The 72,089-nt window shown below is 34.5% G+C and overlaps 2 protein-coding genes and 1 non-coding gene across 3 annotated transcripts; 2 read left to right on the forward strand and 1 right to left on the reverse strand.

The window, feature by feature from the left end:
• The first annotated feature begins 25,822 nt into the window (after positions 1–25,822).
• LOC139886436 (cyclin-dependent kinase C-2-like) lies at positions 25,823–33,565 on the forward strand. Its single transcript, XM_071870257.1, has 12 exons — positions 25,823–26,004; positions 27,345–27,426; positions 27,571–27,661; positions 27,784–27,813; positions 27,907–28,016; positions 28,098–28,170; positions 30,813–30,933; positions 31,215–31,332; positions 31,676–31,815; positions 31,894–31,951; positions 32,389–32,459; positions 32,703–33,565. The coding sequence occupies exons 1-12, from the start codon at positions 25,895–25,897 to the stop codon at positions 33,235–33,237; spliced, it is 1,539 nt and encodes a 512-aa protein (XP_071726358.1). The 5' UTR covers positions 25,823–25,894; the 3' UTR covers positions 33,238–33,565.
• A 952-nt stretch (positions 33,566–34,517) lies between these two features.
• On the forward strand, positions 34,518–35,299 carry LOC139859789 (NDR1/HIN1-like protein 6). Its single transcript, XM_071848567.1, has one exon. It carries the CDS (start codon positions 34,522–34,524, stop codon positions 35,272–35,274), a length of 753 nt encoding a protein of 250 aa, XP_071704668.1. The 5' UTR covers positions 34,518–34,521; the 3' UTR covers positions 35,275–35,299.
• A 33,526-nt stretch (positions 35,300–68,825) lies between these two features.
• Positions 68,826–68,932, reverse strand: LOC139886818 (small nucleolar RNA R71). Its single transcript, XR_011772681.1, has one exon. It is a non-coding gene; the product is annotated as a small nucleolar RNA R71 (small nucleolar RNA).
• Between the last annotated feature and the right edge of the window lie 3,157 nt (positions 68,933–72,089).

A 72,089-nucleotide genomic window follows, 5' to 3' on the forward strand; every position in this document is an offset into this window, starting at 1 on the left:
TTTTGGGAAACTAAAAAAGGATTTATCACATATAATATACACCACCCGAGGTGTAAATGATTGGCTCACTATTCTGATTCGTGGAACTTTTTCCACCAATTTCACGTCTCGTCTAATAAAGTGTGGAGGAGTTTAACCCCACTGGGCATTAAATTCTGGGGTCCAGTCGAGTGCATGACGCGTTAATAAAAGTGTACGATGTTTTTCAAAGGTTTTAGTGACACTAGCATTAAAATTCAGCAAGGTACCTATCAAATTAGAATTTGTGTGATGAAGATCAAGGAATGAAGGATGCGCCATCGCTCACCTATATTCCACAATCTCCGATTTTTGAACCTAGGTTTTTCGAACTCCTTTTTCTCAATATTGTCCTCTCGAATTTAAATTTTACTGATTTTAAGTAATGAGGGCATTACTTAATCTTAAGTGTGGGGGATGGTATAAATTCTCGCGGGTATTCAAACAGTATTCAACTTGGCTCATTTTCATAATTTAATGGGAAATTTTAAAATTTTTTGAAATAAAAGTCTTAACGAAAAAGCCAAGTGTTGGGGATTTTACTAATCTTTTCGAATTACTATCACCAATTTTTGCTAAGAAAAATGTTTAAAATACTTTTGGCTTGAAAGGAAAAAGAATAATATCACTAAACCTAAAGGATGTATCTAGTCCATCCTTGAAGGAAGTAAAGTCTTCCGAATGTTACCTTACTTGATATAGCAAACTTCCTAAACTATGTCATTTCATACCAATATCATTTCACGATATAAAGGTAAAGTGGGAAGGGAAAGTCTTGAACTTTCAAACACGAAAATAAACTTGGTAGGGTAAATCTAAGTCGCTATCCAGTGTAAGACCGATTACGGTGAATAAGCTGGAGCAGGATCTGTCCCATACGATAGCTTAGTCTTCGCAGTTTTAACCCTTGAATTAAAATGTACAAATTGTCATGAAAGACCGATATTAATATTGAAAGGACCCGTTCATATACATTATAAACGATTCACAATAGTTGATTACATTGCGAGGTATTTGACCTCTATATGATACATTTTACAAACATTGCATTCGTTTTTAAAAGACAATCTTTCTTTACATCGAAAATTGACAGGCATGCATACCATTTCATAATATCCACTATCCAACTATAAATTGATTTAATAATAATCGTTGATGAACTCAATGACTCGAATGCAATGTTCTTCGAAATATGCTATGAAAGACTCCAAGTAATATCTTTAAAATGAGCAAATGCACAGCGGAAGATTTCTTTAACACCTGAGAATAAACATGCTTTAAAGTGTCAACCAAAAGGTTGGTGAGTTCATTAGTTTTTCATAATCATTTATTTCCATCATTTTAATAGACCACAAGAATTTCATTTCCAGTTCTCATAAATATACGTCTCATGCATAGAGACAAAAATAATCATTCATATGGTGAACACCTGGTAACCGACATTAACAATATGCATATAAGAATATCCCCTATCATTCCGAGATCCTCCTTCGGACATGATATAAATTTCGAAGTACTAAAGCATCCAGTACTTTGGATGGGGTTTGTTAGGCCCAATAGATCTATCTTTAGGATTCACGTCAATTAGGGTGTCTGTTCCCTAATTCTTAGATTACCAGACTTTAATAAAAAGGGGCATATTCGATTTAGATAATTCAACCATAGAATGTAGTTTCAATTACTTGTGTCTATTTCGTCAAACATTTATAAAAGTGCATGTATTCTCAGTCCCAAAAATATAAAGGGTAAAAAGGCAAATGAAACTCACGCATATAAATATTGTAAAACAGTTAATAAAGCATTTGCATGTATTCTCAGCCCAAAATGTATATAAAAAGGGAATAATGAAACTCACGCATATAAATATTGTAAAACAGTTAATAAAGCATTTGCATGTATTCTCAGCCCAAAAATGTAAAGAGTAAAAAGGGCAAATGAAACTCACCATACTGTATTTCGTAGTAAAAATACATATAACGTCATTGAACAAGTGCAAGATTGGCCTCGGATTCACGAACCTATATTAATTATATATATTTATATGTTGGTCAATATTTGTATAGCAATTTAGGTCAGGTCATAGTGTAATCCTATCATATAGCTCGAGTCTGACTCTACAGTATAGTAACATGTTATATTACTCATGCTCAATTAAGATTCTAGTAAAAGGTAACGTGTGAAACAACGTAACACAAATGGTTTCATAATCATAAAATAGTATTTTAGGTTTTTTTTTTTTTTTTTAGAGAAAATAAACACAAAAAGTTAACTGAAAAGTTAACAGGAAAAGTCAAAGTTCAAAGTCAAAAGTCAAAGGTTAAAGTCAAAAGTCAAAGGTCAAAGTAAAAATGAGGTCGCATGCAAATATATAATAACTTATACAAAAATGATTTTCGATCAAACATGACTAAACGGGCCACTTCAGCTATTTTTAGAAAAATTATCGGAACTCCGATTGATAAACGGCCAAAGATAAAAGTTACACATTACTAAAAAGATTAAGCATAAATATTACAGAAGTAAACTAAACCTAGACAACTCGTAGTTGCCAACGCGTTTTCGGCGTTTCAAAGTTAATTTTTCAGCTTTAATAAATTTACAAAAGTGACCGAGTAGCCTACTTTGGAGATTTTTAGAAAATTCCTCAAAACTCGTATTGACAAACGGTCAAAGCCTGCAAATTCTCGTTACCACAAAGATATAACATGATTTTTGGCAAGAGTAAACACATATCAGGCCGACCATGACAACTGATACAAAACTGACATTTTTAAATAAAAAAAGTTTCAGCTCTTTTTAGAATTTTAAAATGTGACCAAACCGTCAACTTTGATGATTTTTAGAAAAATCGTCAAGACTCGAATTGACAAACGGCCAGAGTCATTTGTTAGACCTTACAGCAAAGAATTCAGTGGTATTTTTTTTATATATGAACAACGCAGATCAACGAGAATTTCAGTTCCCGTTTCGACATTTCATCAAAATTTGCAAAACTTCTTTTGTCTATAACTTGACAACCGTTCAACGAAACGAGACGTGCTTTATATGAAAATTCATCTACTCGACAAGTAGAATCCAAATAACTACTTTTTATAACCCAGAAAATTAGTTCACTAATTATCATCAGCAATTTTAATTACGAAATTAATTATGCAATTTGTTTATTTCATAACTTTCTAACCGTTACTTGGATTCAAGTGATTCTTAAACCAAAATTCAACTATTTTTCGCTAGCTTTCCAATGACATGCATATCTTATACCTTATCTCAATCGTATATGTAACTAATTCAGGAATCAACATAACCTATCTAATGGCAATATCAAAAGTACAAGCATGCATAATCCTATATACTCGAGCACTAGTCAGGGATACACTATTAGTATGTAAAAATTAAATTATGAGTACTCACATATCAATATTGAGATTCAATATTGCAGGAAAGGTACGTAAACGCAACGGAGATGATAAACACTATATTGACCTCACGAGCATACCTATGAACCATACTCAATCACCTCCATAGCTATAACCCATAATTTCCTTAATCCTATCCCACTCGAAAAACAACTTCGAAATCACTCGGATATCACTCCGTCGTAATATTTTATGTATACTAATAATATCTTGAGATAATACGGAGTAAATATATATATGTAAATTGATTGAGAGAGTTTAGAGAAAACTATTTTCAAGTTTCTATGAAATAATGAAACCTATTGAATTCTATTTATAATAGATTTTTGAATTATTAAAGTGAATTATTAAAGTATGAATTATTAAAGTGAATTATTAAAGTATGAATTATTAAAGTGAATTATTAAAGTATGAATTATTAAAGTGAATTATTAAAGTATGAATTATTAAAGTGAATTATTAAAGTATGAATTATTAAAGTTAACGTAAAGTAAAAATAAAGTAAAGGTAAAGTTTAAGTATAGTAAAAGTATAAAACTATGTACGTATAATACGCGTATAAATATATATAATATTAATTTAAATCGTTATATATATTTAATAAAATAAAATATAAATATCGTTATCTTTATCATACTAGTTAAGTAATGAGTTGTCAAAAGTGGTTCTAGATATTTATAAAAGTTATATACGTTTTAATAATAAAGTTCTTTTTAAACTGAAAACGTTTTTGTACGTTTGAAACTAAATAGATCAATCGAGTCTTTATGAGATTCAATCTTCCACTATCCTTTGTCTAGTTCTCAATGATTGACAATTTGTTTATATTTATAAATCACTTTACCATTTTCCGAATATTGTTAAAATGAAAAGATTTCTCAAATCAACGTGGGCCTTTCAACAGAGACTTGTAATTATAATTCAATATATCTGATAATTCAATCATTTGATCTTATCTTCTAATTCCATTGATAAACATTTTGAAACAGATACAATCATATAAAGTATTTAATCTAATATTTTGTTTACGTTTCAAGTTATAATATATATACACATATACATATATAATCATATTCGTTTAATGGTTCGTGAATCGTTGGAACTTGGTCGAGGTTGAATGAATGTATGAACATAGTTTAAAATTCTTGAAATTTAACTTAACAAATATTGCTTATCGTGTCGGAAACATATAAAGATTAAAGTTTAAATTTGGTTGGAAATTTCCGGGTTGTCACAGTACCTACCCGTTAAAGAAATTTCGTCCCGAAATTTGAGTGGAAAGGTCGTGAATGATAATAAGTATGTTTTCATGATGCAAACGGGCTACAAATTAGAGTTTTATCATCAGCGAATAATTTGGATAAACAATCCATTTATATGAAGAGTACGAATGAAGCTAACATAGAAGAGTGAAATGAGTAAGTGTAGATTCATCTTATCATTTGACGTAGATATGATTGATTCCCAGATTTTAAGGGATTTGAAGAAAATCTTCTTAATAAGATTTGACTCTCCGGTAATCAAGGGAATTAGGATCCGCTTTAAATGCGATCGTCCATTTTAATTGTTCTCTCGGAGATTTTCTTATAAATTCACCTCCTTCGTTTCCTTACAACTCACACCATCTGTTGATGCATTTTATGCAAGTCCCTAGACATCTACCCACGTCCATTGCAGGTACAACAGTTTACAGGCCACCATGATTGCTCGTTATTATCCTATCCGTGTTTGTATATGGTTACAGGAACTGCAGGAATGAGATTTAGATGTTTGACTATGTTAAACTTAGTCAGACGTACGAGTGAAGCCTCACTAGTACGGCTGACAGGCTCATACGCATGGTTGATGCTGAGCTAAGTCACAATTACAACCTAAATGATAAGACACGAGTGAGTGATCACCCGTACGGTTGATGAAGCCAACTCGTACGTGTGATGAATGAATCGTATGGGTGTGTCAACAGCAGGGGTATATAAAGTCTTATGTTCTTCATTTTAGGTTAAGCCTCTCATTTGTTACACACACTCAGATCTAGTGAGCTCCTTCGATTCTCTCTCAGTCCAAATCACCCAGGTGGTGAATAATAGCTCTAGGTTTTGATCTAATCACACTTGATTTAGTTGTGGTTTGACTAAATTAATCAAAAAAAAAAAAAAACTTAACCTATTCACTAGAGGGTTTGATTCACTTATTCTGCCATTGTGTGAGTTAAATCTGTTGATTTCTAAGTTCCTAGTCATGTTTCATCACCTTCTATTCTTTCCCCCTCAACTCATATTTTAAAGTATTCATCAATATGCTCCATTCAGTTCTGATTCTCGATATACTTATAACTTTCATATCGGTCATTCTTCTTTTTTTTCATCTACCGCCGAAAGAATCTATTTACTTCTACTCTACTCTTGGGTTTATAGTGTTCCTAGTTCTCCCGTGTCTTTATATTGCTATATGCATCGATATATATGGTTTATAATTTCTGGTTTGTCGTTGGGCTTTATATGTTCCCTTATATTTCAAAGTCTCTGCTTCTGTCTTCTATAATCATTATCATTCACAGTTAATGCTCTCTTTTATTTGCTGCAATTTATACCCCAATTTCTATTTCGGAGTTTTGTCCTTTCGTTTCTTCTTCTTGCGATTAAGCACCGCTTGTAATGGTCCAGAATTCACAGATATGAATTTCGAAATGAACATTGTTAATGTTCTAGGAACGAAATTATGATGGCACGATCTTGACTTGTCAAATTACTAAAATACCTTGGAAAAGGCCGAATCATCAAGAAATATTTGCTTGATATTTTAGAGGTTAAATAGAATACAAGAGTCGTATAACATGGCACATGATGATGTTATGATCTGTGAATCATCACGTTCCATTTAGAAACTCAGCATGACTTACTGTAATATAATCACATTGATCAAGTGTCATTATATTATACTAATTCATGCTTCAGTTCCCAACACTACTTCAAAATATTCCTATTTTAAACTTGAATGTTTCAGAATTTAGAAACTAAAATAGTTTCTTTTATGATGTAATACAGATAGCGCGAAGAGGTAAATGATTTCAAATAAGAAAAATTAAGAAAATATCTTCAGAAATATGGAGGATATTTATAATGAAAGATATGATGATATTTTAGAATTTCTAATATCAGAGGATGATGAAGAATATTGTCCGCAGGGGTTTAGAGTCAGGAGCAAGGTATTCGTTAATGACTTCAGCAGATACTGAATTATTTGGATCCTTTGAAGTCAGGTTCAGTCTTTGTAATTTGTCCACGGCCTCCTTCCTACTTGCTCAATCCGTTTTCCAGTTCCAAGACTTCTCTTTTTCTGCGCTTTGCCAGCACACCTATTCATTATCATCAAACTTTTACTGTTAAGGTCGTTTATAGTTTTTTTTTGTTGCTTCATCAGTATTTTTCCATTTTCGGAGAACCAATTCGTAGTTCGAAGTGTTTTTCAGAATCTTCACATTCAAATTAAGTCCAGAAGATAGACGTTATATATACACATATAACTGTTGGCGTAGACATGCTGCGAGATTTCAAAATACTGATTACTGATTCCCAATGATTCGTATGGAAATTCTCATTACAAGATGCGAATGAGTAAATGATGGGGTTTCAATGAATAATTATAATGACTTTTTGGAGAGGCTAAAGTCAAAGGGTAATGAAGTTGTTGATACATCTGTTAATAGTGTGGTGGAATGTAAAAGGTTCCCTGGTAACGATGGTGTATATCTCAAGGTTATAATAAGGTTAGTCTGACTGAAAAGTCGAAGTTGACTTGCTGGAGCTGTGACAAAACTGGCTACTTTGAATAGGAGTCGCAAAGTTATTTTTGCTAATAAATGCTAAAGAATCTGACGCGGATACGTTGTTTAAACTTTTACTTTGGTTTCAAGAGTTTTTCGGGTACACAACTGTGGGTAATATGTGGTTGGATCATCATCTCGATTGCTCATCATTCGAAGTGTATTCAGAAATTTTCGAAGGGTTTGAACACAGATTGTAATCGTTAACATACATTTGATGTTCTAACACAGTTTTGAAGTCAAAATATAGCTTGTGAAAGATGTAAGGATCTAAGAGTGATGATTTTGGTCATATCTCAAGTTGAATTTTGAGATTTCAAAATCAGAATATGTAATTAAATTTTGAATGAGTATGGTTGTTTTGATTTCTATAAAAGAATGTATATTGTTGTGAAAGTAGGGAGTATAATGGATGATTTGCTGAATCAGATTCGAAGAATGTAATATATTAATTGTGAATTTATATATCTCTCGGGTATTACCTACCCGTTAAAAAAAATTTCACAATTAATATTTTGTACAAAAGAATTTTATTACAGTCTTTATGAAAATATATATATGTATATTTTCTTCAGATGTAACATAGATTTAATGAGTTAATGTTAAATTAAACTCATTTGATTTACGGTTGAAACTAGAATTGAATAATCCCTAAAGGCTTTAAAAAGTACATAACGTTTACGCAGTATTTCTTTAATGACATTGAAATTATGAATCAATACTCCGTTATTTGTTGATGTATGATGTTCGGTTCGTGGAATTCTTGTGAATTTCGCAAAGTACGAATGATGTTATCTGAAAAGTTTCGGGTACATCGATGATGAAAGTGTAAAATCTAATATATACTTGATTTATTATGAATTGGAATTTGTTGAATTGCGATAGAGATTGTAGTTAACGCTGGTTAAGTTGCGGCCGAACGACGTACATTATTGCATATTTGTAATATGAATTAACCGAGTAGTTAAGATTCACACACAATAGCTTAGCACGAAAAGATTTATTTTTATTTCAAAATATATAAAATATATATATAATTTCTTCAAAGGGAATGAGTTAATTCTTCATAACTCGTTGATACAATATACGGGTTATTGATTCGTAATGATGTCCATAGTGATTCTTGAGCTGACGGAGTTTGTGATGTTATAGGTGTTGTTGATTCTGATGTTGACTGTACTGATGATGCTGGTGACGTTGACGGTACTGTTGATGCTGTTGGTAAAACAAATTTAGCTTGTTAATCACACACCATTTTTGTCAGGGTTTCTACTCTTCCTTCTATCATTTTGGTTCGCTTAACTGATTTATGGTTAAGGCTAGATTAGATAATCTCTAAAACTTTAGAGATTACATAATATGCGCGGAATGTTTCTCCAATGAAGTTATGAATTAATACTTCGCCGGTTATTGTTGTTGGTATTCCTTGGTATCTACAGGGCGTATGACATTGGTGCTCGTGGGACAGAGTGTAAAGTTGAGGTTTACGACGTGGTTGTGGTTGGGGTGGTAATGGTACTATTGGCGTTGATGATGGTGTTACTGGTTATGCTGCTGATGCTGCTGCTGGTGTTTGTAATCTCTGCACCATATTCTCCAAAGCCACTACCCGAGCGCGAAGCTCGTTGACTTCTTCTATTACACCGGGGTGATTGTCGATTCGGACGAGCGGATAAATAAAATCTAAAATTTGATATAATATATAATCGTGACGAGATACTCTGGAAATGAGCGATAAAATGGTGTTTCGGACAGGTTCGCCGGTAAGTGCTTCAGGTTCTTCGTCAAGAGGGCAATGTGGTGGATGGAATGGATCACCTTCTTCTTGTCTCCAATGATTGAGGAGGCTACGAACCCATCTCCAATTTATCCAGAATAGGTGATGACTGATTGGTTGATCTATTCCGGTCACACTGCTTTCGGAGCTGGAGTGGGATTCCATTTCAAAATCCGAGGAACTTGAATTAATGATGAATTCCATTTCGTACGATTGAATAAGGATTTTTTTTTCGATATGAAATGATTTTCGGTTATCGGATGGTATTCTAATTACATAGAATATCCATATATATAGAACAAAAGATTTCGTAAACTACGGAGGAATTTACGAGATATATCAGGCAACGTTTACAGTAATAGATACGATAAGATATGATTTAGCAGATACGCTAAGATATGAATTTTTGTCTATACACTATTCATGCAATCAATGCAGCAAGACGTGTCTTAGACTAAAAATGATAAGTAGGTAATTTTCCGAGGATGATAAGTAGTTAATTTTTGACACAAAATGATAAGCAAAACTATTGACATGCAGACACGGTCGAAGTCCAGACTCACTAATGCATCCTATCGACTTATCTGTTAGACACACTAATGCAGACCTGGTTCGCTAAGACCACCGCTCTGATACCAACTGAAAGGACCCGTTCATATACATTATAAACGATTCACAATAGTTGATTACATTGCGAGGTATTTGACCTCTATATGATACATTTCACAAACATTTCATTCGTTTTTAAAAGACAATCTTTCTTTACATCGAAAATTGACAGGCATGCATACCATTTCATAATATCCACTATCCAACTATAAATTGATTTAATAATAATCGTTGATGAACTCAATGACTCGAATGCAACGTTCTTCGAAATATGCTATGAAAGACTCCAAGTAATATCTTTAAAATGAGCAAATGCACAGCGGAAGATTTCTTTAACACCTGAGAATAAACATGCTTTAAAGTGTCAACCAAAAGGTTGGTGAGTTCATTAGTTTTTCATAATCATTTATTTCCATCATTTTAATAGACCACAAGAATTTCATTTCCAGTTCTCATAAATATACGTCCCATGCATAGAGACAAAAATAATCATTCATATGGTGAACACCTGGTAACCGACATTAACAATATGCATATAAGAATATCCCCTATCATTCCGGGATCCTCCTTCGGACATGATATAAATTTCGAAGTACTAAAGCATCCGGTACTTTGGATGGGGTTTGTTAGGCCCAATAGATCTATCTTTAGGATTCGCGTCAATTAGGGTGTCTGTTCCCTAATTCTTAGATTACCAGACTTTAATAAAAAGGGGCATATTCGATTTAGATAATTCAACCATAGAATGTAGTTTCAATTACTTGTGTCTATTTCGTCAAACATTTATAAAAGTGCATGTATTCTCAGTCCCAAAAATATAAAGGGTAAAAAGGCAAATGAAACTCACGCATATAAATATTGTAAAACAGTTAATAAAGCATTTGCATGTATTCTCAGCCCAAAATGTATATAAAAAGGGAATAATGAAACTCACGCATATAAATATTGTAAAACAGTTAATAAAGCATTTGCATGTATTCTCAGCCCAAAAATGTAAAGAGTAAAAAGGGCAAATGAAACTCACCATACTGTATTTCGTAGTAAAAATACATATAACGTCATTGAACAAGTGCAAGATTGGCCTCGGATTCACGAACCTATATTAATTATATATATTTATATGTTGGTCAATATTTGTATAGCAATTTAGGTCAGGTCATAGTGTAATCCTATCCTATAGCTCGAGTCTGACTCTACAGTATAGTAACATGTTATATTACTCATGCTCAATTAAGATTCTAGTAAAAGGTAACGTGTGAAACAACGTAACACAAATGGTTTCATAATCATAAAATAGTATTTTAGGTTTTTTTTTTTTTTTTTTTAGAGAAAATCAACACAAAAACTTAACTGAAAAGTTAACAGGAAAAGTCAAAGTTCAAAGTCAAAAGTCAAAGGTTAAAGTCAAAAGTCAAAGGTCAAAGTAAAAATGAGGTCGCATGTAAATATATAATAACTTATACAAAAATGATTTTCGATCAAACATGACTAAACGGGCCACTTCAGCTATTTTTAGAAAAATTATCGGAACTCCGATTGATAAACGGCCAAAGATAAAAGTTACACATTACCAAAAAGATTAAGCATAAATATTACAGAAGTAAACTAAACCTAGACAACTCGTAGTTGCCAACGCGTTTTCGGCATTTCAAAGTTAATTTTTCAGCTTTAATAAATTTACAAAAGTGACCGAGTAGCCTACTTTGGAGATTTTTAGAAAATTCCTCAAAACTCGTATTGACAAACGGTCAAAGCCTGCAAATTCTCGTTACCACAAAGATATAACATGATTTTTGGCAAGAGTAAACACATATCAGGCCGACCATGACAACTGATACAAAACTGATATTTTTAAATAAAAAAGGTTTCAGCTCTTTTTAGAATTTTAAAATGTGACCAAACCGTCAATTTGATGATTTTTAGAAAAATCGTCGAGACTCGAATTGACAAACGGCCAGAGTCGTTTGTTAGACCTTACAGCAAAGAATTCAGTGGTATTTTTTTTATATATGAACAACGCAGATCAGCGAGAATTTCAGTTCCCGTTTCGACATTTCATCAAAATTTGCAAAACTTCTTTTGTCTATAACTTGACAACCGTTCAACGAAACGAGACGTGCTTTATATGAAAATTCATCTACTCGACGAGTAGAATCCAAATAACTACTTTTTATAACCCAGAAAATTAGTTCACTAATTATCATCAGCAATTTTAATTACGAAATTAATTATGCAATTTGTTTATTTCATAACTTTCTAACCGTTACTTGGATTCAAGTGATTCTTAAACCAAAATTCAACTATTTTTCGCTAGCTTTCCAACGACATGCATATCTTATACCTTATCTCAATCGTATATGTAACTAATTCAGGAATCAACATAACCTATCTAATGGCAATATCAAAAGTACAAGCATGCATAATCCTATATACTCGAGCACTAGTCAGGGATACACTATTAGTATGTAAAAATTAAATTATGAGTACTCACATATCAATATTGAGATTCAATATTGCAGGAAAGGTACGTAAACGCAACGGAGATGATAAACACTATATTGACCTCACGAGCATACCCATGAACCATACTCAATCACCTCCATAGCTATAACCCATAATTTCCTTAATCCTATCCCACTCGAAAAAACAACTTCGAAATCACTCGGACATCACTCCGTCGTAATATTTTATGTATACTAATAATATCTTGAGATAATACGGAGTAAATATATATATGTAAATTGATTGAGAGAGTTTAGAAAAAATTATTTTCAAGTTTCTATGAAATAATGAAACCTATTGAATTCTATTTATAATAGATTTTTGAATTATTAAAGTGAATTATTAAAGTATGAATTATTAAAGTGAATTATTAAAGTATGAATTATTAAAGTGAATTATTAAAGTATGAATTATTAAAGTAAATTATTAAAGTATGAATTATTAAAGTATGAATTATTAAAGTTAAAGTAAAGTAAAAATAAAGTAAAGGTAAAGTTTAAGTATAGTAAAAGTATAAAACTATGTACGTATAATACGCGTATAAATATATATAATATTAATTTAAATCGTTATATATATTTAATAAAATAAAATATAAATATCGTTATCTTTATCATACTAGTTAAGTAATGAGTTGTCAAAAGTGGTTCTAGATATTTATAAAAGTTATATACGTTTTAATAATAAAGTTCTTTTTAAACTGAAAACGTTTTTGTACGTTTGAAACTAAATAGATCAATCGAGTCTTTATGAGATTCAATCTTCCACTATCCTTTGTCTAGTTCTCAATGATTGACAATTTGTTCATATTTATAAATCACTTTACCATTTTCCGAATATTGTTAAAATGAAAAGATTTCTCAAATCAACGTGGGCCTTTCAACAGAGACTTGTAATTATAATTCAATATATCTGATAATTCAATCATTTGATCTTATCTTCTAATTCCATTGATAAACATTTTGAAACAGATACAATCATATAAAGTATTTAATCTAATATTTTGTTTACGTTTCAAGTTATAATATATATACACATATACATATATAATCATATTCGTTTAATGGTTCGTGAATCGTTGGAACTTGGTCGAGGTTGAATGAATGTATGAACATAGTTTAAAATTCTTGAAATTTAACTTAACAAATATTGCTTATCGTGTCGGAAACATATAAAGATTAAAGTTTAAATTTGGTTGGAAATTTCCGGGTTGTCACAAATATCGCGTCAGGGGGCACCCGGTTAAGAGTTCCATGATACTACAATCATGGGGCGGATAGCTTGCTAATCGCCGACTGAAACTTCGGTTTTCAGTTACCCTCAACCGGAATTTGAGGTTAAAACCGGAAAACGTGTCTAGTTTAAAACTAGCATTGACATTTTCAAAAAAAAACTTAAAACGTTTTCTCAAGATCCACTTTTCCCTAAGGATCCAAATTTTTAAGAACTTTCACCAAAGTTCGTTTCTCCCAAAAATTCAAATGTGTGCGTGTGATTCATAAATTGTGTGTGTACCTCAACGTGTGAGTATTCCATTTGTGTATTATGTGTTTCATATAGCGTGAGTTTGGTCTTCCAAAAGAACGTGTGTGTTTCGTGTACTTCGTGTGACTAGTGTAAACTTGTGTACTATATCGTGTGAGTATGATTCCTATTATTGTGTTCTCCAATAAATTTGTGTGTATTCTATTTTGTGCTCTGTATTAGTATTTTTGAAACAAGACTTGCTTGAGGACAAGCAAGAGTTAAGTGTGGGGGATTTGATATTGCTCAAATTAGACATATCTTTAGTCGCAATATCAAGTTCTATCGTTGTTTATTTCGTGTGTAAACATAGTATTTTCGTTTGTATTCCATTTTATTGTAAAATAGTTAGAATCATTGTGTAATTGAAGAAATATGGAAGATTTTGGATGATACTACTCAGAGATCGAAAACAAGTCAAAAAGTTGATGAATAGTAGAGTGCGCCAAGGAGTGCGCCACGGGTGTGCGCTCAGCTCACTCGTCTAAATTTTGATCAGAGAATTCTGGGATCGAAAACAAGTCAAAAAAGCATGAATAGTAGAGTGTGCCAAGGAGTGCGCTCAGCGCACTTTCTCCGCGCACTCTGACGTGTAAAGCAGATCTGAAGGTGCAACTCGAGCTGTAAAGTGGAATTGTGGTAGGTGAACAGTGCGCGTCGCGCACGTGCTTTTGTGCGCTCGGCGCACCCTACTTTCCAGCTACTGTTCAACCTTTTTAAACCCCTTTCCAGCTTCATTCTTGAGACACCACTACACAGTCATTTTTAGAGGCAGAGGTTACGATTCAAGGTGATCCTTGGAGTAATCTAGGATCACCTAATCCATCATTTTAATCCGGAATCAAGAATCATCAGGATCATCATCCAAGATTGCTTCAAGAGGTCGATTCTTGTTAGTTCAATGAATTCTATCTTTGTTTCCAGTTTGTTATTGTCTTTAATTATGATTGTTAGCTAGTTCTTTTTATGCTTGTCTAGATAAATAACCGAGATGTTGATTGTTTACTTTTGTTGATTGATTGTTCTTATAAATGATAGTTTGATGTTTGAATAAAAGAACCATTCTTGTTAAGTTTAATCTTTTCGATTCAATTAGTTAGTATACTTATTCAACTAAGAAACATCATCTTATTGATTTAGTATATCGGTTTACACCTAGTGACAAGTGTTTGCCCGTCTTTGACCTAAAGGGGTAAGTTGCGTTAAAACGGTTAATCTCTATAGGAATGTAAGAACGACTCTTGTAGATACTTTCGGATAACTTAATTGATATGTGTAGTTGTCTAGGAGAACGATCAATTCCCTAGAATATGTTATACATATTTTCACTACTCAATTCCATATAGCTAATAGGTGTTAGAAATTTGCCTTATCTAGTGACGTTTATAGGGATCCTATTACTACACTTAATTGATTACTTGGGTTGAGTGAATTGAGCATTTAACCGGACCAAGGGAATGAACTAAGCTAAACCATTAGTTGACATAGGAGTGGATCATGATCAACACATCATTGGCATGATCATCATTCAAGTCTTTAGGCTAGTTGAATTAATTGATTACAAATAGGAGGTCTTAGATGACAAGAACATCACTTACATCGTGTAATCCCGTTTGAGTGTTTGCACAAGACTAATCTTGGTAAACCAATTAATTAGTTCTCGTACGTAGTCAATCAATCCAGTCTTAATCCTAAAACAACAATCAACATTCGAGGTTAAAAAGTCTAGACGAGCATATTTGTTTAATTTGATATAAAAACTATCTTTTCATTTTCTAAAATACCAAAAATATTGTCCTTTAAACTTATTCCTTTATTGATTTGTCCATCGTTAAACGGCAACCCAATATCTTGTATTTGTTTGATTTCATTTTATATAGTTAAAACTCAATTTAGTTTATACAATCTTAACTTGAAACAACCCAACCCGTATTAAAACCGGCCCATAAAAATTTTTCCTTTTTAATACGCGTCAAATAATACTTTAGGTCCCAATTGTGTTTCCATAAACATCTTTAATACAATAGAAGGTTTAATAAACCTTAAAACATTTAATACATTGATTAATTATCCAAACGGACATACACGACCCGACTAGTTTAGTTTCTAACCAAAACTGAGCATGGTGATTTGGGACTACGCTACCCAAATCCTAATCGAATACAAAAGCAAGATTTTCTTAGCAACCTAGCCAAGATCTCTAATCCCCAAGCTTACCCGAGCTGCCAAGCATGCGAACCCATAAAAATATCAACAACGAGAGGGTAAGCTAATGCTTAGTGAATGATAATATACTACATACATATATATGTATAAAATGGACACGCCACACAAATATCAAATACCGCATACCGAAGCATCCATGTATAAGGCAACTACACTAAGCATACCGTACGATCTCTAAGCAACAAGCTAAAGATATCAACAAGTATAAGTTCACCAACGCCAATAAGCTACACCCGGAGGGTTAGCTACAACACAACATTACATTAATATATAACAATATAAAACGAAATAAGGTTAACCCCTTAACCCATTACCGAATACCAAACGCCACAATGAAGATTGGCCGAACTACACGAGCCTTAGTAATCCGAACCCACACGAGATTACTATCTTCACAACATCGAGGTTGGCCGAACTACACGAGCCTTAGTAATCCGAAACTACATGAGATTACTACCTCAATAGGATAACCGAACTACACGAGTCATCGTGAATCCGAACTACACGAGATTCACACATCCATTATCTCTCAATCGAGATTTACCGCATTACCACCTCGGTGATAATTCAAATCCAAACCATAATTACAATTTATCCGAAATTGTACTCTACCCCAAATCGACCAAAACTAGGTCTCGACAACATTTTTCGGATCTACCAAAAGCATCATCCGAAATCTCACACTAAAACTTCCTCGTGCGGGAGTGTAACCCCCCCCACTTGGAACTACGTCCCATATCCACAACTCGTACAATCGTACAATGCTACCAAAGGTAGACTTTACAAACGATTGGGCTCACACGACCCATCACCATATCTTGCTCCAGCCTTGAGCACACGAAGGATTTCAACCAATCCTTAAACACTTCGAACAAAAAGTGTACCACCAATTACACAACCAAAATCCCTCGCAATCATCAAATTGCTTTAGTTTGTCAACTTCCACCTAGTCACTCATGTACCTAAGGGTTTCACTCCGGTACCCTAAGTACAATGTAACCACAACACAATCGGAGTTGAACACCACGCTAGTAGGTATAAAAGATGCACCTAATGTCGCGTCTTATATACTCCATTACCAACATACATCGAGATTCAAAACACTCGATCTCAAGGTTTTCAGCCCACCCATCGATCCTCACGGTTCACCGACCTCCACACAAAAGCGAACACGCGCTTAACAACCGTACACCGAAACTCATTTCCATGGCTTGGTAGAAACATTTCCCAGATACTAAGGAATGCTTGGTAGCACCAAGTCCTACGCCCTTCACCCGACAACCAAATGTCACCATAGGGTACTTCCATTAGGAACGTCACCCATAACAACAATATTCACAACACAAGGCATTTAACAGTTCAACTCAAACGGCACTTAATAAATAATCAAAGGGCATTTTTATTAAAACGAATCGTACCTTAACGTCTCCTTGCCGCACCCGTCCCCGCTAACTTGGGACATTCCGACTTACGATGTCCTTCTTCTTGGCAATTGAAATACACCATACCATCACCCTTTGGTACCGAACATTCCCAAGACTTGTGACCCCTCATGCCACAACTATAACATCTAGATGCACTAGAATCCGGTATACCCGTCCGCGTACCACCCGTGCTCACACTCGGACCCTTAGTCCTCTTACTCGGAGCACCATACGAGACAACCCTTCTCTCACTTGAAGGTTCACCAATCTTTGATCGCGTATACGACTCGAAACCTCTAGCCACGGTGAATAATTCCGCAAACGATTTCGCGTGACCCCGGCTAATCTTATTCTTCAAGTCATCATTCAAGGTTCGATAGAAATCTTGCATCAACAAATTATCATTCCCCAAATACTCTGGGCAAAAACGAGCCTTCGCCATAAAGGTCGTCTTGAGAGTATTCAAATCCATAGAACCCTGTTGCAAATTTCGCAACTCATTACGCATTTTCGACAAATCGGCTGAAGTCCGGAACTCCTCGAAGAATTCCTTCTTAAACTCGTCCCACGATAAAGCCATAAACGGCTCACCACCAACAAGATCAATCTTACCATCTAACCAATCCTTTGCCCTACCCCGCAACAAACTAGTAGCGAGTCTCGTCTTCTTCTCAGGAGGGCATTCAATAGTACGAAAACACCCTTCGACATTCGAGATCCAAGTTGTGCTTACCAAAGGATCCGGTTTCCCGTCATACATCGGGGGTTTAGTCCTCATGAAGCTCTTAAGACAACGCTCCATTTCACTACTACCCCGAAATTCGGAATACTTCCTATCCATTTCTTCTCGAAACGTACTCATTTGCTCCGCAACGGCGACCGCAACTCTAGAGTTAAACTCAGCATTGTTCGTCTCGATCCCACTTCCCGTCGCCATTCTAAGGAATGCAAAGCGATTAGATCACGAACGTATAAAATTATACACACAACACCGCCCCATCTTGCTAAACACTCGTTGTACATCACTTGTTAGACACGATTTGCACCCGTAATAAGGTTTGCAAGTCCTTATTACGCACACACACCGTATCAACTTGTTAGTACAATGACTGTCTCGCTCGATGCTATAAACAAATACAAACAAAATTCTACGCGATATAAACACACGCGAGAATTATCATCACAACACAATCATATATTACTAATATCCGCATTACTAATATAAACATTAGTCAACCTATAAACAAGGCACTAACTAAACCCATTTCGACCCGTAATCCTACAAGTCCCGCAACAAATTAAGCACACACACAAGTCTAAGTCTAGGCACCTATCTCAAGTTACCTAAATCCCTTAGACCATGCTCTGATACCACTTGAAACAACCCAACCCGTATTAAAACCGGCCCATAAAAATTTTTCCTTTTTAATACGCGTCAAATAATACTTTAGGTCCCAATTGTGTTTCCATAAACATCTTTAGTACAATAGAAGGTTTAATAAACCTTAAAACATTTAATACATTGATTAATTGTCCAAACGGACATACACGACCCGACTAGTTTAGTTTCCAACCAAAACCGAGCATGGTGATTTGGGACTACGCTACCTAAATCCTAATCGAATACAAAAGCAAGATCTTCTGAGCAACCTAGCCAAGATCTCTAATCCCCAAGCTTACCCGAGCCGCCAAGCATGCGAACCTATAAAAATATCAACAACGAGAGGGTAAGCTAACGCTTAGTGAATGATAATATACTACATACATATATATGTATAAAATGGACACGCCACACAAATATCAAATACTGCATACCGAAGCATCCATGTATAAGGCAACTACACTAAGCATACCGTACGATCTCTAAGCAACAAGCTAAAGATATCAATAAGTATAAGTTCACCAACGACGATGTGAACAACGCCAATAAGCTAGCCCCGGAGGGTTAGCTACAACACACCATTACATTAATATATAACAATATAAAACGAAATAAGGTTAACCCCTTAACCCATTACCGAATACCAAACGCCACAATGAAGATTGGCCGAACTACACGAGCCTTAGTAATCCAAACCCACACGAGATTACTATCTTCACAACATCGAGGTTGGTCGAACTACACGAGCCTTAGTAATTCGAAACTACACGAGATTACTACCTCAATAAGATGACCGAACTACATGAGTCATCGTGAATCCGAACTACACGAGATTCACTTCCGATAAGATGACCGAACTACACGCGTCATCATGAATCCCAACTACACGAGATCCACTTCTCCAATTTAAACCCACGGTCACGGGATTATAAAATCCACCACATCGGGGTTATCTACATCACGACAAATCAACCCTTTGCCATTGGGGTTATAACATCCAAATCACAACCACGTGTGATAACGTAAACATAAACGTGTAACTCGCCAAAGGTGGTCAACCAAAATGCACAACCGTGCCAATTGGACTCATACCAAAGTCCATCAAATCTACCTATATGTGAAGTGAGCTCTAATAGTCGAGAATCACTTCACCTGACCCGCACCCATCCTACACATACATATGCATATAGGATATTAACACTCACCTTGTCGCCTTGAAGAATGCTTCCAAGTAATCCGCAACTCGTCAATGGAAAGTACCTATTCCATTATCACAAATTCAACAACACACTTAGATTGGATTTACAAACCAACCCAATTTGACACTTAGTGCAAATTCGACCCAAATGCACTTCCAAGTACAAACCGCACCCAAACTAACCAATAATTACTAACACAAGTGATGATAGTCCTAATATGCCAATTAAACCCGAACACAAGTGTTAAACACTTATCGTTCTCAAAATCGCCCATAAACCCTAATTTTGACCCATAAAGTCAAAATCTCACCATTTACAAGTTTTGACGCCAAAACATGTTTAACTCGGTTTTATACTTTAACTTAATTCATTTTAAGTTTACAAACCTCAACGAATCGACATTCGGGTTATAATCCTCAACAAACTCTAATTTTGACTCTAGTCAAAATTAGTCAACCACGAAAACCCTAAAAGTCTCCAAAACAACAATAATCACTAATGCTAGTGATTGTACACCATTTACAAGTCTTAAATATGGTTAAATCATTAACCAACCCAAAACACGCCTTTAACAACAATAAACCCGAATATTGGTGTTAATCTCCAATTAACAACTAAATGGGTTTCACCTATGACTCGTACCATCAAAAGCCCCAAATTTGAATGATGAACACGAAAATGAAATTCGGAGTTAGAGCTTACCACTAGTATCACCGTGTAGCCAAGAACGAGGAGAACAAACTTGTCAACTACGCCAAAGATCAAATCCCGCTTCTTCCTTTCCAAAAATCCCTTTGAAATCAAGTGGGTGTTTGAGTTTGAGAGGAAAAATGAAAAGAAAAGGAAAAATAAAATGAGAAATGAAATGGGTGGATGAGGTTAAAGTCTCAAATCTGGCTCAAACGTGAAAAGACCAAAATGCCCTTGCTTCTCATTTAATATTACAAAAATCCGGCACCAGTTTGCCCAGAATGCCGCGCCGCGGCCTTAAATGTCGCGCCACGACATTTGCCTAGTTCTGGGATCATTTTTAATCAAGCTTCTGATCTGGATTCCAGTTAAATGCCGCGCCGCGGCCTCCTTTGTCGTGCCGCGACGTTCAACGTGGTCCGACTCATTTCCTTGCATACAAGACCTTAACACCCGAATATGTCCCGAACCCTTCATACGCCTATCGTACATACACAATACACCTATAAATCATGTACGGAGAAAAACGGGGTGTTACATAACTTGCACATATAACTGTCCTTGGAACGATACACGGATTTTACCATTATCTATACTACTACACGATCAGGTACACTGCCCGTTAGTGTGTGTAATCTTTAAAACCGGTATTTTCCATACAACAATTCATATACCACATTTCACACATCACACATATATACGTATTATCTTGTATTGGTAATAAACTAATAATACAGATAGTTATAGGGTTAACCGAGAGAGGTTAAACCCTTCTTTCGTTCAAACACACATACCATTTTCTATATTCAGTTCTGGTCATAATTTGATTTGTTTAGCCCCATAACCCACCTAGGTTTAAAATACTCCATTTCTAAACATATGACTAATATGACTATTTAATTATAAGATTTATATAAAAAGAAATACTCATTCGTAGTCAAAATCTTATCATTTCATAAATATAATATTTTATGTGATATGTAATCACTCTAACTTGTAAGTTGAATAAGTAGATTAAGAAATTAATATAACTAAGTTTTAATATAATAACAAGAGCTTTGATTAGTAGTTACCTCCGATAGGCGTATGTGAATCGTAACTAGACCCGTAAAAATTTTGTAGTCTCCTTTGAATTCTGTACCTTCTCCTTATTTCTTTGTCTTTATTTTGTTGGGTTGTAGTAAATAAAATGGTTATCAAGTTGGTGCATATCACTTTTGATTCAACTGTATATATAGTTGATTTTAACTAAGAGAGTGTCAACTAATGATACTCATGGAGAATATATATATATGACTTATTGCTATCTCCTTTCTTAAAAATTATAATTGTTGGCCTACAAATCCCACTCAACTAACCGAGTGCTATTTCTCTACTTTCAATTACAATTGTATATTACTTTCTTTATTTGATGTAAAGTTAATGGCAAATGACTAGCCACGTTCAATGTTATATTAATATATACTTCAATAATTAACTTATATATAATTTATTCATTTCTAATAACTTTATTGTTGGTTTCCACTTTCCACTAGTTTATATTTAGTTAAATTATTATCACAATTACAATTGATGACGATTTCTATTATTAATATTAGTTGTAGTGCCAAATATTAATGTTTAATATTTTATTTATTAATTTTAATTGTGTTGTAATTATGAATATAACTAACCCAGTTCATCAACTTAAACCATTCAAGAACTTATGCATCAAAATTTATTTTGGGTTATTATAACATGAATGTAAACACTAGTTGTAATGCACAACTAGCATAAGTTTATTTATTTACAACGTCATTGTATGTTGTGTTTAAGTGTGTTGGTGTGCTGCCTTCACTATCAGTACAAGAGAGTTCAAGATTCAATGTTAATTCATGACCATCATAGAATGTATGCAGAACCAACAAGGGGATCAAGTGAAGGACCAGTACCTGAAGTACCAGCAGAGGCTGGAGCAGCACACAACACTTAGGCAAATCATGTTCCATAACAAGCAAGATGGTTTCCTGTGTTGTCTACATCAATTGGCACTATTCAACTGACATCGAAGACGAAGTTGAACAGAGAATGGCACTAGTCGGCGGATGACAAGTGACTTTACAAGACAACAATGGAATGCATAAGCTTAACTCATGCGCAGTTCATGGTCAATGCATTAATTATAATGGAAGGATTACATTTATGTGTTAAGTAAAAAGTAGATTCGGTGATATTCATGGTGTTAATATGGGCCCATTGAACCTAAACATATCCCATCTTTTTTACGCAAATGATGCAATTTTCTTATCCGAGTGGAATAGAGATAGCATAATGAATACACTCATGGTTCTTAATGAATTTTATCATTTTTCGGGGTTAAAGATCAATGTGAAAAAATCCCATTTATATGGCATCGGAGTACACGACCTAGAAATAGATTTCAGATGTTCAAAAGGGAAATATCCTTTTACATAGTTGGGGCTTCCGGTAGGTGCTAATATGAACGTCATTTCTAATTGGAAAGTATTAGAGAATCGATTCCGAAAAAAATCATCGGGATGGAAAATCTAGTCTTTGATCAATTGGTGGCTGATTAACATTAGTAAAAGCGGTGCTTGTAAGCTTGGGTAGTTATTATTTATCACTTTTTAAATGTACGAAAACGATGATAAAGAATTTGGAAAGGTTACGAGTGAAAATTATTTTGGAGAGGGTCGGAGAATTCAAGTAAGATGCATTGGGTTTGTTGGGACCAAGTGTTGGCTTTTCACGACAAAGGTGGTCTTGATATTGGTAGTCTTCAGGCATTTAATTATACTTTACTCTTTAAATGGATTTGGAAATTTGTGACACATCCAAATGCTATTTAATTATACTTTATTAAAACAATTCATGGTTAGCGTGTAGGTATTGATGATACAATTTTGAAAAACAATGGATCTAACATTGTCCATTTTTTTTGCAAAGCAAAAGTTAAAAGTATTATTCCAAACCATGTCTTAAGTTTAAAAATTGGCGATGGGCGTTCAATACACTTTTGGTTAGATAATTGGAGAGGTGATGGCCCTTTGAAAAACAAGTATGAGAGATTGTTTCATTTGGACTCGAATGCTTTATGCGTGTTTGTGAATAGATGCAATTCCGAGGGGTGGAATTGGTCATGGAACCAGGTCTTAGGGTCACGTCATATTGTAGTGCTAAACGAGATGATATCTATTTTGGGAGATGCAATAATTGGTCAAGGACCAGATTAGTGGATGTGGTATTTGGAAGATGGATCGGAGGTGATGTCTTGGTACGATGGATGGTGGGAAGCTGAGAAGACGAAACAAAAAGTGTACATGGTATTTGCAGCGCTACTATGGCACGTGTGGAATTTAAGGAATAACGCGATGTTCTCCAGTGAAGCTTTGAAGAAATCGTTTTTGTTTGATTCCATTTGTAATTTCTCGTTTTTATGGCTATCTAGTAATGGAAAAATTGATGTAAATTGTAACGTTTGACTTATAAAGCAAGAGTAGTTGTTTATTTTTTTAGCCCCTATTAACTTACTAAGGGTTCTAACAAGTATATTTTAACATAAAAAAAGTTTAATAAAAGTAGAAACTATGGAGGATTTTATTGGGTAAGTTGAATATTGATTATCATGTCTAATCTTAGTTCTGCTGTAGTTAAATGGGATTATTGAGTATCGTTTACTTCAATGAAATTCGTGCAGGTAATCTATGATGTTTTGTAAAATATCTTTTTAAATTGGTAAAATTTGTGTATATTTTAATATATTATATTAGTTAAAATGGTGCAGGTCTTGAAGAAAATTTGTGTGTACTTTTTAAATTGATGGAATTTGATTGTTCGAGGGTTGAAAGACGGGCAAGTTTTAACTTGCATATGCACGAGACAGAAATCATATGGGTCCAAACTGGAGCGGAGTGGTACTAGAGTGTTTACCGACAACCACAACGACATATCATAAACCCTAGCTTAATTCAAAGTAGTTCACTTTATATTTGTTCTCTTTGAATTCATTGAGATTTTGTTGTATGAGAAAATTTAAGACAAAAGATGTGAGATAAATGATTAATAAGTCTAAAATTTTGCAAATTTTTAGTTAAAATGGCGACTGAAAGCCCTATTAGAACTATGGATGCAAGCGGAAAATGGGCATCACAAGCGACATTTGAGGAGATGGGATTAGTGGTAAAAGGGCCACATAAGATTGTTATACAAATAGAGGATGCCAAGTAAGCATTATTGCATCGCCTAAAAGTTCTATTTTTTAAGATTAGGTATTTGAAATTATCTTTTAGGTACCCAAAACATGTTGTTTTTACCCGAAACATGCTGTTTTTGACCCGAAACATGTTGTTTTGACCTATCAGATGCTGTTTTGACCCAAAACATGTTGTAGTTTAACCCGAAACATGTTTTTTTGACCCATTAGATGTTGTTTTGATCCCAAACATGCTGTATTTGACGAAAAACATGTTGTTTTTACTTGAGACATGCTGTTTTAACCCGAAACATGCTATTTTTGACCGAAAACACGATGTTTTTGACCCGAAACATGCATTTTTACCCCATACATGTTGTTTTTACGCATAAGATATTGTTGTGACTTAAAACATTCTGGTGTAAATAATGACAAGGATTAAGTTTGCAGCCGTAAGTTTTTGAAATTGTTGTTCAGAATGAGAGGACTCTCAAGGGGTTAAAGACATTATGATGAAATCTGATGATGTTGTAGTTTCTACTTTCTACGCATAATAAGGTGATACGAGCTGTATGTGATGTGAGATCAAAATAATATTATTGCCATTTTTTGAATGTTGATGTGATAATATGTGTTCAAATAGCTTTGACTAATAGAGAAATCGAATGGTGAACTGAAAATGTATGTTCATCATGGCATTCTTTTACGTGCATTCTTTTGTGTAATACATGACATTATTTTCATGAATTTTTGTCAATCGAAAATATGGAATTATAATTATTTTATCTTATAATCTTATAATGTTTATTTATCAATTATCAATAGTCGTTTAAACAAATTCGTGATTTCACATGTCTTTTCATTAGTTACTTTTTATTTCTCTAAATTTCAAACTTTTTACCGTTCTTCAATACGTAGAGACTACATGGTAAAAAATGTAAATTTTGAAAGCGTTAACCCACTTTTTAACCATCATAATTGAGTCGACAATAAAAGTCAAGCAGCTGCCCTTGACCTGACCCCATTTATTTATTTATTTACGACAACAATAAACCCTAGAAATTCATCTGTGTAACGTTCGCCGGAGCTACTTTAATCGGCCGGAGTGTAGCGATGTCAGTAGCACTACCGGGACAGCTAAACACAACCGAATCGCCGACATGGGGCTCCCGTAGCGTCGACTGTTTCGAAAAACTAGAGCAAATCGGCGAAGGAACTTATGGGTATTTTTTTTCTTTCTTTTTATATATCTTTTTATTCTTACACTTATAAAAATTTGTATATTCCATCAAGTTTCAATTTTGTAACTTTAATTGTTAATTTTATGCATCTAATTGATGGACTTACTGTAGAATTTTTGAATTTTGGATTAAATAAGGGATCAATGAGCTGCCCTAGGTTATTTGCTAAAGAACTGATTTATGTTGTTGTAGTTACACTCCACTTTATTAGTTAAGACTTCAATGCTAATTAGGTTTGCCAATTTAGATGAACATCTGAGTAAAATTAGGGATCAATGAGCTGCCCTAGGTCACGGGATGTCGGGATACCTCGACAGGCCGCGTAAAAACACTTGAGTAAAAAAATAAGTACTTTCTTATGATTGCTCGCTGATATCATACTAATCAGATGAGTAACGTTGGTATCACTTGATATAGATGCCCCCTTGCTTCCTATATGTGTGTAAATGGTAGAACAGGTGCATAGGTTAACGTTCCTCACTAAGATTGCTATCAAGGGTATATGGATGCAGTGACATTCACATTGTAACCATTAGAATATTTTGAAGCACAAAGTTCAAACTTTGCAGATATAATATGGGGTAGAGACATAGAATGGCTAAAAAGCAGTATCATAATAGAGTTTAATTTCCCACCTTCCCTTTGAGGTTTGAAGGGTATATCTGTCAAAGTTGTGCTATGACAGAAAGTTGGCTTGCTGTATGTGAGTTATGCTCACTATGTGTCACCTTTTTTCAGCACAGAAGAGCTACGTGTTCATTTTTATGCTATCATACTTTATCTCTAATTGAACAAAACCAATATGTGGATGTGATTTGACTTCAAAAGGTGTAAAAATACTAACATAATACAGTATATCTGTACACTTTATTGTCTCATAAGTGTACGGTTATTTATGGAATAGAGCAAGTATCAATTTTTGCATGTGTCCTCATAAGAATGTTACGTCATCTTGCTTGGCATGACTACTTGATATACATTTGGCTTCTCATCTGATCCTTATCCAAATGTATGTTCTTTTCCATGATTTACGAAGATTTTCATAAAGATTTCAAGTTGGAAGATTTTACGGTGTTAAATTTTTTCATTAGAATGTGTATGCTGTATACTCTTAGAATTTGGTACTATGTGGTGAAAAGCTGTGTATGTGTTGGAGTCGTTTTGGTCTTAAATCCTCATATGTGTGCTTATTTTCATCTTTACTCGAATCAAGCTATTTCAGATGTGGTTTTTGTCGAAATTTACCATTCAATTTGGTTTTACTGTTGCCTGTTGATTATATTTGAACACGTATAATAAAGTTTGAAACTTTTTGTTTTCAGTCAAGTGTACATGGCCAGGGAAATCCGAACAGGGGAAATTGTTGCTCTGAAGAAGATACGGATGGACAATGAACGAGAGGGGGTAATACATTCTTTGTTTTCCTGCATAAAACATACTCCGTAGTTCTTTAACACAAAAATAACGAGAATATTTTTAAAGTTAATGTCCTCGATTAAGTCTTGATTCTTTTTCTCTGGTTTGCCTACATTTGCATTAAATCTACAGTTTCCCATAACTGCGATACGTGAGATTAAAATCTTAAAGAAGCTGCATCACGAGAATGTAATAAAGCTTAAAGAGATTGTTACATCTCCAGGTAACTTACATCTAATCGTCTAATGTCGCGGTTGTTGTTTTCATCCTTTTTTACTATGAACGCAAACTTAAAAGATATATGATACCACTAATGACATTCAATATGTGTGTATTGCTGTGTAGGTCCTGAGAAAGATGAACAAGGGAGGCCAGGCAAGTGTTTGCATTTATTGTATTGCGCAAACATTATTATCTGTCTTCTATTTTTTTTTAGGAATAATTGATTTGATTAACAATAATCTGCAGATGGTAATAAATATAAAGGTGGCATTTACATGGTTTTTGAGTACATGGACCATGACTTAACTGGCCTTGCTGATCGTCCTGGGATGAGGTTTTCGGTTCCGCAGATTAAGGTACTAATGTTTTACTATGTTACTGTTCGTTCTATTTGTGAACAGTCATATGGTATACTTACAAACTCCTCTTTTTTTAAGTGTTATATGAGACAGCTTTTGACAGGGCTTCACTACTGTCATGTAAATCAAGTACTTCATCGTGACATCAAAGGTATTGTCAGTGCAAGCTATTTGATTTCTGAATAAAAATGGCAAGACATATGAAAGCTGGGACAATCATAATTGTCTGATATCTTTCGAACCTCTAAACTCAATAAAGTTATCAATAGTTGCATATACAGCATGTGTTAATCTGAAACATACCATGAAGTAGAAGTTCAGGGAAAAAAAGAGATAAATGAGGATGTAAATCTGATTGATGACTAGGAAGAAAATCTTAGTGCTTTTGAGGTATCCAGCCAAGGTCTTCATTTTCATATGTATAAATAAATTACATTCAGCTCGTGCAAGTGGTTATGAGTAAAAAAAGGTAGTACCAAACGAATCTGGTAGCTCATGTTGTCTAAATAAGAGAAACTAGAAGAATCATAAAGGCTTTATATGACTCTTTCTGCTTCTCTACTAATGATTTAGTTTTTTTTTTTTTTGGGTAAAGGGTTTCCCCGGTGAATATTATTAAAAATAATACAAGAATGGAACAATTGCGTTCATACACCTCAAGTGAGTCTTGAGGCCCCTAGACAAACCAGCTAGACTTCTAGCAAAGGCCTAAGCCTACAACCCGACAATAAAAACAAATTAAGGGATTTTCCAATTATTCTTCAACAGCTTCACTTGATCCGACTCTCTGAATTTAATAGACATAAGCTTCATCTGGACAGTAGCGAAAATAACCTCAAAAACTTGCTCCACAGATCTGCGAGTCTGTGTAAAAAACCTAGCATTTCTTTCCTGCCAAATGAAATACACCGTAGCAGCGACCAAAAGCTTTGTGGACACCACACTAGTGACATTCCATCCCCTTACCTTGCTCAGCTCATCTCTAATATCCTTCCACTTGTTGCTCGACAACGGAATCAGACACATTTTAGCAGCCTTTTGCCAAACTTGAGCAGTGAAAGAACACTCAAAAAATAAATGATCATGAGAATCCGGTTGTAAGCTACAAAACACACATAACAAATTAGTATTATCGTGGATTTCCCACACCTTCAATTTATCTTGCGTCTTCAGGTTTTCCCCCATCAAGAGCCACATAATGAAAGTGTGTCGGGGAATACATTGCCCGAACCATACCAATCGATACCATGAAACTTCCACAGCTTGAGGCCTTATGGAATTCCACACCTCGTTCACAGAAAATTCTTTGAGCCCTCCTTGTGCATTTTTCCACATGAGCTTATCTTCAAGTTGGTTTAAATTTGGGACCTGGACAACCCATATAGATGGAAACAAGTGCTGCCAATATGGAGGCCAACACCAATCACCATGCCGAATAACATCAGACACCACCAACTTAGCACTGAAGCCTGCACGATAAATGCTTCTGCTGGGAACAATCGCTGATAACTGCCCAAGTTCACACCAATAGTCTGACCATACATTTGTGCTACTGCCATTTCCAATTTCATGCACCAAGGAAGGCCGCACTACATTTCGAATACGCAACAATTTTTTCCACCCATAACTATCAGTAGCTACAATCTTAACGTCCCAAAAACTATGACTCTTCAAACGGTATGAATGAATCCATTTAACCCAAAGAGAGTTCTTATTGGAGAAAAGACGCCAAATATGAGATGTCATGAGAGCAACATTCCACATCTTTAAACTTCGAATTCCCAAACCACCTTCAGCTTTTGGAAGACAAACTGTACTCCATTTAACTTTGGACTTTCCTCTCTTCATCTCTCCATGGCACCATAAGAAACCCCTTAAAAGTTTCTCAATATCTTTCATAATAGCATCCGGAAGAAGGAAAACCGACGCCCAGTAAATGTGCATCGAGGCCAAAACCGAATTAATTAATTGCATCCTACCTGCGAAAGATAGGGTCTTGTTTTTCCAATCTGAAATACGTCTTTGGACCTTCTCAACCAATATTTTACAGTCACGATATTGCAACCTTGAGGACAACAAAGGAACACCAAGATAGCGGATAGGAAGTTTACCCTCCTCAAAATCCATGATCGCCATAAGCTGTCCTTTTAACTGATCCGAAACATGAGCAAAAAAACCCGAACTTTTGGCCATGCTAGGAACTAATCCAGAGCAGTTTTTGAACTCCTCTAATGAATCTGCTAAAATCTTGACCGAACCTGTGCTAGCATAAGAAAATAGAAACAAATCATCTGCAAAGCAGAGGTTCACAATAATGATTTAGTTTATTGTACAGAGAAATATTGGTTTGTTACCATTCCCTTTTTCTAATTATCTTTAGTCTTCACAATAACTTTCTATTGTCCCGTACTTGCATATGAATTTATACTTTAAATGTAATATTTATCTTTTCGCTAGTTACTATCCTAACTCACTTTTAAGTTGGTAATGGTACAAGAAGTATACGAGCACGAAAACAGTTAAACAGTGGCGTTGTCTTTGTATTTAACGTTACATTTCTTGTAGTTTGCGAGTATAATATTTCCAACTATATTTTATGTATTGTATTGTTTTCTCCTTCTAATTTGCTTGACAGCTTACTTTAATCTCCCTGGTGTGTTTTTTTTAATTTTATTATTATATATTTTTTTAAATAAAATCTTAAATCTCATATCGTGTTGATGACAATTGAGAGTACAGTGATTGATCTTTAATCTCTTTATGGGTCTGATGTCTGACTAATTGTGCTTGCAGGTTCCAATCTTCTAATAGACAATGAAGGAAACTTGAAGCTAGCAGATTTTGGTCTTGCTCGTTCATTTTCAAATGATCACAACGGTAACCTTACAAACCGTGTGATCACTTTATGGTATAGGTACTACATCTGCTCCCTCTATGCTTATTAACGTGTCATTCCATGGAAGAAACATAACATTCAAGTATTTAAATTTTGTCAACTTTTATTAAAAACCAACTAGAAATGTTGATCCAGTGTCTAGAAGATAAATCTAGTGATGTTGCAAAAGCAAGATCATATGAAAGATACAATTTTTTTACTTTCTAGAAAGAAACACGTATTGGATGATGTACTCACACATTGTGTTAACATTGTTATGTACTTGTTTATTAATTTCTAACTTCACTACGATTTGTTAGACCGCCAGAGTTGCTGCTAGGGACCACAAAGTATGGTCCAGCCGTGGATATGTGGTCTGTTGGGTGTATTTTTGCCGAGCTTCTTCACGGGAAACCAATTTTCCCTGGTAAAGACGAGGTAATCGTTTATATTCTAAATGTTTAAGGGTTAACAGTAAATGTTAATTGTATGCATGGCAAAAATTGCTACTTGAGCAGTGCGTGTCCTAGCCCGATATTTAAAAATTGATGTTGAAATATATATTAGATGAATAACCAACAAAGATATCACGGATATATGGTTGGTTAAAGAATTAACACCAATCTGACTATTGAATTTTTTTTTTATAAATATTTTACACAGCATTAAATGAATTCATGCATATCACATGTGTTTGTAGTCATTGTTACCATCATGATAGTCTCACTGAATATCAAAACTAATTAGCCATTTGTTTTTGGCCATTATATAAATATTCTAGCCGGAACAGCTAAGTAAAATATTTGAACTGTGTGGGGCCCCTGATGAGATTAACTGGCCTGGGGTTTCTAAGATTCCTTGGTACAACAACTTCAAGCCTTCGAGACCTCTGAAAAGGCGTCTTCGGGAGGTCTTCAGACAGTACGTATACGAATTCATATATTCAACAGTATCTGAATTTAGGTTACATTTTATATTGTTTTCGATTTCTCCATGTAGCTTTGATCGTCATGCTTTGGAGTTGCTTGAAAAAATGCTCACTCTCGATCCTTCTCAGGTATTGATCGTATTGCTTTATTAGACTTGTATGCTTCGACAAACACCTCGATAAGTATGCCTACAGGTTTTGTCAGTTTTATCATCAGATTTTGCACAGTTCTTTTATCTTTTTCCCTTACAATTAAGTATTAAATTATGATTTTCTAATGGTTGATGACATCAGTGGTAAATGTAGTTAACTTTTCTGGGTTGGGAGTTTATTTTTTTGATAAGTTTATAGTTCGGAAATGGCGTAATCCTCTGAATGTAATTTCGATAACACTAATGGCATTACACATACCAATCTAAGCTGGTTTAACTAGATTATTCATTTTTGAGCTGATACACTTTTTTTTTTTGCATGTTTATACATTCCACGAGTTATTTGCACCAAAGTATCTTGTTGAAATTATATATGCTGACTATTGACCTTCTTTTCGACTGTTAATTATGTAGAGAATATCAGCCAAGGATGCACTTGATGCCGAGTATTTCTGGATTGACCCGTTACCTTGTGATCCAAAGAGGTAGGCCTGAACTTCTGGGGTTATGTTACATTTCAAACGGTTTAAATGAGCTAAAACTAAAAAGATTTAACTAAAGGTAAACCGGTCAACCAGGTAAAAGGTCATCAGAAGTGTATTAATATGCATAAAATCACCTGGAATCTTTTTATTTCTTGCAAGTTCCATCACCATTGTAATATCATACAGTAGTTTAATACAAAGAAATACCTTATTTATTTGACATCGGACGGATTTTTTGTCCAGTTTACCAAAGTACGAAGCGTCACACGAGTTCCAGACCAAGAAAAAGCGACAGCAACAGAGACAACATGACGAAGCAGCAAAACGTCAAAAACTACAACACCAACAACAGCAACATTCCCGTATACCACCACCAATGCAACAGCAGTCTGGCCAAGCTCATGGGCAAATGAGACCCGGACCTCCAAACGCACCAATGCACGGTTCCCAACCTCAGCTGGTCGCAGCAGGTGGACCCGGAGGCCATCATTACAGCAAGAGCCGTGGCGGACCTTCAGCGGGATCCAGCCGATACCCGCAGGGCGGAAACCCCTCTGCCGGATACAATCACCACCCAAATCGCGGCAGCGGCCCGTATCCTCCGCCGCAAACGTACGGTCGGGGTAGCGGAGGTAATAGTGGTTATGTAGTTGGTCCACCAAACTATTCTCAAGGTGGTGGGGGTGGATCTTATAGCGGGGCTGGCGGGCCCGGTGGTGGTCGTGGCAATACAATGGGAGGAAACCGTGGCCAACAGTACAATAACTGGCAACAATAAAGACGGTTGGTTGATGAGTTGGTTGGGCTATTGGTTATGGCGTTCGATCGAGTGAAGTTTGTGTAAATCTTTTATGTATAATGAGGATATTTAAAGATACCTGATAATAAGGGTATGTATTTCATTTCATTTCAACTTAAAGAGAAGACCATTCTAGTTAACAACTTATAATACCATCTTGTAACCAAACAACGCTATTATCTGTGCCGTGTAAGTGCTTCATAGACCGATCCTTTGGGGTGGTCTTTAATGGGAGATTTCCTTGTTATTGTTACGATTTTGTAAACGAAACTGATATTTGAACAATGCTATAATGTTTTTGGTGTTACTATTTTTAAGTTGTCACGAAAGAACTATGTAATGCCGTGATGGGTACTCGTAATTTTATGCTTATTTTGATCTCAGTTGCTTTATTCATTTTTGACAAACAGGTGTGCTTTTAGTTTTTATTTTTCATTAGTTTTTTATTAATGGCCTTCTAGTTAATTTTACCATTAGTAATATGCTAGCACAGAACAAATGTAATCGTAGTTATACCTAAAATCAAGTTTTAATATAGTACATATGAAATTATTCAGTTACATGTCTGCTAATGACATGCCAAACTGCCATTGGTTTTCGACCATTTTCTAAACATTATTATTCTCATCTATATTTATATTTATATTTAAATATTATATACACGTCAAAGTTGGTTACTGAACACTTGTTTTACTAACAATGAACTTTAACTCATCCAAAAAGTATAACTAAATAACCTAATTATTTGTTTAGTCAACAACCATGACATTCTTACATTGGTTGACCACATCTTCCAACAATACCTGCAAGGTTTAAATCTTCATCTGTTGATTTGCTTCTTAAAAAAAAAAAAAAAAAAAAAAAAAAAAAAAAATAACTTAAAAAAATTATGAGAATCCAACTATAAAGGGTTATTAGTTATTCTTACACAATTTCCGATTCTTCAAATACTTTATCATTAGCAAAACCTAGAAATGATTAATCCATCAAAAAGTAAATAAAACAAACATAAATAAATAGTAGATGTTCATATAAAGTAAGTTTGTTTTTATATATGAACTTTTTTAAATAGATCATAGAACACGTATTGTAGTAGAAGTTGCAGTTGTAGCTGACCTAACACTAACACTATTACTCCTTTTATACCTTACTCCATATTCTTTTTTTTCAAGTGTCAAGATTTCCTACCCATATATTCTCACATTTTCATTCCTAACCACATTTCTTTTTTGATTCAATCACCAAAACAAAATCCAAAACATCATGAATCATAAAATAAGTGATCCCACTGTCAAGAAAATTCATCCGGTAGCCGATGGGAACGTAAAGATCGCCATCCCACCACCAAATCTCGGCCAACAACTACGACCACCATCAATACCACCACCACCACCACTACCTCCACCACCACCACAAACGAAAAACCAAAAAGGTTTTTCATGGCGCAAATGCGTATGTTGGTCACTATTTATCTTGATCATACTCATCATCATTCTTGCAGCAATTGTTGGTATCATCTTCCTTGTTTTCAAACCAAAAGTACCAAATTACTCAGTTGATAACTTAACGATAACTCAGTTAAGTCTTAATCCAGTTGATTTTTCTCTATATACACAATTTAACGTCCGGATAACTGCCATCAACCCAAACAAGAAAATAGGAATATTTTATCAAAAAGGGAGTCATTTAAGTGTATGGTACAAGAACACAAACTTATGTCAAGGTTCTATACCAAAATTCTACCAAGGTCACCAGAACAAAACTGTACTAAATGTTGCTTTATCGGGTCAGAATCAATACGGAAGGACGTTAATGGCTGCGTTACAAGAACAACAACAAACGGGTCAGATTCCACTGGACTTGAAAATCAATGTTCCTGTGAAGATTGAACTTGGAAAGATGAAGTTGATGAAGGTAAAAGTAGTGGGGAAGTGCATTTTAATTGTTGATAGTTTATCAACAAATAGTCTGATTAGCATTAAAAAAACTACTTGCAAGTTTAGGGTGAAATTATAAGCATGTATGGTTGTCTAACTGTGTTATTGGCAATGGTTTAGTTTTATTGTCTTTGTATGGTTTAATTGGTTGACTTTATATAATCATTATTTGTAATTCATTTTGGATGATAGCTAATGCTTCTATTATTTATTATTTGATACTTTCTTTATTTGTGTTTTCTTATAATCAAAATCATTTAGTACATATAATTTCTGTATATAGTATTATAGTGTATTCAGATTACCTGATGGTAATAATGCATGAGGTTGAGATATTTCTATTGTTTTTGCTTCAAATTTCTAAACCTGTATTTTTGTACGCAAATTAATCATCTTATATTGATTTGTAAAAGTGTGATTGATAGCAAGTATAATAATTATAAAAACCTTGATAGTCCAAATGTTTAATTACGGATCTTTAACAACATTATACAAGCTCAGATCACATCAATTGGAAGAGTAAACACAATGAATCAAACATAAATCGATATTATTAAATAAACATCAAAATTACATGTTAGAAAATCGAATCTCAAGGAGGTTAACATGTTAAAAAGAAAAAGAAAAAAAAATACTTGGACTAACTTACGAGAAGTGTACACTAAAATTTATTTGTACACCACTAACAATGCTCTACATTATTGTAAAACACACAATTATAATGCATATCACCTTTAGAAATTTTTAGTGATATACAAATTATCACTCCTAACTGTAATGGCATAACTCAAAGTATTTATTTAACAAAATCTAAGTGTAAATTTTCATAACTTTTTAGAACATTATCTACATTAAGTGATTAAGTTAGTTATGTCCTTAAGAATCATTAAATATAGATAATGTTTAGTTAGGTAAGAGCTCGTTTTGGTATCACTGTATCAGTTCTACTTGTTAATATTCAGATCTGTTTTAATGTTATTACGTTATTTGCCTAAAAAAGTCAAAGCATGTTATAATACATAAAGTTGTATAGAATATCTAACCTTTTTCTTTTGACAAGTATATTTAAAAAGTTCTTTTCTTTTAAATGCCGAGTTGTCGGCATCACCCAGTAGGGAGTTAACCATCTTCGTGATCATATGTCACGCGCACACACATGCTTTCGAGAGGAAACCCTAATCCCATTGCAGGAACCCAATCCTTAAACCATCCCGAGGGGTAGGCGGACCAGGTTTGAATCCTGAATGAATCCCGAGAGGCAAACGGACCGGATTTTCAACCCGGTCCTAACAAAACAATCGGGAGATTGGTGGGATCCACATCTATATTTTTTATTTTTTTTGCCATTAATAAAAAATTTAAAACATTTCAAAAATGTGCCAATGGTTTGACGTTGGTATATAACTTTTCTTAAACACTTAATTTTATAAATACACATACATTCATAATCATTTTTACGCACACAATCTCTATTTCTTTAACTGTTAGGACGTTTTTTATGATTGTAATTTTTTATTTTATAAGACTTTAAATAATTGTAATTTTTTAGTACGTTTTAATTATTGTAATTTTAGTTATTAATATAATGTTTAAATTAATGTAATATTTTATTTTTATTAGTTAAATATTATTTTTATTTATTTATTGTATTTAAAAATTAATTTAAATGAGTTAAAGTTTGAGGTGAGAGCGTAAGACATGAAGAATTAGTTAGGAAAAATCGTTAAAGTTTTTGGTGTAACAGATTCTGGGAAAGAAAAAAGAGATGATAGATAAAACTAGATAGAGAGAGAGGCGGCGAGGACGGGTGTGATGATCGCTCCAAATTCATATGGACGAACACGTCATTCATCGATTTCATTGCGAGGTATTTGACCTCTATATGATACGTTTTGTAAACATTGCATTCTTTTGAAAAGGCACACCATAAATGAATATTTAAATCAAAGGTTTTCGACATCTGATGATTTCTACATATAGACAATCACCGTAAATAATAGTTTACAATAGTACTTCCATTGACAATGCAGTCAAAATAAGATACATGGTGATGATTTGGTGAATGCAACGTTTTCTTGATAAATATGCCATGTAAGACTCCATGCACATAGCTTGTCTAACATATAAGCAAACAGCGGAAGACTTCTAGGAACCTGAGAATAAACATGCTAACAAGTGTCAACACAAAGGTTGGTGAGTTCATAGTTTTAGTATTTCGCATAATCTGTATATAAAAGTGGATCACAAGATTTCAGTTGTTTCATCCAGAAACGTTTATCAAATATTCTACAAGATTGAGCACCCTGGTAACTAAGCTTTAACGTTATAATAAGTACCCCTGTTTTAACATACATGCAACTAACATGTACAATACACGCAATACAACGTGTACTAAACTCAAATAGTATACGTCTGTTTTATAGTTCAGGCTAGGGTTTCTATACCTGGAACAGACGGGGATGTCAAGCCCTATGGATACATATACAACTACTCGCGCCCACCAGTTCTTATAACTGACAGTTACTAGTTACCAAAGCTAAGGGATTTTCGGTTCAAACTCAGTGTAGAATTAAGTATGTACTTGTATCCATTGCGTTTAAAATAAAGTGCATGTATTCTCAGCCCAAAATATATATTGCAAAAGCATTTAAAAAGGGAGCAAATGAAACTCACCTTAGCAGCATATAAAGTCGTTCACCAAAATGTGATCGAAACTCGGATTACCAAATAACCGTAGATCTCAACCTAGAGAACATATGTTGGTCAATAAATGTCTATCAAGCTAGGTCAGGTCATTGTGTATCACAATCCTAATGCTCGATATCGACATACAAAAGTTATCCAAAGTCGTTTCAAAAAGTCAATTTTGACAGTTGTTTAACAAAACGAGACGTACCTTATATAAAGATTCATTTACTCGGTTGGTAATATTCAAAAAATCCAATTTATCAATCTCGTAAACAAGTTGTTTAAATCTTAATTGTAGATTCAAAAGCAATTTTAATTAACGTCAATCATAATTCAGTTGATCATATCTTTTAATCCGTTCATCGAAATTATTCGATATCTAAATGAAAAGTTGTTGATTTTTCGCCAGCTTTCCAAAAACATGTATATCATATACCATTTACCAGTAATATATATATTTAATTCGTGATTCATTATAAACTGTTTAACGACGAAATTTAGCATACATGCATGCATAAATATATATACTCGAGCACTAGACATGTATACACAATTAATATATAAAAGATAAGATATGAATGCTCACGTATCAATATTGTGATTCAATATTGCAGGAAAGTACGTAGACGTAACGGAGATGATAAACACTAGGTTTGACTTGCGAATATTACCCATGAACATTACCCATAACCTCCATGGCAATAGCTCATAATTTCCTTAGCTCTATCCCGCTCGAAAACCCATTTTTGAAAGTGACACGCTCATAACCTCGTCGTAGTATTTTATGTATAATACTAATTATTAATAATACTAATAATAATAAGATTAATAATAATATTAATCTTAATAATAATAATAATAATAATAATAATAATAATAATAATAATAATAATAATAATAATAATAATAATATAACAGAGGGAGTAATTGTGCAACAAATGAACAAAAATCGTCGAAATTTATAGATGTTTGCTGGGATCTGTCACCATGCGATCGCATGGCTCCCATGACCAATTCCCATGCGATCGCATGGATTGGTTTTACAGCTCACAATGTTTTATCATGTACCTCGTCGACATATTTATTAATTATATTTATAATATATTTAATTTATATAATTAATTATATATTATATTAAATTCACGTGCATAGTTAACTTGTAATTTTCGTTCCGATAAGTCGTACGTCGTCACTCGACTTATGTCCCGGTTCTAGTTTTTCGAACGTTCTTTCGTACACTGAGAAAACTAGTACTTTTCGTTACGCGACGTGTACCTTTATCAAAAATTAAACTTAATCATTGATAAACTATGTCACTCGAAGTGTAGCTTTAATCAATTAAGTGTTTTGGTTATTTGCTTCTATAAATCATCGTCTCGTAGTATATATATATATATACATATACACATTTTCATTTTGAAATAGTGTTTTACTGTAGCAAAGTTTTTTTACTGTAGCAAATAGTGATTTTCGAAAACACTGTAGCTTTTCGGGTACTGTAGCAATTCGAAAATACTGTAGCAATTTAGTGTTTTACTGGTTCATCTTAAACGTTCTAGTTAACTTATGTAATTATATCAATTAGATAATCAAACCAATAAGTTTTATGCACAATATCATATACACAACACTTTGTTACGTTTTCAAGTTATAGTATATATATATATATATATATATATATATATATATATATATATATATATATATATATATATATATATATTTACATATAATTGTTCGCGAATCATTGAGAACAATCGAAGGGTAATTGAGTAGTTCAAGAATTTTGAGATTCAACTTTACAGACTTTGCTTATCGTGTCGAAAACATTAAATCATTTAAAGATAAAGTTTAAATTTGGTCAGAAATTTCCGGGTCATCACAACGGGCACGACAGCGGCGAGCACAGGTGGAATATGAGATCGATACAACGAAAACAACTATGGGAACCGAAACATGAGCACGAACCAAAACCATTTAACCTCTATGTGATTTCCAATTTCCCACATGATTGGATGGTGGTTGATATATGGAAGTTCTTTAAAAAATATGAATCACTTAGAGATGTTTATATGGCCAGTAAACGTCTCTGCAATGAGGATAGATTTGCATTCGTTCGTTTTGCTGATGTTGGGGATGGAGATAGATTTCTGAAAACCCTAGTTATAAAAGTTAATGGGGTAGCTCTAAAAATCTTCAAAGCCACTTCTAGGGCACCGAAAGTTTCAAGGCAGAACACGTACACCAATCGTCAGCCGATTAATTGGAATGAGGCCAACTTCTCTCGTTTCAAGATGGTCGAAAGTTCACTGACGTGGTTAGCCGGAAAAATTATGATCTTCGTGATGTTATTAAAGGTACGAAACTAAGGGTTAGTGTGACGACCCAGAAATTTTCAACCAAAATTAAACTTAATCTTTATATGATTACGACACGATAAGCAAAGTCTGTAATGTTGAGTCTCGAAAATTTTGGAACTATGTTCATATATTCAATTACCCTTTTGACTATACTCGACGATTCACGAACGAATATATAAATGGATATGGATATATATATATATATATATATATATATATATATATATATATATATATATATATATTATATATATATATATATATATTATAACTTGAAAACGTTAACAAAGTATTAAATGTATAATATTTTACATTAAACGTATTTGTCTCAATATATGCTTAATATATTCATCTACGGAATTAGAAGATAATACCAATGATTGGATTAGTAGATATTTCAACAATTATAAATCCCGTAAGTATTGTGATAAGTCTTTGTTGAGAGGTCCACCTTGATTTAAGAAATCTTTCCTTTTTGACTGTATTTGAATTAATTATATAAATAACTTGCAACGTGTATATAAAAAGTGTTTATATATATTGTATATATATATATATATATATATATATATATATATATATATATATATATATATATATATATATATATATATATATTAAGGTTCGAAACTATTTTTGTAAACGATAGTAACACCCGTTTATTGTTCCGTTTGATAAATAAATATTATATACAAATTTATATTTTTCTAAACGAAAATATATATTTTACAATGTGATAATGTATAGAATTGAATTAGATATAAAACTTTTCGATATTATTAAATATATTTTAATAAACAACGAGGAGTTGATTTATTAAAGCAAATGACCAAATTACTCAAATGTATAAGTTATACTTCGAGTAATATAGTCTATCGATGATTAAAGTCTAATTATTGATAATGGTACACGTCGCATAATGTAAAATGCTAGTTTTCTAAGCATACGAAACGTCATTCGAAAAACCAGAACCGGGACATAAGTCGAACGTAAACGTACAAGGCATCGGAATCAAAATTACAAGTTAACTAGGCATGAGAATATAATATAATATATAATTAATTAATATAAATTATATAAATTATATATATATTATAAAAATATGTTGAAAAACAAGAAAACAAAACATTATGAGCTGGAGACAGGTGTAGTGACCCGAACTTTTCCATGTTTATATATATATTAAATGAAATTGTTATTTTACATGATTAAGTGTTTCCAACATGTTAAGCAATCAAACTTGTTAAGACTTGATTAATTGAAATAGGTTTCATATAGACAATTGACCACCCAAGTTGACCGGTGATTCACGAACGTTAAAACTTGTAAAAACTATATGATGACATATATATGGTTATATATATAGTTAACATGATATTATGATAAGTAAACATATCATTAAGTATACTAACAATGAACTACATATGTAAAAACAAGACTACTAACTTAATGATTTTGAAACGAGACATATATGTAACGATTATCGTTGTAACGACATTTAATGTATATATATCATATTAAGAGATATTCGTACATCATAATTTCATGATAATATAATAATTTAAAATCTCTTTTGATATTATAAACATTGGGTTAACAACATTTAACAAGATCGTTAACCTAAAGGTTTTAAAACAACACTTACATGTAACGACTCACGATGACTTAACGACTCAGTTAAAATGTATATACATGTAGTGTTTTAATATGTATTCATACACTTTTTAAAGACTTCAATACACTTATCAAAATACTTCTACTTAACAAAAATGCTTACAATTACATCCTCGTTCAGTTTCATCAACAATTCTACTCGTATGCACCCGTATTTGTACTCGTACAATACACAACTTTTAGATGTATGTACTATTGGTATATACACTCCAATGATCAGCTCTTAGCAGCCCATGTGAGTCACTTAACACATGTGGGAACCATCATTTGGCAACTAGCATGAAATATCTCATAAAATTACAAAAATATGAGTAATCATTCATGACTTATTTACATGAAAACAAAATTACATATCCTTTATATCTAATCCATACACCAACGACCAAAAACACCTACAAACACTTTCATTCTTCAATTTTATTCATCTAATTGATCTCTCTCAAGTTCTATCTTCAAGTTCTAAGTGTTCTTCATAAATTCCAAAAGTTCTAGTTTCATAAAATCAAGAATACTTCCAAGATTGCAAGTTTACTTCCAAGTTTTCTAAATCCATTCCAAGTAATCATCCAAGATCAAGAAACCTTTGTTACTTACAGTAGGTTATCTTTCTAATACAAGGTAATAATCATATTCAAACTTTAATTCAATTTCTATAACTATAACAATCTTATTTCGAGTGGAAATCTTACTTGAAATTGTTTTCGTGTCATGATTCTGCTTCAAGAACTTTCAAGCCATCCAAGGATGCTTTGAAGCTAGATCCATTTTTCTCATTTCCAGTAGGTTTATCCAAGGAACTTTAGGTAGTAATTATGTTCATAACATCATTCGATTCATACATAAAAAGCTGTCTTATTCAACGTTATAAACTTGTAATCACTAGAACATAGTTTAGTTAATTCTAAACTTGTTCGCAAATAAAGTTAATCCTTCTAACTAGACTTTTAAAATCAACTAAACACATGTTCTATATCTATATCATATGCTAACTTAATGATTTAAAACCCGGAAACACGATAAACACCATAAAACTGGATATACGCCGTCGTAGTAAAACCGGTGGCTGTTTTGGTTGGGATAATTAAAAGCTAAGAAGAACTTTGATTTAAAAGCTATACTTCTGGAAAAATGATTTTTCCTATGAACATGAAACTATATCCAAAAATGATGGTTAAACTCAAAGTGAAAGTATGTTTTTCAAAATGGTCATCAAGATGTCGTTTTTTCGACGGAAATGACTACCTCTTTCAAAAACAACTTGTAACTTGTATTTCTGACTATAAACTTATACTTTTTCTGTTTAGATTCATAAAGTTAAGTTCAATACGAAACCGTGGCCACTGGAATCACTCAAAACGGATTAGAAACGAAGAAATGGCGAGTAAAACAAGATTGATAAAAACTACTCATTTTACCTACGTGAAAGTTAGTAATAAATCTATTCCAACCATAACCTAATCAACTTATATTGTATATTATGTAATCTTGAGATACCATAGACACGTATACAATGTTTCGACCTATCATGTCGACCCATCTATATATATATATTGCGAAACAACCATAGACACTCTATATGTGAATGTTGGAGTTAGCTATACAGGGTTGAGGTTGATTCCAAAATATATATATAGTTTGAGTTGTGATCAATACTGAGATACGTATACACTGGGTCGTGGATTGATTCAAGATAATATTTATCGATTTATTTCTGTACATCTAACTGTGGACAACTAGTTGTAGGTTACTAATGAGGACATCTGACTTAATAAACTTAAAACATCAAAATGTATTAAAAGTTTTGTAAATATATTTTGAACATACTTTGATATATATGTATATATTGTTATAGGTTTGTGAATCAACCAGTGGCCAAGTCTTACTTCCCGACGAAGTAAAAATCTGTGAAAGTGAGTTTCATTTGCTCCCTTTTTACTCATTACATTTTTGGGCTGAGAATACATGCAAATGCTTTATTAACTGTTTTACAATATTTATATGCGTGAGTTTCATTACTCCCTTTTTATATATATTTTTGGGACTGAGAATACATGCGATGCTTTTATAAATGTTTTACGATATAGACACAAGTAATCGAAACTATATTCTATGGTTGAATTATCGAAGTCGAATATGCCCCTTTTTATTAAGTCTGGTAATCTAAGAATTAGGGAACAGACACCCTAATTGACGCGAATCCTAAAGATAGATCTATTGGGCCTAACAAACCCCATCCAAAGTACCGGATGCTTTAGTACTTCGAAATTTATATCATATCCGAAGGGTGTCCTGGAATGATGGGGATATTCTTATATATGCATCTTGTTAATGTCGGTTACCAGGTGTTCACCATATGAATGATTTTTATCTCTATGTATGGGATGTGTATTGAAATATGAAATCTTGTGGTCTATTGTTACGATTTGATATATATAGGTTAAACCTATAACTCACCAACATTTTTGTTGACGTTTAAAGCATATTTATTCTCAGGTGAATACTAAGATCTTCCGCTGTTGCATACTAAAATAAGGACAAGATTTGGAGTCCATGTTTGTATGATATTGTGTAAAAACTGCATTCAAGAAACTGATTTCGATGTAACATATTTGTATTGTAAACCATTATGTAATGGTCGTGTGTAAACATGATATTTTAGATTATCATTATTTGATAATCTACGTAAAGCTTTTTAAACCTTTATTTATGAAATAAAGGTTATAGTTTGTTTTAAAAATGAATGCAGTCTTTGAAAAACGTCTCATATAGAGGTCAAAACCTCGCAACGAAATCAATTAATATGGAACATTTTTAATCAATAAGAACGGGACATTTCAGTTGGTATCCGAGCGTTGGTCTTAGAGAATCAAAATTTTGTATTAGTGTGTCTTATCGAGTTTGTTAGGATGCATTAGTGAGTCTGGACTTCGACCGTGTTTACTTGAAAAATGATTGCTTAACAAATTTTGTTGGAAACTATATATTTTTAACATGTGAATATTATGTGATATATTAATCTCTTAACGTGTTTGATATTATGTGATAGATGTCTACCTCTAGAACAAGTCCCATTGACTCACCTAATAATAATGAAGAGTCAAATGTAAATTGGAATGATTCGTGGACTGATTCACAAGTTCCCGAAGAGGAACCGGAAGAAGAGTAGGAACCGAAAGAAGAATCGGAACCGGAAGAAGAATCGGAACCGGAAGAAGAACCAGTGGGGGAAATAATAAAACGGTTAAGTAGAAGAAAATCCTCAACTAACCGATGTAACACCCCGTTTTTCCCCGTACATGATTTATAAGTGTATTGTGTATGTACGATAGGCGTATGAAGGGTTCGGGACATGTTCGGGTGTTAAAGTCTTATACGCGAGAGAAGGGCTCAGGTCGAGCTTTGTGTCGCGGCGTGACAAAGGAGGCCGCGGCGCGGCAATGAACTGAAGTTGAGATCAGAAGTACGACAAAGAATGATCCCAGACCCAGTTATAGGTCGCGGCGTGACAAAGAGGGTCGCGGCGCGGCGTTTCGAAGAAATCCAGACCAGAAGTTCATTTAAAAGTGATCCCAGTTCAAGGCAATCATCGCGGCGCGACGAATTAGGCCGCGGCGCGGCAAATGGTGCGAACTGGCACCAGATTCTTGTAAATTTAAATGAAGTTCAAGGGTAAATTGGTCATTTCACGATTGAGCCAGATGGGGATCTAAAATCTGGTCCACCCATTTCATTTCTTATTTTGTTTTTCCTTTTCTTTCATTTTCTCTCAAGAAACTCAAATACCCCAAGTGTTTCAAGTGGGATTTTGGAAAGGAAGAAGCGGGTTTTGATCTTTGGCGTAGTTGACAAGTGTGTTCTCCTCGTTCTTAGCTACACGGTGATACTAGTGGTAAGCTCTAACTCCAAAATTCATTTTCGTGTTCATCATTCAAGTTTAAGGCTTTTGATTGTATGATTCATAGGTGAAACCCATTTAGTTGTTAATTGAAGGTTAACACCAAGATTCGGGTTTATTGTTGTTAATGTCGGGTTTTGGGTTTGGTGTGCAAGTTTATGCTTGTAAGACTTGTAAAATATGGTGTTAGAATATAATCACTAGTTGATTGTGATTATGGGTGTTTTGGGCGAGATTTGACTTAGTCAAATTGGAAGTAAGTGCAAATGGGTTAATATTGCACTTATTGGTGTTTTGGGTATAAGCTAGAATGTTTAGCTTATTTGTTTGTAAATTACTTAGGTGATTTGCATTTGGACGATTTGGAGCTCAAGCGGGATTGCTTTTCAAGTAATCGAAGTGAGTGGAATATTTATACGCCTATGTATATAATTTGGTTGCTTGCGTGCGACGTGGTAAGTGACATCCGTTAGGATTCACTTTTCGTGGACCACATTTGAGTTGGGAAAATATAGTGAGTGATATCCGTGTGGATAGCTCTTCGTTGGCTATATTCGTTTTGTGTATGTGGCGAGTGATAAATGTTTGACCTATCGCTCTTTGTCGGCCACGTGTGTATGTGTGTGTTTGGAATGTGGGGAGTGATTTCCGTAAGGAATGACTCTTTGTCGACCACAAATGGAGGTGAGGCATGTGACGAGTGATAAATGTTTGACCTATCGCTCTTCGTTGGTTACATGTTAGTATTGGTTATGTAGCGAGTGATTAATGTTTGATCTATCACTCTTCGTCGGCTACATGTGTGCGTTTGGGTATGTGACGAGTGGTTAATGTTTGACCTATCACTCTTCGTCGGTCACATGTGTATATTTTGTTTTGTGGCGAGTGATTAACGTTTGGCCTATCGCTCTTCGTCGGCCACATGTGTGTATGGGTAAGTGGTGAGTGTTATCCGTTTAGGGATTCGCTCTTCGTTGGCCACTTATCGTGGGATGGTAAGCGGTTTCGCTTTTCGTCAGCCATCCTTGTGATTGAGGTAAGTGTTAACGTTTCGGTTGCACTTTTCGTCGGCCTCATGGTGCGTAGTGGTGAGTGGTTAACGTATTTGACCTACCGCTCTTCGTCGACCACGTACGTGTTGCGATGGGTGGTGAGTGGTTAACGTATTTGACCTACCGCTCTTCGTCGGCCACCATCGAGTCGAATGTCGACATTGTGTATATTGGGTTGTGTATGTTCTACTAGCATTGTACGTATGATTATTCGTGTATTCGTTTATTCGTTTATTGTGGTATGCTGATGATATTGTGTTGTTGTGTAGGTGTATGCAAGTAATTAGATTATGTATGTATGCGTATAAGTATTGCATTCACTAAGCATTAGCTTACCCTCTCGTTGTTTACATTTTTATATGTTCGCATGCTTGGCGGCTCGGGTAAGCTTGGGGATTAGAGATCTTGGCTAGGTTGCTTTAGAAGATCTTGCTTTTGGACTCGATTAGGATTTGGGTAGCATAGTCCCAAATCACCATGCTCGGGTTATGTTTTAAATAACATATTATTGTATTAAGGAGTTTAAATTATTAATGTATGTTTTAAGTTCGTTGAACTTACTTCGGTAACAAATATGTTTTGGAAATTGTGTATTGGGACCTAAAGTATTATTTAACGCGTATTAAAAGGAAAAATTTTTATGGGCCGGTTTTAATACGGGTTGGGTTGTTTCAAGTGGTATCAGAGCATGGTCTAAGGGATTTAGGTGACTTGAGATAGGCGCCTAGACTTAGACTTTTTGTGTGTGCTATTATGCGGGACTTGTAGGATTACGGGTCGGTTCGGGTTTTAGTTAGTGCCTTAGAGAATAGGTGAACTAACTATGTATTGATTATGTTGTTACTAATCATGTTGTTTTGTGTTGAACGTCTAGCGAGATAGTTGTTGTATTCATGAGCTCGGCATGACGTGTGAGCGTAATAATGCTTCGCGACCATTATTACGGTTGCAAGCCAAGTCAAGTAAGTGATGTACAACAAGTATTGAACCAGATGGGATGTGCGAACGGTGGCGTATTTACTTGATTGTGATTAGTGTTCGCGACGGTGTATATAATTTATTCGTGTTGCGTTTCTAACCGAGTTCATTTCTTAGAATGAAGACGAGGAATGGACATGATAATGGTGATCAAGGCGAGGACTCCGAGTTCACGGCTAAGGTTGAGGCCATCTTCGAACGTCACAAAGCGGGGTTTTTAGAGGACGTTAAAAAGATGTTCTTAGATACGATTGACGAGCAAGTAGTCAATCTAGTCAAGGAACAAGTTAAGATTGTTCTTCACGAAGATAATATGGTAAGGCGCGACTTCTACTACAAAAACTTCAAGGATGCTCAACCTCCCACTTTCGAGGGTGAGCGAGATCCACTTAAGAGTGCTCGATGGATCTCCGATATGGAGGGGGCCTTTCGTACTAGTGAGTGCCCTCTCGATAAGAAGACGAGGTATGGTAGTAGTATGCTAAGGGGCGACGCCAAGTTGTGGTGGGATGCGAAAATTCAACTCTATGGTGAGTAACAATGTATGGAGTTCAATTGGGACGAGTTCAAAGCGGAATTTTTCAAGGAGTACCGAACTTCGGCCGATCTTTCTAAGCTTAAAGACGAGTTGCGTGCTTTGAGGCAAGGGTCAATGGATTTAAACACTCTCAAATCCGTATTCTTATCAAAGACCCAATTTTGCCCGGAGTATGTCGGTAATGACAAAATGTTGAAGGAAGACTTCTATCGAATCTTGAACGATAGTTATCAAGAGAAGATTAGCGTAAACGTGGTGAAAACTTTTGACGAGTTGTTTGACATGGCGAAAGGTTTTGAGACGCTTGTCCTAAAGAAGAGTGGTTCCGATGTTAGTAAGCGGAAGTCCGAGACTACGATGCATTCGAACAAGAAAAGTAAGAGTACTTCCGAGGGCGGCGGAAGCGTGAAGAAGAGTGGTACGGGCGGTTTTGTACCCACGTGTTATAATTGCTGAGAACGGGGTCATTTGTCGCGTGAATGTACGAATGCGAAGTCTAACAAGGTTACGTGTTTTAATTGTCGAAAGGAGGGACACCGAAAGTCGGCGTGTCCGGATTTAGTTGGTAATGCATGAACCTGACGACGATGTTCAGGTACCTTTCGATTATCTTATTGAAACGTACTTATGACTTTGCTTAAATGCATTTTGTGTTAGTGCATAGTGTGATGAGGGGCAGCGTTCCTTATGGTAGTACCCTATGACGATGGTCGGATTGACGAGCTAAGGGCGTAAGACTTGGTGATTCCAAGCATTCCTTAGTGTTGGGCGAAAGATTTTACCAAGCCATGAGAACGGGCTTTGGTGTTGTTTTGGTAGCGCGTAGTCGCTTTTGTGTCGTAATTGATGAAACATAAGTTTCGTCAGGTACGGATGACTTAAGGTCACTTTAGTGTTGTGATGGGTGACATCGGATGAATAGAACCCTCGAGGTCGAGTTTTTCGGTCTCGATGAATGTTGATAGTGGAGTCTATGTGACGCGATGTCAGGTGCCTCTTTCATACCTGCAAGCGTAACGTTCGACTCCGACGGTATTGTGGTTACATTGTACTTAGGGTACCGGAGAGAAACCCTTAGGTACATGAGTGACTAGGTGGAACTTTAACAAGTTGTGGCAATCGTGGGATTGCAAGAATAAAGTTGTGTAATTTGTGATGAACTCTTCGTTCGAAGTGTTTAAGGGTATGTTAAGATCCTTAGTATGCTCAAGGTTGGAGCAAGATATGGTGATGGGTCGTGTGAACCCAATTGTTGGTAAAGTCTACCTTTGGTAGCATTGTACAGTTGTGCAAGATGCAGTTATGGAACGTAGTTCCAAGTGGGGGAGTTACACTCCCGCACGAGGAGGTTTTGGTGTGAAAATTTCGGATAATGCTCATGATTAGATCCGGATTTGGTGTCGAGGCCTAGATTGGTCGATTTGTGGTGGAATACAATTTTGGTTGAATTGTATTTATTGATTTGGATGTGAATTACTACTCGAGGTGGTAATGTGGGAAATCTCGTTGAGAGATAATGGACGTGTTTGACGAGCAAGGAAATCCCCGGTTAAGGAGTGTGCGTGTCGAATTCTCTTCTAGAGGATTATTGTTTTGTGCCTATGTGCGCTATAGGTAGTTCTTGCTCGATTGTGTTAAGCAATGTTCGCGGGTGCGGACATTTCGTGTGCGGAAATTCCAGACGGTATGGAATGATTCTAAGTATGCGCATATACTTAGTTTGTTTGTATGTATTGTGGTAAGTGTTATCCATTGTGAGGATTCACTTTTCGTTGGCCACGGTTTGAGTGTGATAAGTAGTAAGTGTTATCCGTTAGGATTCGCTTTTCGTTGGCTACTTATTGGTGTGTGGCATGCGTTTTCCGTTAGGAATCGCTTTTGTTTAGCCATGTGTGAGGAGAGGTAAGTGTGATCCGTAAGAATGCGCTTTTTGTCGGCCTCTTGTTCCGTAGTGGTAAGTGGTTAACGTTTGATCTACCGCTTTTCGTCGGCCACGTACGCGTGAAGATATGGGGCAAGTGGTATCCAATCGTGAGGATTCACTTTTCGTTGGCTCCATTGTATTGTTTGTTGGCCATATTATTGGTGTGTTGTTACTTTAGCGATGTACATGATAAGGGTACGCTAAAGGGATTGCTAACTCGGTACGAAATTTGGAATGTTAGCATGTGTTTGTCATGCGGTCGAGACATGAGTTCGTTCCGGTTTGGGGACGAAACGAGATTCTAGTGCTCGGCTTGGTAGATTTGGTAAATCACGGATGATGATTTAAATCGGGAGGGTAACTTTTGTGTAAAGTCGCCTAAAGGAGTTGAGCGAAATCTTCGGATTTGTGGGAATTGTTGTGGACATCGAATTTGAGACTTATGTTGAGGACCATAGCGTGTGGAGTCGGATCGGTTAAGTGACGAGGATCACGAGGACGTGATCGAGTCTAAGTGGGGGAGAGTTGTAACACCCCGTTTTTCCCCGTACATGATTTATAAGTGTATTGTGTATGTAGGATAGGCGTATGAAGGGTTCGGGACATGTTCGGGTGTTAAAGTCTTATACGCGAGAGAAAGGCTCAGGTCGAGCTTTGTGTCGCGGCGCGACAAAGGAGGCCGCGGCGCGGCAATGAACTGAAGTTGAGATCAGAAGTACGACAAAGAATGATCCTAGACCCAGTTATAGGTCGCGGTGCGACAAAGAGGGCCGCGGCGCGGTGTTTCGAAGAAATCCAGACCAGAAGTTCGTTTAAAAGTGATCCCAGTTCAAGGCAATCGTCGTGGCGCGACGAATTAGGCCGCGGCGCGGCAAATGGTGCGAACTGGCACCAGATTCTTGTAAATTTAAATGAAGTTCAAGGGCAAATTGGTCATTTCACGATTGAGCCAGATGGGGATCTAAAATCTGGTCCACCCATTTCATTTCTTATTTTCTTTTTCCTTTTCTTTCATTTTCTCTCAAGAAACTCAAATACCCCAAGTGTTTCAAGTGGGATTTTGGAAAGGAAGAAGCGGGTTTTGATCTTTGGCGTAGTTGACAAGTGTGTTCTCCTCGTTCTTAGCTACACGGTGATACTAGTGGTAAGCTCTAACTCCGAAATTCATTTTCGTGTTCATCATTCAAGTTTAGGGCTTTTGATTGTATGATTCATAGGTGAAACCCATTTAGTTGTTAATTGAAGGTTAACACCAAGATTCGGGTTTATTGTTGTTAATGTCGGGTTTTGGGTTTGGTGTGCAAGTTTATGCTTGTAAGACTTGTAAAATATGGTGTTAGAACATAATCACTAGTTGATTGTGATTATGGGTGTTTTGGGCGAGATTTGACTTAGTCAAATTGGAAGTAAGTGCAAATGGGTTAATATTGCACTTATTGGTGTTTTGGGTATAAGCTAGAATGTTTAGCTTATTTGTTTGTAAATTACTTAGGTGATTTGCATTTGGACGATTTGGAGCTCAAGCGGGATTGCTTTTCAAGTAATCGAAGTGAGTGGAATATTTATACGCCTATGTATATAATTTGGTTGCTTGCGTGCGACGTGGTAAGTGACATCCGTTAGGATTCACTTTTCGTGGACCACATTTGAGTTGGGAAAATATAGTGAGTGATATCCGTGTGGATAGCTCTTCGTTGGCTATATTCGTTTTATGTATGTGGCGAGTGATAAATGTTTGACCTATCGCTCTTTGTCGGCCACGTGTGTATGTGTGTGTTTGGAATGTGGGGAGTGATTTCCGTAAGGAATGACTCTTTGTCGACCACAAATAGAGGTGAGGCATGTGACGAGTGATAAATGTTTGACCTATCGCTCTTCGTCGGTTACATGTTAGTATTGGTTATGTAGCGAGTGATTAATGTTTGATCTATCACTCTTCGTCGGCTACATGTGTGCGTTTGGATATGTGACGAGTGGTTAATGTTTGACCTATCACTCTTCGTCGGTCACATGTGTATATTTTGTTTTGTAGCGAGTGATTAACGTTTGACCTATCGCTCTTCGTCGGCCACATGTGTGTATGGGTAAGTGGTGAGTGTTATCCGTTTAGGGATTCGCTCTTCGTTGGCCACTTATCGTGGGATGGTAAGCGGTTTCGCTTTTCGTCGGCCATCCTTGTGATTGAGGTAAGTGTTAACGTTTCGGTTGCACTTTTCGTCGGCCTCATGGTGCGTAGTGGTGAGTGGTTAACGTATTTGACCTACCGCTCATCGTCGACCACGTACGTGTTGCGATGGGTGGTGAGTGGTTAACGTATTTGACCTACCGCTCTTCGTAGGCCACCATCGAGTCGAATGTCGACATTGTGTATATTGGGTTGTGTATGTTCTACTAGCATTGTACGTATGATTATTCGTGTATTCGTTTATTCGTTTATTGTGGTATGCTGATGATATTGTGTTGTTGTGTAGGTGTATGCAAGTAATTGGATTATGTATGTATGCGTATAAGTATTGCATTCACTAAGCATTAGCTTACCCTCTCGTTGTTTACATTTTTATAGGTTCGCATGCTTGGCGGCTCGGGTAAGCTTGGGGATTAGAGATCTTGGCTAGGTTGCTTTAGAAGATCTTGCTTTTGGACTCGATTAGGATTTGGGTAGCATAGTCCCAAATCACCATGCTCGGGTTATGTTTTAAATAACATATTATTGTATTAAGGAGTTTAAATTATTAATGTATGTTTTAAGTTTGTTGAACTTACTTCGGTAACAAATATGTTTTGGAAATTGTGTATTGGGACCTAAAGTATTATTTAACGCGTATTAAAAGAAAAAATTTTTATGGGCCGGTTTTAACACGGGTTGGGTTGTTTCAACCGACCAAAGTTAATTATGGTCAACGATGTTTCCGCCAAGGAAGCAAAATATTGGGAGGATTACCAATTCTCCGATGAATCGGATCCCGACGAGGATTCCGATGATGTTATAGAAATTACCCCAACTGAATTTAAAAAGGCAAAAGAGAACAATAAGGGAAAGGGCATAAAAATAGAGAAATCTGATTCCAACCCCGATGAACTTTATATGTATCGTCAACACCCGTATTTCTTAAGTTGTAACAATAACCCGGGAACCTCTAAACCACCAGGTTTTTCTAGACCAATGTGGAAAACGACGGCTCGTATTAGGGGAACATCATATATCCCTAAAAACTTAGCAAAAAGAACCAAGTTCGAAAAAGAAGAAACGAGTGAGTCAGAATAAGATAGTTGTATTTGTGCGGTGTAATATATGTAATATAGTGTGGTTATACTTTACGATATATGTAAAAATTGCTTGTATTAATAAGTATCTTTTATGAATCTAACTCTTGTCTATTTTACAGTATAAAAACACAAAATGGATAGACAACCCAATATTTTAGAAGACTTACCCGGAGACATGATTGATGAAATCTTGTCTAGAGTCGGTCAGAATTCCTCGGCACAACTATTTATGGCAAAATCAGTTTGTAAGACATTCGAAGAACGTTCCAAGAATGCCTTGGTTTATAAAAGGCTTTCGTTTGAAAGATGGGGGATATCACATTGGGAAACCCATAAGTTACGATGTGTTTACTTTGACGCATATATTGCGGGGAACCTAAATGCTATTTTACGCAACGGGTTAAGAAATTATTTTGACTCAATGTATCTGAATATAGGACTTCATGATTTAGAAAAAGCGGCTAACATACAACATAAAGAAGCATGTTATGCTTATGGGTTAGTAATGTTCGCTTCTCACCAAAGTGAGAAAAAGAACATCGGGCTACAACTATTAAACAAAACGTTCCCACAAGTGACGGAGTCGGTAATTGGGGTAAGAAATGAGGTTTTTAGGTTATTACGAGACTGTTGGTCATTATGTAACCTTCGCCCTTTTGACGACGTTACAACACGTTATCATGCTATCGGTCACAACGGATACGTTCCGCAAGACCAAGGATGGGAAGTGGTATTAGTAAAACCAGAATGCATGACTTGTTTCTGGACGTATGAATTACGTGTCTTTGTTGCCTTTGCTGAACGCCTTATTTATTAACTAGAATTATCTTCGCAACTACTTTGTATCAAAGTTTTATGTGCTATATTTCATGCTATATGTAAAATAGCGGTATTGTAAGTTTGCAAGTTATTGTATAAAGGTTTGAATATGATTTTTTTTTTGTTGTGATTAGTTTTTCATATAGAATTGTAGTAGTTGAAATGGTATGTTAGCTACTAAGTATGAACTTAACGGGTAGGTACTACCCGAATTAAAGAGTATAAAACGCTAATATGAAGAAAGAGCTTTTATAAATAAGTTCATATTACGCTACGAAATACTATTGACTACTCTTGATATTCTATATGATTAACTCGTTTCATTTGACTATTTTGAAGGAAATGGCACCGACTACTCGACATACCTTGAATATGAGTGAAGAGGAATTTCATGCCTTTATTGCTTCAAACATAGCCGCAGTACAGGCCTTGGATCTAGCAGTACAGGAAATCGTGTAGGATGAACCTACAAAGAATTCACTGCCTGCAAACCTTTGGAATTTGATGGAACCGAAGGACCGATCGGATTGAAACGGTGGACCGAGAAGGTCGAATCGGTGTTTGCCATAAGTAAGTGTACTGAAGAGGACAAAGTGAAGTACGCTACGCATACCTTCACAGGTACTGCGTTAACATGGTGGAATACCTATCTAGAGCAAGTGGGACAAGATGATGCTTACGCACTACCGTGGTCAGCATTCAAGCACTTGATGAACGAGAAGTACCGTCCCAGAACCGAGGTCAATAAGCTCAAGACAGAACTTAGAGGGTTACGAACACAAGGATTTGATATTACCACGTACGAAAGACGATTCACAGAATTGTGCTTATTGTGTCCGGGAGCGTTCGAAGATGAGGAAGAGAAGATCGACGCATTTGTGAAAGGATTACCGAAAAGAATCCAAGAAGATATAAGTTCACACGAGCCCGTCTCCATACAACAGGCATGTAGAATGGCTCACAAACTAGTGAACCAGATTGAAGAAAGAATTAAAGAACAGACTACTGAAGAGGCCAATGTGAAGCAAGTCAAAAGAAAGTGGGAGGAAAACGGTGATAAGAATCACCAATACAACAACAACAGCAATTACAACAATAATCGCAACAGCTATCCCAACAATCGCAACATTAATCTCAACTACAACAAACAGCCCAATAACAACAACAACAACAACAACAGCAACTACAACAATCATCCCAATAACAATAACAACCGCAACAACAACAATAATCAGAAGCAGCTATGCCAAAGGTGTGAAAAGTATCACTCGGGGTTCTGCACCAAATTTTGCAACAAGTGTAAAAGAAATGGTCATAGCGTGGCGAAGTGTGAGGTCTACGGACCAGGGGTTAACAGAACGAAAGGAACAAATGGTGTCGGAACGAGTAATGGTGGAGCAAGTAGTGTCGGAGCAAGTTATGCCAATGTAGTTTGTTATAAATGTGGAAAACCGGGCCACATTATTAGAAATTGTCCGAACCAGGAGAACACGAATGGACAAGTCCGTGGAAGAGTTTTCAATATTAATGCGGCAGAGGCACAGGAAGACCCAGAGCTTGTTACGGGTACGTTTCTTATTGACAATAAATCAGCTTACGTTTTATTTGATTCGGGTGCGGATAGAAGCTATATGAGTAGAAATTTTTGTGCTAAATTAAGTTGCCCATTGACGCCTTTGGATAGTAAATTTTTACTCGAATTAGCAAATGGTAAATTAATTTCAGCAAATAATATATGTCGGAATCGAGATATTAAACTGGTTAGCGAAACATTTAAGATTGACTTGATACCAGTAGAGTTAGGGAGTTTTGATGTGATAATCGGTATGGACTGGTTGACAGAAGTGAAAGCAGAGATCGTTTGTTACAAAAATGTAATTCGCATTATACGAGAAAAAGGAAAACCCTTAATGGTGTACGGAGAAAAGAGCAACGCAAAGTTAAATCTTATTATTAACCTGAAGGCACAAAAACTAATAAGAAAAGGTTGCTATGCTGTTCTAGCACACGTCGAGAAAGTACAAACTGAAGAAAATAGCATCAATGATGTTCCCGTCGCAAAAGAATTTTCCGATGTATTTCCGAAAGAATTACCGGGATTACCCCCATATCGATCCGTTGAATTTCAAATAGATCTTGTACCAGGAGCTGCACCAATAGCTCGTGCTCCTTACAGACTCGCACCCAGCGAGATGAAAGAACTGCAAAGTCAATTACAAGAACTTTTAGAACGTGGTTTCATTCGACCAAGCACATCACCGTGGGGAGCTCCTGTTTTGTTTGTCAAGAAGAAAGATGGTACATTCAGGTTGTGTATCAACTACCGAGAGTTGAACAAACTTACCATCAAGAACCGCTACCCACTACCGAGAATCGATGACTTATTTGATCAACTACAAGGCTCGTCGGTTTATTCGAAGATCGATTTACATTCTAGATATCATTAAATGCGAGTAAAGGAGGATGATATTCCAAAAACTGCGTTTAGGATGCGTTATGGTCATTACGAGTTTATGGTTATGCCGTTTGGATTGACTAACGCACCAGCTGTGTTCATGGACCTTATGAACCGAGTGTGTGGGCCATATCTTGACAAGTTTGTTATTGTTTTCATCGATGACATACTTATTTACTCAAAGAATGATCAAGAGCACGAAGAACATTTGAGAAAAGTGCTAGAAGTATTGAGGAAAGAAAAACTGTACGCTAAGTTTTCAAAGTGTGCATTTTAGTTGGAAGAAGTTCAATTCCTCGGTCACATAGTGAACAAAGAAGGTATCCAGGTGGACCAGGCAAAGATCGAAACCGTTGAAAAGTGGGAAATCCCAAAAACTCCGAAGCATATACGTCAATTTTTAGGATTGGATGGTTACTACAGAAGATTCATCCAAGATTTCTCCAAAATAGCAAAATTCTTGACTGCATTAACGCATAAAGGGAAGAAATTTGAATGGAAGGATGAACAAGAGAAGGCGTTTCAGTTATTGAAGAAAAAGCTAACTACGGCACCTATATTGTCATTGCCTGAAGGGAATGATGATTTTGTGATATATTGTGACGCCTCAAAGCAAGGTCTCGGTTGTGTATTAATGCAACGAACGAAGGTAATTGCTTATGCGTCTAGACAATTGAAGATTCACGAGCAAAATTATACGACGCATGATTTGGAATTAGGCACGGTTGTTTTTGCATTAAAGACTTGGAGGCACTACTTATATGGGGTCCAAAGTATTATATATACCGACCACAAAAGTCTTCAACACATATTTAATCAGAAACAACTGAATATGAGGCAGCGTAGGTGGATTGAATTGTTGAATGATTACGACTTTGAGATTCGTTACCACCCGGGGAAGGCAAATGTGGTAGCCGACGCCTTGAGCAGGAAGGACAGAGAACCCATTCGAGTAAAATCTATGAATATAATGATTCACAATAACCTTACTACTCAAATAAAGGAGGCGCAACAAGGAGTTTTAAAAGAGGGAAATTTAAAGGATGAAATACCCAAAGGATCGGAGAAGCATCTTAATATTCGGGAAGACGGAACCCGGTATAGGGCTGAAAGGATTTGGGTACCAAAATTTGGAGATATGAGAGAAATGGTACTTAGAGAAGCTCATAAAACCAGATACTCAATGCATCCTGGAACGGGGAAGATGTACAAGGATCTCAAGAAACATTTTTGGTGGCCGGGTATGAAAGCCGATGTTGCTAAATACGTAGGAGAATGTTTGACGTGTTCTAAGGTCAAAGCTGAGCATCAGAAACCATCAGGTCTACTTCAACAACCCGAAATCTCGGAATGGAAATGGGAAAACATTACCATGGATTTCATCACTAAATTGCCAAGGACTGCAAGTGGTTTTGATACTATTTGGGTAATAGTTGATCGTCTCACTAAATCAGCACACTTCCTGCCAATAAGAGAAGATGACAAGATGGAGAAGTTAGCACGACTGTATTTGAAGGAAGTCGTCTCCAGACATGGAATACCAATCTCTATTATCTTTGATAGGGATGGCAGATTTATTTCAAGATTCTGGCAGACATTACAGCAAGCATTAGGAACTCGTCTAGACATGAGTACTGCCTATCATCCACAAACTGATGGGCAGAGTGAAAGGATGATACAAACGCTTGAATACATGCTACGAGCATGTGTTATTGATTTCGGAAACAGTTGGGATCGACATCTACCGTTAGCAGAATTTTCCTACAACAACAGCTACCATTCAAGCATTGAGATGGCGCCGTTTGAAGCACTTTATGGTAGAAAGTGCAGGTCTCCAATTTGTTGGAGTGAAGTGGGGGATAGACAGATTACGGGTCCGGAGATAATACAAGAAACTACCGAGAAGATCATCCAAATTCAACAACGGTTGAAAACCGCCCAAAGTCGACAAAAGAGCTACGCTGACATTAAAAGAAAAGATATAGAATTTGAAATTGGAGAGATGGTCATGCTTAAAGTTGCACCTTGGAAAGGCGTTGTTCGATTTGGTAAACGAGGGAAATTAAATCCAAGGTATATTGGACCATTCAAGATTATTGATCGTGTCGGACCAGTAGCTTACCGACTTGAGTTACCTCAACAACTCGCGGCGGTACATAACACTTTCCACGTCTCGAATTTGAAGAAATGTTTTGCTAAAGAAGATCTCACTATTCCGTTAGATGAAATCCAAATCAACGAAAAAATTCAATTTATCGAAGAACCCATCGAAATAATGGATCGTGAGGTTAAAAGACTTAAGCAAAATAAGATACCAATTGTTAAGGTTCGATGGAATGCTCGTAGAGGACCCGAGTTCACCTGGGAACGAGAAGATCAGATGAAGAAGAAATACCCACATTTATTTCCAGAAGATACGTCAACACCTCCAACTGCTTAAAATTTCGGGACGAAATTTATTTAACGGGTAGGTACTGTAGTGACCCGAACTTTTCCATGTTTATATATATATTAAATGAAATTGTTATTTTACATGATTAAGTGTTTCCAACATGTTAAGCAATCAAACTTGTTAAGACTTGATTAATTGAAATAGGTTTCATATAGACAATTGACCACCCAAGTTGACCGGTGATTCACGAACGTTAAAACTTGTAAAAACTATATGATGACATATATATGGTTATATATATAGTTAACATGATATTATGATAAGTAAACATATCATTAATTATATTAACAATGAACTACATATGTAAAAACAAGACTACTAACTTAATGTTTTTGAAACGAGACATATATGTAACGATTATCGTTGTAACGACATTTAATGTATATATATCATATTAAGAGATATTCGTACATCATAATATCATGATAATATAATAATTTAAAATCTCTTTTGATATTATAAACATTGGGTTAACAACATTTAACAAGATCGTTAACCTAAAGGTTTCAAAACAACACTTACATGTAACGACTAACGATGACTTAACGACTCAGTTAAAATGTATATACATGTAGTGTTTTAATATGTATTCATACACTTTTTAAAGACTTCAAGACACTTATCAAAATACTTCTACTTAACAAAAATGCTTACAATTACATCCTCGTTTAGTTTCATCAACAATTCTACTCGTATGCACCTGTATTTGTACTCGTACAATACACAGCTTTTAGATGTATGTACTATTGGTATATACACTCCAACGATCAGCTTTTAGCAGCCCATGTGAGTCACCTAACACATGTGGGAATCATCATTTGGCAACTAGCATGAAATATCTCATAAAATTACAAAAATATGAGTAATCATTCATGACTTATTTACATGAAAACAAAATTACATATCCTTTATATCTAATCCATACACCAACGACCAAAAACACCTACAAACACTTTCATTTTTCAGTTTTCTTCATCTAATTGATCTCTCTCAAGTTCTATCTTCAAGTTCTAAGTGTTCTTCATAAATTCCAAAAGTTCTAGTTTCATAAAATCAAGAATACTTCCAAGATTGCAAGTTTACTTCCAAGTTTTCTAAATCCATTCCAAGTAATCATCCAAGATCAAGAAACCTTTGTTACTTACAGTAGGTTATCTTTCTAATACAAGGTAATAATCATATTCAAACTTTAATTCAATTTCTATAACTATAACAATCTTATTTCGAGTGGAAATCTTACTTGAAATTGTTTTCGTGTCATGATTCTGCTTCAAGAACTTTCAAGCCATCCAAGGATCCTTTGAAGCTAGATCCATTTTTCTCATTTCCAGTAGGTTTATCCAAGGAACTTGAGGTAGTAATGATGTTCATAACATCATTCGATTCATACATAAAAAGCTGTCTTATTCAACGTTATAAACTTGTAATCACTAGAACATAGTTTAGTTAATTCTAAACTTGTTCGCAAATAAAGTTAATACTTCTAACTAGACTTTTAAAATCAACTAAAAACATGTTCTATATCTATATGATATGCTAACTTAATGATTTAAAACCCGGAAACACGATAAACACCATAAAACTGGATATACGCCGTCGTAGTAAAACCGGTGGCTGTTTTGGTTGGAATAATTAAAAGCTAAGAAGAACTTTGATTTAAAAGCTATACTTCTGTAAAAATTATTTTTCCTATGAACATGAAACTATATCCAAAAATCATGGTTAAACTCAAAGTGAAAGTATGTTTTTCAAAATGGTCATCAAGATGTCGTTCTTTCGACGAAAATGACTACCTCTTTCAAAAACAACTTGTAAATTGTATTTCTGACAATAAACTTATACTTTTTCTGTTTAGATTCATAAAGTTAAGTTCAATACGAAACCGTGGCCACTGGAATCACTCAAAACGGATTAGAAACGAAGAAATGGCGAGTAAAACAAGATTGATAAAAACTACTCATTTTACCTACGTGAAAGTTAGTAATAAATCTATTCCAACCATAACCTAATCAACTTATATTATATATTATATAATCTTGAGATACCATAGACACGTATACAATGTTTCGACCTATCATGTCGACCCATATATATATATATATATATATATATATATATATATATATATATATATATATATATATATATATATATATATATATATATATATATATATATATATATATATTGCGGAACAACCATAGACACTCTATATGTGAATGTTGGAGTTAGCTATACAGGGTTGAGGTTGATTCCAAAATATATATATAGTTTGAGTTGTGATCAATACTGAGATACGTATACACTGGGTCGTGGATTGATTCAAGATAATATTTATCGATTTATTTCTGTACATCTAACTGTGGACAACTAGTTGTAGGTTACTAACGAGGACAGCTGACTTAATAAACTTAAAACATCAAAATGTATTAAAAGTTTTGTAAATATATTTTGAACATACTTTGATATATATGTATATATTGTTATAGGTTTGTGAATCAACCAGTGGCCAAGTCTTACTTCCCGACGAAGTAAAAATCTGTGAAAGTGAGTTTTATTTGCTCCCTTTTTACTCATTACATTTTTGGGCTGAGAATACATGCAAATGCTTTATTAACTGTTTTACAATATTTATATGCGTGAGTTTCATTACTCCCTTTTTATATATATTTTTGGGACTGAGAATACATGCGCTGCTTTTATAAATGTTTTACGATATAGACACAAGTAATCGAAACTACATTCTATGGTTGAATTATTGAAGTCGAATATGCCCCTTTTTATTAAGTCTGGTAATCTAAGAATTAGGGAACAGACACCCTAATTGACGCGAATCCTAAAGATAGATCTGTTGGGCCTAACAAACCCCATCCAAAGTACCGGATGCTTTAGTACTTCGAAATTTATATCATATCCGAAGGGTGTCCCGGAATGATGGGGATATTCTTATATATGCATCTTGTTAATGTCGGTTACCAGGTGTTCACCATATGAATGATTTTTATCTCTATGTATGGGATGTGTATTGAAATATGAAATCTTGTGGTTTATTGTTACGATTTGATATATATAGGTTAAACCTATAACTCACCAACATTTTTGTTGACGTTTAAAGCATGTTTATTCTCAGGTGAATACTAAGAGCTTTCGCTGTTGCATACTAAAATAAGGACAAGATTTGGAGTCCATGTTTGTATGATATTGTGTAAAAACTGCATTCAAGAAACTGATTTCGATGTAACATATTTGTATTGTAAACCATTATGTAATGGTCGTGTGTAAACATGATATTTTAGATTATCATTATTTGATAATCTACGTAAAGCTTTTTAAACCTTTATTTATGAAATAAAGGTTATGGTTTGTTTTAAAAATGAATGCAGTCTTTGAAAAACGTCTCATATAGAGGTCAAAACCTCGCAACGAAATCAATTAATATGGAACGTTTTTAATCAATAAGAATGGGACATTTCAACAGGTGGCCATGCGATCGCATGGCCATAAGCCTAACAAACCATGCGATCGCACGGGTTCAAAATCCAGGCAACAATATAAAGCTCGATCGTTCTGGCTCAGTTACACACTCTCATTCTCTCTCGATCTGTTTCTCTATATTTATATTTATTATTATTATTATTATTATTATTATTATTATTATTATTATTATTATTATTATTATTATTAATTATTAATATTATTATTAATCCTAATATTATTAGTAATATTAGTAGTGTAATTATTAGTATTATATATACATAAAATATTACGACGAGGTCATGAGCGTGTCACTTTCAAAACGGGTTTTCAAACGGATTTAAGCTAAGAAAACTATGAGTTATAGCTATGGAGGTTATGGGTAATGTTCGTGGGTATTGTTCGCAAGTCAAACCTAGTGTTCTCTGTTGCGTCTACGTACTTTCCTGCAATATTGAATCACAATATTGATACGTGAGTATTCATATCTTATCTTTTATATATAAATAGTGTATCCATGTCTAGTGCTCGAGTATATATGTTTATGCATGCTTGTATGCTAATTTTCGTCGTTAGATAGTTTACGATGAATCACGAATTTGATACATATGTTATTGATATAAGGTATATGATATGCATGTCGTTGGAAAGCTGTCGAAAAATTTATAACTTTTCATTTAGAAATCGTGTGTTTTCGAGAAACGGATTAAAAGTTATGGTCAACTAAATTATGATTAACATTAATTGGAATTGCTTTTGAATCTACAATTAATATTTAAACAACTTGTCTATGAGATTGATAAATTTGATTTTTAGATATTACTAATCGAGTATATGAATTTCTATATAAGGCACTTTTTTTGTTGTTGATCAATTGTCAAAGTTGACCGTCTTATCATGTTTTAAAGCTTTATAAATACTATAATCTGATTTTACAACCATTGGAAAACTATGTGAAATAATAAAATATGTTCGACTGCCATGATAATTCAAATACAATATAGCTCCCGAAATAAATAATATTTTGAGTTTGATAAACTATAAATTCGTACAAATTATCAAGACTTGTACTATGCTAATATAATGAACATGTATAGATTTAAGGATCATATTGGGTCAGGTTGACTTTTGAGATGACTTTCGTTAACTTTTGCATGTCGATCTCGAGCATTAGGATTGTGATACACTATGACCTGACCTAGCTTGTTAGAAATGTATTGACCAACATATGTTCTCTAGGTTGAGATCTACGGTTATTTTGCATTCCGAGTTTCGGTCACATTTCAGTGAATGACCTTATGTGCTGCTAAGGTGAGTTTCATATGCTCCCTTTTTAATTGCTTTTGCAATCTATATTTTTGGGCTGAGAATACATGCACTTTATTTTAAACACAATGGATACAAGTACATACTTAAATTCTACACTGAGTTTGAACTGAAAATCTCTTAGCTTTGGTAACTAGTAGCTGCCAGTTATAAGAACTGGTGGGCGCGAATAGTTGTATATGAATTCATAGGGCTTGACATCCCCGTCTGTTCCAGGTATAGAAACCCTAGCATGAACTATAAAACAGACGTATGCTATTTAAGTTTAGTACACGTTGTTTTGCGTGTATTGTACATGTTGGTTGCATGTATGTTAAAACAGGGGTATTTATTATAACGTTAAAGTTTAGTTACCAGGGTGCTCAATTTCGTAGAATATTTTGATAAACGTTTCTGGATGAAACAACTGAAATCTTGTGATCCACCTTTATATACGGATTATGCGCAACATTAAAACTATGAACTTACCAACCTTTGTGTTGACACTTAAAAGCATGTTTATTCTCAGCTTCCTAGAAGTCTTTCGCTGTTTTCTTATATGTGATACAAGCTATGTGCATGGAGTCATACATGCTTTATTCGAGAAAACGTTGCATTCACAAAATCATCAATATGTATCTTATTTTGACTGCATTATCAACGGCTGTAGTATTATAAACCATTAATTACGGTGATTGTCTATATGTAGAAATCATTAAACGTAAAAAACCTTGGAATTTGATATTCAATTATGGTGTGCCTTTTCAAAAGAATGCAATGTTTACAAAACGTATCATGTAGAGGTCATTACCTCACTGTGAAATCGATGAATGATGTATTCGTCCAAAGGGATTTGGAAGAATCATCACAGTTGGTATCAGAGCTTGAAGTCATAGGGAACCAGAATTTACATTAGTGTGTTTAACTGGTAATTGTTAGGATGCATTAGTGAGTCTGGACTATGACCGTATCTGTTTTTACCAAGTTTTGCTTATCATTTCTTGTCAGAAATTACATGCGTATCATTCATAAGTCTAGACACGTTTGCCTGCATTTATTGCATGAATAGTTGATAATGCTAAAAACGAACATATATTTCATAGCATTATCCTTCAAGAAAGATAAGCTTTTAGTTGCAACTGTTCTATTTACAAGTGATATTCGTTTAAATAATAAAAGGTGAAGACAAAAGACAGATTCGACGATTTGAAGATGCAAACGATCAAAAAACTAAAAAGTACAAAGTACAATCCAAGTGGTTCAAATTATTGATTAGAAACGTCTAGAAATTACAAGAGTACAAGCCGCAAAACGCAAAGTACAAGATATTAAATCGTACTAAAGGATGTTCGAAAATCCGGAACCGAGACATGAACCAACTATCAACGCACGACTCAACGGAGCTAAAATTACAAGTCAACTATGCACAAGAATATAATATAATATATAATTAATTATATATAATATTATATATTATAAATAATCAACAGCCCACGTTTAATTCGTTTGGTGAGCTGGAATCCAAAGCTCCGCGACTGCAGAGCTGTGAAGAAGAAATGTACCGCACTCGCGGAGCTGTACAGTTCAAAGTGGGCTTATAAAAGGCCGCGCATTCTACCGATTTCATTACACCTTTTTCTTTTCCTTTCTCTGATCACATACGAAATATATATATTTATATTTTATAATTATAATTTTAATATTAAGTTAATAATAATAAGGTTATAGTGGCGAATGTTTTAAGTTTGTAAGTCAAAATTCTGTCCGTGTAACACTACGCGATTAATACTCATTGTAAGTTATGTTCAACCTTTTTAAATTAATGTCTCGTAGCTAAGTTATTATTATGTTTATTTAAGTCGAAGTAATCGTGATGTTGGACTAAATATTAAGACACGATTATTGGGCTTTGGACCATAATTGGGGTTTGGACAAAAGACCGATACTTGTGGAAATTGGACTATGGGTTATTAATGGGCTTTATATTTGTTTAACTGAATGATAGTTCGTTAATTTAATATATAGATTTACAATTTGACGTATCTATAAATAACCACATACACTCGATCGGACACAATGGGCGGGATATTTATAAATACTAATAATCGTTCATTTGACCGGACACAGGAATGAATTAATAGTCAATGGACTCATTAAAATAGGGGTGGATTACATACAAGGACACTTGGTGTAATTGTTAACAACGTATTAAAACCTTGGGTTACACGCAGTCGGTAACCTGGTGTAATCATTAACAAAGTATTAAGATCTTGTTACAGTTTAAGTCCCCAATTAGTTGGAATATTTGACTTCGGGTATAAGGGTAATTTGACGAGGACACTCGCACTTTATATTTATGACCGATGGACTGTTATGGACAAAAACCAGATGGACATATCGAATAATCCAGGACAAAGGACAATTAACCCTTGGTAATAAACTAAAATCAACACGTCGAACATCATGATTACGGAAGTTTAAATAAGCATACTTCCTTTATTTTATATCTCATCACACTTTTATTTACCGTCATTTTATTTATCGTACTTTTAATTATCGCACTTTTATTTATCGTCATTTACTTTACAATTTAAATTAACTTATATTTATATTTAATATTTTACATTAGATTTTAATTGTGACTTAAGTTCTAAAATCAACAAACCGGTCACTAAACGGTAAAACCCCCCTTTTATAATAATAATAATAATAATAATAATATTACTTATATATATATTTTTATACAACATAATTATAGCGTTAGACTCAGCTAGCTCCATGTGGAACGAACCGGACTTACTAAAAACTACACTACTCTACGATTAGGTACACTGCCTATAAGTGTTGTAGCAAGGTTTAGGTATATCCATTCAATAAATAAATAAATAACTTGTGTAAATTGTATCGTATTTAATAGTATTTCGTAGTAAAAATTAATAGGTTTACGTACTACCCCTCGCACACAACAAGTATTTTTGGCGCCGCTGCCGGGGAACACTCAACGCCGAAGCGAAACGCTATAAAAAAAGGAAAACTGAACCTGCACGAATTTGGCCTGCACGAAATCTGAATCTGCAAACTCCGCAGTCGCGGAGCCTTTTAGGCATAAACTCACCGCAGTCGCGGAGCTGTCTGACAGCTGCAACGTTGTACGCATTAATTGCTGATTTGGGTTTTAATAATTTAATTATTATTATTAACCTAATTAGGTTTTGATTTATTTAATTAATATTTAGTTTTAGTTTTAGTTTTATTTAGTAATATTAAGTTTATTAATTATTATTAAATATATAAAATTAATACTTTTAAATAATAATATAAAAATAATATTTTTATAAAAATAAGTAATTTTATCATTTTTTTTGTCTCTTTTTATAAATTGTATATTTTAATCATATAATTCGTAATTTGTATATTTATCGTTCGTAATTAGTTTTAAGACTATTTTTTGCCGTAGTTATTTTATATTTCTAGACTTTTAGGCTTTGCCGTAAAATCCTTTAAGTGCTTTTTCTTTAGATTAAGATTTAGGCGCTTTAGAATTTTACGACGTCACTTATCGCTTTAGTTTTAAATAGATTTTAGTGCCTAATTAAGTTATTGCCGTTTTGGATATAGACTTCTTTTAAGCTTTAATACCTTTAGACGCAACTTTTAATATTTAGTTTTTAGACTTTTAAGTTTCGAAGCTTTACTTTCTTATTATTATTTTCTGACCTTTTATTTTTTCGACGTTTTTCGACGCACTCTTCTTCTTTCTCATTTCTACGCTCTAGTTTTTAGGACATAGAATTTTCTATATCTTATTCAAAATTTTGAAAAAAAAAAATTTATTTTACGCGGTTAAATTGATAGACATCCAAAATTTTCTGGTTCGTAGTAATAGTTGGATTTGTTAGTGGCGAGTTGTGGGCTTCCGATTTAAAAGGTCCTGGCTACCTGCTGCATCTATTGGCTATTCGAAACGTGGGCAAAATCAGAAAAGTCTATTAATTTGATAACTTATATAAATTTTTTTATTTTTATAACTAATAGGATATTCAGTGAATGCACCGAGCAAAACGTTCACCACCTTTCATACGTTCACCTCTTGTAACTCGATCAAGACATCTAGCCAACATTGTCGCCGTTGATTTTTCTTTAGAATTGTCATCTAGTCAACCAAGTACTCCAATTCAAATTTCCGATAATCCATTTTTTGAACCCGACCTCACAATTGACAACCCGGAGGATATTCAAGGACAATTCAGAGATCCTGAACCACTAATTATTCCTCCTGAACCGCAAATCATACAACCAGAGATTATCGAGGAAGAAACCATTAAATTAGAATCCTCTAGTGATTCAGATTCAACTAATTCAATCATGGAAAATCAGGAACCTCTAAGTATGGAAGACCGAATGAGGGCCACACGCACTGGCCAAGGTCATGCAATTACTCAACCAGACATTAATGCGCCAGATTATGAAATCAAAGGACAAATCCTACACATGGTAACTAATCAATGCCAATTTAGTAGTACGCCGAAGGAAGATCCAAACGAACATCTTCGTACCTTTAATAGGATCTGTACTTTATTTAAAATCAGAGAAGTTGAGGATGAACAGATCTATCTCATGTTATTTCCCTGGACTTTAAAGGGAGAAGCCAAAGACTGGTTAGAATCGTTACCTGAAGGAACGATTGACACATGGGATGTTTTAGTTGAAAATTTTCTTAAAAGATTCTTTTCGGCATCCAAAGCCGTGAGACTTCAAGGAGAAATTGTTACGTTCACACAGAAGCCAAATGAAACTTTATATGAGGCGTGGACAAGATTTGAAAAGTTGTTGAGAGGATGTCCTCAACATGGTTTAGACACTTATCAAATAGTGCAAATATTCTACCAAGGATGCGACATTACTACACGAAAAGACATCGACATAGCAGCTGGTGGTTCCATTATGAAGAAAACCGCAACTGAAGCTTACAAAATTATTGATAACACAGCCTCCCACTCACATGAGTGGCATCAAGAAAAAGACATCGTTAGATCATCTAAAGCGGCTAGAGCCGATTCTAGCCATGACTTTGATTCCATTTCCGCAAAGTTAGATGCTTCCGAGAGACGAATGGAAAAGATGACTAAGGATATTCACGCAATATGAATTAGTTGTGAGCTGTGACAACCCGGAAATTTCCAACCAAATTTAAACTTAATCTTTATATGATTTCGACACGATAAGTAAAGTCTGTTAAACTGAGTCTCAAAATTTTTGAGCTGTTTACATGGATTCATTTAACTCTGTGACTATTTTTGATGATTCACGAACAGTTGTTGTAAATAAATGTGTGTGTATATATATATATATATATATATATATATATATATATATATATATATATATATATATATATATATATATAAATATAATTATAAGTGTATAGATTAAATTAAAATAATATAATGCAAATAAATCATTCAAATTGAATTAAAAATTTAAAGTAATGTATAAAATAATTGAATTACTAATAAAATGAATATATTATATAATTAGTAAATATAACATAAATAATAATGTATAATATTAAGTACAAGCTTAAATATAGTTGTTATAATTTTATTACTCTTAGTATTATTATTAAAATAAATATAATAATATTAATATCAATATTAATAATAGTATGATATAAATATGAAACCAAATATGTATAAATTATTGGATTATTATTATTGTTAATATTAATGCTATCATTTAATAATATCTATATTATTAAAATTAGTATTTTTATTATTAGTGCTATTAATAATGTTATTATTATCATTAAAATTATCCTTATTGTTATTACTAATATCATTATATTGTTATTATATTTACTTTTATTAATATTATAAGTATTTCTATATTTATTATTATTAGTATTTCTATTTCTATAATTAATGATAAGTATTATAAATATAATTTTTATTAATTAGAATTATTATCATTACTTATATATATATATTTATTATTAATATTAATTATATACTTTAGAAACACAGATGTAAATAAATACAGATATGAATAACAGATAAATAAATAATTACAGTTATAACAGATATGTATAACAGATACGTATAAATATATAACAGATAAATATATAATAGATAAATAAACGAATACAGATATATAACACACACACACACATATATATGATACTGATATTACACGTAATATTCAACCATCACAATCGATTTAGTTTATTTTCTGCTCATGATTGGTACTATATCTGTTAAATATCGAATTCCTTTCAGCCATAAAACAAATTCTGTTATCAATCTGTATATGATTTGTACTCTTGTCTCCAATCTGAATTACACAACGAATTCAACTCAGTATCTAAACAAAATCAGTTGAGAGTCTCCATCTGCTTTCCATATTTTTATCTTCTTCTTCCTGGAATGATTCCATCTGTCGATCTTTATTACTATCTCTATTCCATCTATTGTATATAAACACATGAGAATATAATCAAACGACTCTGACATTCTTTCACAACACCAACCCATTTGAACTTGATACAACATGCTGCTATATATTGTTCCCACGTTATTCTTGTTCGAATACTACATCAACGAAACCCAATTACACACCCATCGTCATTTTCAACTATAAACCACCCGCACACATGGAATCATATTTTTCTATATATATATATATATATATATATATATATATATATATATATATATATATATATATATATATATATATATAAATACATACACATATATACTAGATATAAACATTTACATACCTTCTTGTTTTCCTTCTTGATGAATCGACATCACCACCGACATCCTCTACCCATTTGAATCGCCACAGTTCACCACAACCTTAGAATCGTTTTCCGTTTTTATGAACAACCAAACACCTATGATCAACCATCTCATTAAACAACCCACCATCACCATAAGATCATCTTCATCACTCATCAACCAGGAACACCACCCATTTATATTAATCATTAGAGAAAACATAGACCTACAACATATTCACTCTCGTTCACCACCATCTCATTTATGTCAAGCAATATACAACCTCCACCACTAGATCACCACCTTCACCACTTCACCATCTCCACCTTTACACGCATACACAACCACCATTCAATCACTGCAGGTTGCTTCTATTTTTTGGTTTGGAACAACCACGAAACTCCATTGCAAAAACAACTACTGCTACTCGCCTTTTCCTACTTCCATTTTCTGTTAACTACGTCTGTGAACACCACCATAAATCCACCACCCAAGTCGCCACTTTACCACCAAAACCACCCCACGAAAAACACCACCTACTGCTGTATATTTTTTTTCCTTCTTCTTCGGTTCTGTGCAACAATAATCAAGAGAATGAGGAGAGATGAAATTATTTTTGCAACTCAATTGATTAATTTATGGGGCATACTGAAACTTATAAATAGTTGCTACTTTATATATATTGGCAAACAAAAAGATAATGTCACTTGAGTCACAATTATTGCTGATCAAGACCGATTAAATCCATCGAATGAGCTGTAAAGATGGCTTGATGTTGTCTTCCATTTAAAAAGTGATAAACTGATTGAAACCCTTTTTGTTAGAATGCTGTATTTAATCGGGTACACATTAATAACTCATTTAGATTGGGCTTCTTTTACTTATCTTTGGGCCGAGAGTTTTAATTTTATATTGGGCCAAGACTTAGCTGCTGTTGGGCCGGAAGAGAAGCTGGAGCATTGAATTGCTATTCGATCTCTGGTTCTAATACGTTTATGATACACAACGATGATGAAGATAGTGATTAGTAATGAAGATGATGATTACATGGTGACGAGATGGTGGTGAGTTGAAGAATAATAACGATGTTAATAAGATTGATGATGGTCATGACGATTGAAATGTCCCGTTCATATTGATTATAAACGTTCCATATTAATTGATTTCGTTACGAGGTTTTGATCTCTATATGAGACGTTTTTCAAAGACTGCATTCATTTTTAAAACAACCATA

The sequence above is a fragment of the Rutidosis leptorrhynchoides genome, chromosome 1 (genome assembly GCF_046630445.1).
Source record: "Rutidosis leptorrhynchoides isolate AG116_Rl617_1_P2 chromosome 1, CSIRO_AGI_Rlap_v1, whole genome shotgun sequence".
Taxonomy (NCBI): Eukaryota; Viridiplantae; Streptophyta; class Magnoliopsida; order Asterales; family Asteraceae; genus Rutidosis; species Rutidosis leptorrhynchoides.

What these genes read in the sequence shown, in the direction of transcription:
- LOC139886436 (XM_071870257.1), top strand. Translation starts at nt 25,895, where the DNA reads ATGTCAGTAGCACTACCGGGACAGCTAAACACAACCGAATCGCCGACA. An exon ending in TGGACAATGAACGAGAGGGG is followed by an intron (nt 27,427 to 27,570) that starts GTAATACATTCT and finishes TTAAATCTACAG; the next exon opens with TTTCCCATAACTGCGATACG. An exon ending in TTTCGGTTCCGCAGATTAAG is followed by an intron (nt 28,017 to 28,097) that starts GTACTAATGTTT and finishes TCTTTTTTTAAG; the next exon opens with TGTTATATGAGACAGCTTTT.
- LOC139859789 (XM_071848567.1), top strand. Translation starts at nt 34,522, where the DNA reads ATGAATCATAAAATAAGTGATCCCACTGTCAAGAAAATTCATCCGGTA.